The sequence below is a fragment of the Oncorhynchus tshawytscha genome, linkage group LG01 (genome assembly GCF_018296145.1).
Source record: "Oncorhynchus tshawytscha isolate Ot180627B linkage group LG01, Otsh_v2.0, whole genome shotgun sequence".
NCBI lineage: Eukaryota > Metazoa > Chordata > Actinopteri > Salmoniformes > Salmonidae > Oncorhynchus > Oncorhynchus tshawytscha.
Window position 1 is genome coordinate 21,580,031 of NC_056429.1, and position 72,089 is coordinate 21,652,119.

Here is a 72,089-nt window from a genome sequence, read left to right on the forward strand (position 1 = left end):
TTTTCCCATGATGTCAAGCAAAGAGGCACAGAGTTTGAAGGTAGGCCTTGAAATACATCCACAGGTTCACCTCCAATTGACTCAAATGTTGTCAATTAGCCCACAAAGTCATTTGTTTGTTTAAAGGCACAGTCAACTTGGTGTATGTAAACTTCTGACCCACTGGAATTGTGATACAGTGAATTTAATTATAAGTGAAGTAATCTGTCTGTAAACAATTGTTGGAAGAATGACTTGTGACATGCACAAAGTAGATATCCTCACAGACTTGCCAAAACTATAGTTTGTTAACAAGAAACTTGTGGAGTGGTGGAAAAATGAGTTTTAATGACTCCAACCTAAGTGTTTGTAAACCTCCGACTTCAAGTGTATTTGGCTGTTTTTGAGGCATAATGAAGATGCAGGTGGGAAAACTGTGCTGCCTTTTTATTTCATGCTATGTTGGCTGAGCTCCTATATCAAGCACCGGGAAACAGACTCCAACGTCTCAGAAAAAGTAAGGTATTTTCGTTTAGTCAGTCGCTTGTAAATAGCTGGATGGCTATAGAAATTAGCCCTGAATCACTATGAGTGGTGCGGTGCAGACCAGTTTAATGGAAGCATATGATAGCTCCCTGAAGCACAAGAAGTTTGAATGTTCGGACTTCTAAAGAGGCCGCATCTCTGTAAATGATGTAAACCAATCCAGACATCAGATTGCCCATAAATCTGATTTTAGCTGACTGGGGAGGAGGTGTAGGTCGTCAACTGGAGGCACTAAACTGTGGTTTTCAAGAGCTAATGGTTTCCTAGAAACAAGGGCTACTCAATTTGCCCCACTCTCACCTACTTTTATGTCTAGTGGTAGTGGGTTATATAGAAAGCACCCTCAAGACACCAGAGTTAGACAAATAAATGCTGGTATGCGTTACCAAATTACAGACCAGTATTTCACAAAAGATCAACATTCGCATCTCCGTAAATTGTACGGCTGGAAACTGACTCAGCATCTACGCACGAATATTTCATGGTAGCTTGATCTGTAGTACGGATTTAGTCATATTCTCCAAGCGAGGTGCGCTAGTTAACCAGCGCCGATGGGAGAGGAAGAAGGTGACGCTGAATTATCGAACGCTTACTTAGTTATCGGCTGGGGAGGCTTAAATCGAGACAACAACATCAAGCCCTAGCTAGCGAGGGGCGAAGATATTACATCTCATAAATACGTGAACATGTTGATGCATCCACTTTGAACATAAAGGCAGGTAAATATGTTCTTTGTGTTGATACTATACACGTTTAAATAGGGGTGTTTTTTCCCCCGAAGGCATTTACCCGTATATTAACTAGCTAACGTTAGCTAGCTAGCTGCAAATGGATTTCGGTTGTGAAGATTAAGGAGTTGCCCGCTGATATATTTGGGAACTGAATACAAACGCAGTTTTTTTGTTGTGAAATGCACTTTCTTTTACGTACGGCTACAAGCCTCGTATAATGTTATCTAGCTATGTCTGATAGCTATCTAACTATATTAGAAGGGTGTGTCTTGATTGATATGAAATGAAGGTTATGTAATTAATATTAGATGTTCTGCCCAGTTTTAGCTTGTTCTACTCGGCGCCATTAGCTTGCTTAGCTGTACGGGACTGATCGGTGTGTTTTGGGAGCAATCGGTAACGTTAAACGATGTTATTTTCAATTATTACCCGATGAGTATACTAACTAACACTTTTCATAGTTTACAAAGTGGTAACCTAGCGTAGAAAGACGACAAACTGTTGATAAGTCACTATCTCAGAGACTGTTGGCCACTTCCCAAATGACCTGCAGTGCTAGCAGCAGCTCAGCTGCGATACTAGTAGCTAGTTTGCAAGTCTGAAACGATTTGATACATTTTCCATGGTTGAAGCGACTCACGTTTTCACTGTCACGAAGTATTTACGGAGTTGACAAGTAGAAAAATATTAAAACCACAGCTTGATTATAAGTATTGTCCTCTTCGTAGAGGTTTTTATAGGTAGCTAGCTGATGCCTTTCCCACACAACTTGACAGCAGGTGCCGCCCATAGAACCGCTAGCACGGAGAGGACGAGAGTGCGCTAAATTAGCTCGCTACAGCAGTAGCTTGATGTGAGGCCTTCTTTAGCCAGTTGCCTTCGTCACAGAAGCTAGCTTTAGTTTGTCACTTTATGCTTACTTGTTAGCTAGCTAACTCATTAGACGCTATCGTCTAGTTGGTCTGTCACTGTTATCTAGCTAACGACTCAACTCTCGGGATATAAATTGAGAATAGCAGGTTAAGCCAGTAGCTAGCTAGTTAACAAGCAACATTGCGTAAAAATTCGTCTAGCAAACATGCACAGCATTCATTGTCTATTTTCCTTGTCAAATGCCTACCAAAAGAGTTCAATGCAATGGTTCAATCACTATGTTGTCATTTGCAGCGATACTATTTATTTATAACTAGCTAGTATCTTTAGCTATATTGCTTGAAGGATAACTATATTGTAAACAAAGACTCATAACACAACATGTTGTTGGCAACTTGTTAGATGAAAACTGTGACAATATAATATTTGGTAACTGTTTGGTCATTACAGAGTGGTATTTAGTGACTAACGTTAGTCGTTGTAGTGTAATGTTCTGTTTCTGTGGCTTTTCAATTTCTCCAAGTAGATCGGATAGACTCATCAACACTGACTCAAATAGTTATTTTTACTTTCAGATTTAAATTTGGTTTCCCAATTCAAACTAGCCACACTTGCTACCCCACTCCAGACAAAACTCCCTCTTTTTTAAAATCTGTGTTTACATGACTGAGATGGAAGACGAATTTATTCTATTCTATTTCATAATTTGTGGTGGTGGATACAACTAAAGGGGCTTTCATTTCATTGATTGACCAGTGTAGTTACTGTACGTAGACAATGATTGAACACTTGCTTATTGTTTCACTCTTTGCATAGGTGAAGAAACACACACATTCAGACATTTAGCCTATTCTACTCATGCAAGTTAGCCTAGTTTATTCTACAACTACTGTAAGAAGCTTTCTGGGCATTGGGAAAGTTGTTTTACTTTCTTTTTCTTTACATCTAATACTTTTTCATAATTTGAATGATGATTAACATGGATATTATAGGTAAGCCATGTGGTTTCAGTTGAATGCATTCAGTTGTACAACTGACTAGGTATCCCCCTTTCCTCCCTCTATTTCAATGCATCTCCTTTACTCTCTGATGTGAATCAGTTTCCCAAGCTACATGGATTAGGAGAGGCATTTTGGCAGTCATTGATAAGTTTGTTGCCTGAGGAAACCATAGCTGCCTGGCAATATTGCTGGCATTACCTGCTCTCCACGAGTATCCACAACATCACAGGTCCCAAGGGGAGGAGAGGGAGGAAAGCTGGGCCTCAGGGTTATACAGAACCCTTCATGTATGCTATGAACTATTCAAATGCTACCAGTGAATACTGATATGATGATGAACTTGTACGAAGCTTAGGTTATACTTGTACGAAGCTTAGGTTATGTAGCACACTACAGTTGAATTTGTCCATTCAAAAAGCCCTATGAATCAGTCACGGTTTAGCCTTTACAGCTAATAGGCAAGGACCCCGTTTTGTCCAAAGCCATGGCCCTATAGTGTGTTTAGACGCAGGTCTTTTGGGCATTCACGGATGGTACAACATGGAAAGATGTGGTGTTCTCATCTTAAAACTCCATCTAGTATGTGATGTTTCCACCCGTATTGATTGTTTTATTGAATTCACTGCATGTGCTACTCTGAAAATGGATCCCATTTCTACTTCAGGCTGGAAATGTATGAAAGATGAGTAGCCTACTAACCTTTATAAGATTTTATCTCAGACTTGTTTGGAGATGTCATGCAGATTTCTCCAGTCTTTCAGGCTTATCATAAAAAAATACATGTAATTGATAACTGATCACTGCAAATGTGTTTTCAAAAGTATTTGGCAAGATGTTCCGTAATGGATTCGGTTACACCTAATGGCTAATTTAGTATGTGTTTGCATGTCTTTCAGATATCCAACTAAACCAAACAGGACTACTGCAGTACCTCATCATTGTTGACACTGCCTCCACCTTTGCCTCTTCTGCCGTGGCACTGGAACATGAAGAATGTCTGCTGTATTACCAAAGACTGACCAGAAGGAAGCAATGAGGGGCTTTGGGGGAAGTTGCCAAGCTGCGTTGTGGATCCAGTAGCTGGGATTCAGAGTGCTTGTTGTGTATGAGTGTGTGTTTGTGTGTGCGTGGGTGCTTGCTAGCACAACCTGCCCCTTTCAGGCAGGGACATGCTACTCTGATATTGGAGTTGGAGAAGAAAGGAGTCGACCTCCATAAACGAGGAGAAGAAGGAAGAGAAGAGCGCATGCAGTACAACATTGCCAGATATAAAAACTGTGTGTTTTGGCTGCAGTTTAACCCAGTGGAAGTGGCTTTTAATACACTGCACATTTCTATACAACACCTTTCCTCTGTCTTTGTATCGCCTCCCTCCCCCCTAAGAGTCCTTGTTGTTTTGGCGCCTCTGTGATTTGCATGGCCGGGGAGTAATCGTGGAGAGGCCAGGGTATCACAAGCTTATGGATTTTGACAAGAAGGTGGGTAAGGGAGAGACGGAGGAAGGGAAAAATATGTCTAAGGCAGCTGGCAGCAGGACTGTCCGGGGTACAGGGACCAACTCTGGGGTTCTTATGGTTGGCCCAAACTTCCGCGTCGGGAAAAAAATCGGCTGTGGCAATTTTGGAGAGCTGCGGCTGGGGAAAAACCTCTACACCAACGAATATGTGGCCATCAAATTGGTAAGGCCAACATGCTTGACTAAACAGCATGGCTGTGATGTGTTTCTGTTTGGATGCACTCCAACATTAATCATCCTCACCACTATTTTTTGTAAATTATACCGTAGGTCTATATTTTGCCACCCTCTCCCATCTAACATTTCTCTTCACTACAACAACTAGTGCAGTTTGCCATTGGTTTTCGGCTTTGTGACAAATGTTTTAGTATTACTGTAGTTTGGCCAAGGTAATTAAATCCAGTTTTCTAATAGCAGCAGAACACCCCATCCCTGATGACTTGGTGACCTTTAAGAGACAGGAAACATTTGAGTGCTGACAATGTTTCTTCCCCCAACAGGCAAATATTTACATATCTGTAGCTTGGACCCATGCACTGTTAATGAGTCAACCATGCTCCGTTTGTATTTTATTAAAGAGAAGAAGGAAGAATCAACTGCCCAGGTCGTGATATACTGTACACGTCATGACCTGGGAAGTTGATTCTTCTTCCTTCTCTTTAATATAATACAAACTGAGCCACACACAGCAGAGCTCTTGCCTTTTTAGCTCAAAAGTGAAATAGAAACTGAAGAGGTTGCAAGTCAAGATTTTAGTTCTGAAGCACGCAGAGGGTTGGTCTGGGAAACCACATGAAACGGCAAGGCTTGTTTATTTTCAGATTGGTGAAGGGAGGCCCAGACAGAAACTGAGCTTCCTCTGCAACATACTTAAGTTTCTGTTTTCCTCCTCCAGTCATGTGTCAGTCCTACACAGAGGATCAGTGTACGCTTGAATGTCACCATAAACACTGGTATCTGTGTGTTTTATTGGGGTCGTTTGAAGTTGCCAATTAGAAATCTCCTGGAAAAAGGCCTTGGTGTAACTCTGCACCTTACGAGAGAAGGTTGTCCTAGATAGCGTCTGAACGCTGCACTCGAGTGTGGGCTTGACGTCACTACCTACACAGCCACACTGGACGATGTATGATTGTCTTTACATTGGATCTCCCGGGGAGGTCATGATCTCTGACTAGGCACATTGCTTTCAATGAGGTTAGCAAACCCGTCAGAGGTTAGCGCTGAATTTTAATCTCTACTCCTGAAGTCCTCTGTTATGCTGCTTCTCCTCTGTCTGTGAGGCATCCCATCAGTTTGGGTATTTTTGGGGTATTCTGCATAATGGCATTATTTCTGTGACATCACTGGATCTTTTGGCCCTGTTGCTCCTGGAGTATATTTTAAATGAACCAAAGAATTTGTTTCAATTGTAGTAGTTACTAGTTAACTACTCCCTCAACTCTCATAATTAGGGCAATGGCATGGTGCCCTGTTGATTTGATCTCATCAGCTAGCTAGCAACCTGGACCTGTTCAGCCAGGCAACACTTAAAGGCATTACTGGGCATCTTAATTAACTAGGACTGACTAGGACTGACACAACTTAACTAGGACTGACACAATTACCATATAACGGTGTTAGTGACAGTTCTGGATGAAGACCGTCATGAACATTTAATAACTGTCATAACCGTCCATCTTTTTCTTCTTCTGTGGAATGAATAGCAAGCAGAAGACGGGATGGCCGGGCATTTGCGCCGTTGAATCCTTTTCTGCAATTAACATGGACTCTAAACAACGGGATAACTTTATTGACCCTTGCTAAAACATGCAAGGTCTTGTAGCAAACAATGAATACAATGGGCTTGGGACCTTTTAAACCCATTTTCTCACATCAGATAGCACGCGACTGTCTTTACTGATCCGTCTGATAACACTCATGGGATAGCTAAAAATGCGTTTGGGTACAATATGCTGTCCTAACATTTGAAAATGTTACCAAGATTGGCCACTGAACCTCCTTTCATCCTCAAAACATGCGAGTTAAATCTTACCATAAACAATAGAACTGTAATATTGATGGTTTTTTTTCATGAGCAATTCTTCACTACCTAATTCTACATCTAGCTAAGTTGTTTTGTGGTGGTAGAATGAGAATCAGTATTTATGAAATTTGAAATGTGCATAAAAAGTAGCTAGATGGTGTCTGCCATCTGGCTGAGCCAATCAATCCATATGGGATGCTAACATCGACAGTACACACATTCAATGCTGAATACTCCCTCTAACTAGCTAGTGTAGTAAAGTTCTAGCTAATGCACAAATTAGTTTTCATTATTGATTGGGGCGGGGGTCGATAGTTACATATCGGGATATTATTTTTACGATTCATCGTTTTGGCTATAGCAATGTTTTTGCGCTACTTGGCTGCACCTGCCCCCAAAACTCCAGTATTTTTCCATCATAGCTTTTTCTCCATCTCCTTTTTAAATTGGGAGCCAATTTGCTTTCAGCACTTTTATTTCCATGACTGATCAAAGCCATGAGAAAACAAGTTATCTCCTGTCCCTCTGCAGCAGACATATGGTGAGCAATATGTTTGGAATAAAGAATCACAATAAAATCACATGATCGAATCGCAATGCATATCGTATTGCCACCAAAGTATTGTGTTCATTTCTTATCTTGAGGTCCCTGAATTTCCAGCCCTTGTTTTCATGATATCTTTTCTGCCTTTATTAGTGTGCAGATTTCTAGCATTACAGCACCGCTCTTTGCGACATCAGGTTGGCCAAATGTTACAAAGTAGTGAGGCACAGTGCCAGCAGTCAGTCAGATACATGCCGATTTCTGAGTACAGTCCCCTAACTTTGGTGCCGTACAACTTAATCAACAAGCTGGTAGCTAGCTAGCATATGGCCATTCAAACTAGCTTGCACTAGGCTGCTAGCTGTTGCAAGTTTGCTCAGCTGATCAAGCATGGTTTGCTTTTTGCATGGTTAGCCAATGCGTCATAGCTACCGAGAGAGGAGTGATTTTTAGAATTAGGAACTAGTGTTAGGCGGATGAGCAAAATCTACATTTTTAGAGATGTTCTACAAGACAGATCGGTTGAGGGATGAGTGTTGCATTGGAGTGACGCCATCTGAAGTGAGACAACCCTGGCTATTTGACTGGTAAACCCGTGGGTACACTCGCAATGGCTGCCCGGTATTGTGATGCAATAATATCCATGGTAATGTAGAAATTCATTCAAATGATGTTAGAATGTATTATTTTGTAATGTCAGTTGAATCAACATTTCAAAGCAGATATTGATGGGTACACTTCCTGCTTTTACTCCCTGCTTTGCTTCTAGGTCAAAAAATATACAGGTTTAAGACAACGTTGACCAGCATAGTCCCATTGTTGTGAAGAGTTATGGGATATTAGAATCCCTTGTTTTAAACTTTGTCATCTTCAACATAGCTTTGTTACTTTGAGTACACTTGCAATGGCCGCCAGTCCACCCATTATACCATCATTGACTTGAATGGGGACGCCCGCTCTTTTCATTCTATTTCTATGGCAGCACATGCGTTCAGGAGCAGAGTAAAAAATCATGTAAAATATTTTCTGCTTTAATCTTCGAACGGTTGGTTATTAAGCAGACCACGGTCATTTGGCTCACCACTTAGTCATCCAAAATTCCATGCCCGTCCCAACGCCGCACTGTTGTGATTTAGGACTTCTAACCCCTTTTAAACATTACGTGAGCTACTGATTTCTGGGATGTACCATTTTGGATTAATCTATTCCTACCTTGTCGGTTGGTACCAATGTAATTAACAGGGACTGAGCTAGAGCTATGTTTGTGAGACAAGGGCGGATCCCGAAGGGGCCCGGGGCCAGGATCTGCAAACAATCAAAGCTACACTAAAGTATGTGGACACCCCTTCAAATGAGTGGATTCAGTGACTTTCAACGTGGTACCATCATAGGATGCCACCTTTCCAACAAGTCAGTTTGTCAAATTTCTGCTCTGCTAGAGCTTCTCCGGTCAACTGTAAGTTCTGTTATTGTGAAGTGAAAAGGTCTAGGAGCAACAATTGCTCGGCCACACAAGCTTACAGAACGCAACCGCCGAGTGCTGAGGCGCCTAATAATCGCTTCATTGGTTGCAACACTCACTACCGAGTTCCAAACTGCCTCTGGAAGCAACGTCAGCATAAGAACTGTTCGTCAGGAGCTTCATGAAATGGGTTTCCATGGCCGAGCAGCCGCACACAAGCCTAAGATCGCCATGCCAAGTGTCAGCTGGAGTGGTGTAAAACTCACCCCCATTGGACTCTGGAGCAGTAGCGTGATGAATGACGCTTTATCATCTTGTAGTCCGACGGACAAATCTGGGTTTGGCGGATGCCAGGAGAACGCTACCTGCCTCAATTCTTAGTGCCAACTAAAGTTTGGATGAGGAATAATAATGGTCTGGGGCTGTTTTTCATGGTCCAGTGAAGGGAAACTAACTAACTACAGCATACAATGACGTGCTTCCAACTTTGTGGCAACAGTTTGGGGAAGGCCCTTTCCTGTTTCAGCATGACAATGCCCCTTTTGTACAAAGTGAGGTCCATACAGAAATGGTTTGTTGAGATCCGTGTGGAAGAACTTGACTGGCCTGCACAGGGCCCTGACCTCAACACGATCAAACACCTTTGGGATGAATTGGAACGCCAACTGCGAGCCAGGCCTAATCGCCCAACATCAGTGCCCGACCTCATTAATGCTGTTGTGGCTGAGTGGATGCAAATCCCCACAGCGACGTTCCAACATCTAGTGGAAAGCCTTCGTGGAAGAGTGGAGGCTGTTATAGCAGCAAAGGGGTACCTACTCGACAAGCAGGTGTCCACATAGTGTCTCTTTGAAAAGCTGAGACTCCCACGAGCATGTGTATTATGTTTTGCTTTATGACGCTCACAAGCTACACCAGTGGTTAGAAGGTAAGGGGTTTTACATAGAAGAGCATAGGGAATCCCAGGACAGTGTCTATAATACTGTAATAAGCTCACATAGTTGCTGTCAAACTCCACACAGTTGTCACTGACTAGTGGGATATTAATTTCCCACTAAGCAGGCAATTTATGTACTTACAGCATTCATCTAAATTAATTATCAGGTTTTTGCTTTGGTGGACCTTTATTATTTGTCAATAAAACTCATGAATGCAACTGTTTTATTTCATATTGTTTCTACTGGTTGTCCTGAAAAGAAAATTGTAAAACACTTAGTTGTGAGGTTTAATATAAGGGCTGGACATGCAGATAAATGAAAAGCTGATTTTTGCTGGGATCCCGGGACTGATTGGGTTAGCACTGCCAGGAATATGTTGTTTTCTCCTGTCAAATGTAGACTTTTATGTGCTGCTGGTTTGACTTGTGTCTTCTCCTCTGAGGCCCTGACCTCAGTTTGGGCATGAGTGGCGAGTGCTGCTTTAACTCTGCTGGCTGACCTCCAGTCTAGTGCAGCTGCCCACAGGTTTGTGCCTTCACCTCCCTGGTCACTCACTCAGGCAGGCCCTGGATACCCAGTGAACGTTACAGCCCAGTCTAATATGGTTCCTGTGTTGTCAGGATTAATTCGCCTCTGTTCATTATGGACTGACAAGTGTCTTGTGTATTTTCTCTGCCTCGTACCAAGTTGCACGAGCAGGGTGCGTGCTATTGGGCGACGCCTGCACCTGGGACAAAGGTGAAGGCCAGTGTCACCCTTCCCAGACTTGTGAGAACAGAAAGATACGTATTAGTCACAGCCCTCTGTCAGAGTATCTGGAACTGCACTGCACGTTCATGGACAGAAGGAAAAAAAAAGCAGAGCGAAAAATTGCTGAGCGCTGAAAGGTCGTCTTTGTTAGCCAGCCTTGTCCACACACAGTGGTCTAGTCTTTGGTTCAGCTGTGCGCTCTCTCACACTGACAAACCCCTCAGTGATGGAAGCAGGAGCCCGCTCCTGTAAGTACACTGCAGGCTTACACACTGGGGGGGGGAATCCCGAGCGTTAAAGAAACAAATTCTAACAGCTTTACGGTAATGGCAGCTCATAATTCCCATTCAAGCCATTTACTTGAAATATAGCCATACCATTTTTCCTCTGCTCTCCCGTGGACTAGGGACCTGGCAGTCAAGGTCATCAATGCCCTGGTGCCCCCTCAATAACCCCGCCGTGGATGTAGAGATGAGGGACCCCTGCTCCCTGTCACGCACACACACTCGTGCTTTGGGCGAGGACAGTAAATTGAAATCGGCTTCTATCCTTCCATAAGGAGCGGTAGTTGGTCTTTCATTTCTCTCCGTCATGTGCAGTCATTTATTGACAGCTGGAGGTACGGTGGATGGGGGTTGTTAAACGTACCACCTATGAGGCTTACACAGCGTTGTGTTCCACTACACAGCGTTGTGCAGTGGAGAAAAAGTACTCAATTGTCATACTTGAGTAAAAGTAAGTATATCTCAAAAGAAAATGACTCAAGTGAAAGTCACCCAGTAAAATACTACTTGAAAAAAGACAAAGTATTTTGGTTTAAAATATACTTATCAAAAGTAAATGGAATTGCTAAAATGTACTTAAGTATCAAAAGTATAAACCTTTTCAAATTCCTTATTTAGCAAACCAGACAGCATAATTATTTTTGTTTTTTTTACGAGTAGCCAGGGGCACACTCCAACACTCCGAAATAATTTACAAACAAAATGTTTGTGTTTGGTGAGTCTGCCAGATCAGAGGCAGTAGGGATGACCAGGGATGTTCTCTTGATAAGTGTGCGTGTTACCTGGTCCACTTTCCTGTCAAAATGCAATGAGTACTTTTGGGTGTCAGGGAAAATGTATGGAGTAAAAAATATATTTTCTTTAGGAATGTAGTAGAGTAACAGCAAAAGTTGTCAAAAATATAAATAGTAAAGTACAGATACCCCCCAAAAAACTACTCAAGTAGTACTTTAAAGTATTTTTACTCAAGTACTTTACACCACTGGCATTGTGTTCTACTACTAGTGGGCTGGACCTGCTGTTGACTGAATGCACAGCTTCTGCTTTCACTAGCAATAACTTGGGATGTAATCATTAACTGATACGAATTGGTCCCCGGTTGAAATGTTTAAGATACGAGTTCATCGGTCCATGGGACCCCAAACCAATCTAAATGTAGCATGCATCGGTCAGGAAATAGATTTAAATTTTACGGAGCGCTGGTTCACTAATATTTGTTGCTCAAATGACTTTCTACCTTCCGAAAATACCTAATATTTTGTGATAACTGATTCCTCTCCTTCAGTGTTGAAATAAGCATGTAATTGTGTTGACAGTCATTGATCTACAAGTCATTTAGCCTAGTCAAACTGCACACTCACCAACGAGAGGAAGGCCTATTCCTGATCTTGCACATCTGCCTGTCACCTCAATATAAGGCTTTATTAGTTGAGTGACCACCAATATAATTTGTACGGTGATTTTGATCAAATGCACTGTTAAATTGTTTTACCGGAATAAAAGTAGCCTAAACTACTGCCGGAGGCACAACTCTCATCGGGCTAGACATGCTGATCATGGCTTACATTCAATTTTATTTTGATTGTTCAGGTTCTCCATCAGTGACAGTTTTGGTAGTTTTCCTTAACTTTACAGGATAAAGTAGATCATTTCATAACGAGGACAGCGGGAGAAGAAGAGCTGCTCACTCCCAACAGTCAACTTCCAGACAGTCTAAACAATTAAGTTTTGCTATATATTCTAGTTCAAGTTTTGTCACGTGTACAAGTACAGTGAAATTCCTTTTTTGCAAGCCCTCCCAACAATGCAGTAATCAATGCACTCCGTCAGAGCTAATTTTAAAGATAAATATTGATATATTATTAGCTCTAACAGTTTTAATCTGCAAAAATGACAAACAGATTATTTTCCCTTATGGCTCAGCTCAGGTGCCGACATGCAGAGAGCTCCAAAAGTATAGGGGTAGTGACATTTTTTGCTTTGGCTCTGTACCCCCAGCACTTTGGATTTTAAATGATACACTGATTTTGAGGTTAAAGTGCAGACGGTCGGCTTTAATTTGAGGGTATTTTAATCCATTTCAGGTGAACCGTTTTTAGAAATTACAGCATTTGTACATAGTCTCCCCATTTTAGGGGACCAAAAGTATTGGGACATTCACTTGTTTTAAAGTAGTAAAAAGTGAGTATTTGGTCCCATTTTCCTACTGTAGCATGCAACGATTACATCAAGCTTGTGACTCTACACATTTGTTGGATGCATTTGCTGTTTGTTTTTGGTTGTTTCAGATTATTTTGTGCTCAATAGAAATGAATGGTAAATAGTGTATCCAACAAATGTGTAGAGTCACAAGCTTGATGTTGTCATTGCGTGCTATGAATATGGGACCAAAAATACATAAGTGAATTTGTCCTAGTACTTTTGGTCCCCAGAAATGTGGGGGACTATGTACAAAAAGTATTGTAATTTTGGAACAGTTCACCCGAAATGGATAGAAATACCCTCTATCATTTCAACTTCAAAGTGCTGGAGTACAGAGCCAAAACAACAACAAAATGTCACTGTTCCAATACTTTTGGAGCCCACTGTTCTACACCATAGACGTATACATCATTTACATGTCTCACACACATAGAAGCACACGCAAGTCCGCTCCGAGAGCCCAGCTCAGGAGCTCCATCAGCAGCAGATTTTTTAAATTTAGAATGGAAAATGAATTTTTATGCAATAAATGTTAGTGCATCGAACCGAATCGCACAGACTCTTTCGTCTAATCCAACCGAATCACACTGAATCGTTTCAAACTAAAGCGTATTGTTCCTGTATCGGAGCCCATGTATTGAATCGTCTTCAAAGGGAATGATGCACATCCCCCTAGCAATAACTCAGTGCTGTTGAAGTAGAGTGTTACAGATGTGGGATCTTAATTTGATCACCCTGTTGCAGGAGAACTTTCCTTCAATGCAGGACATTTGAGGTTTAAAAAGTCTCCTGAAGTTTTGTAATTACATTTGACTTGATTTTACCTTATGAAAATGTGTCAAACCCTACAAAAATGTCAATTTATTATCCACATAATTCACATTTCCGGGGCAGAACGACAGATTTGTACCTTGTCTGCTCGGGGATTCGAAATTGCAACCTTTCGGTTACTAGTCCAACGCTCTAACCACTAGGCTACCCTGCCGGGCTAGACAATCTGGACCCTCTCTTTCTAAAATGATCTGCCGAAATTGTTGCAACCCCTATTACTAGCCTGTTCAACCTCTCTTTCGTATCGTCTAAGATTCCCAAAGATTGGAAAGCTGCTGCGGTCATCCCCCTCTTCAAAGGGGGTGACACTCTTGACCCAAACTGCTACAGACCTATATCTATCCTACCCTGTCTTTCGAAGGTCTTCGAAAGCCAAGTTAACAAATAGATTAACGACCATTTCGAATCCCACCGTACCTTCTCCACTATGCAATCTGGTTTCAGAGCTGGTCATGGGTGCACCTCAGCCATGCTCAAGGTCCTAAGCGACATCATAACCGCCATCAATAAGAGACATTACTGTGCATCCGTATTCATCGACCTGGCCAAGGCTTTCAACTCTGTCAATCACCACATTCTTATTGGCAGACTCGACAGCCTTGGTTTCTCAAATGATTGTCTCGCCTGGTTTACCAACTACTTCTCTGATAGAGTTCAGTGTGTCAAATCGGAGGGCCTGTTGTCCGGACCTCTGGCAGTCTCTATGGGGGTGCCACAGGGTTCAATCCTTGGGCTGACTCTCTTCTCTGTATACATCATTGATGTTGCTCTTGCTGCTGGTGATTCTCTGGTGCACCTCTACGCAGATGACACCATTCTGTATACTTCTGGCCCCTCTTTGGACACTGTTAACTAACCTCCAGACAAGCTTCAATGCCATACAACTCTCCTTCCGTGGCCTCCAACTGCTCTTAAATGCAGGGAAAACTAAATGCATGCTATTCAACCGATCCCTGCCCGCACCTGCTCCCCTGTCCAGCATCACTACTCTGGACGGCTCTGACTTAGAATACGTGGACAACTACAAATACCTAGGTGTCTGGTTAGACTGTAAACTCTCCTTCCAGACTCACATTAAGCATCTCCAATCCAAAATTAAATCTAGAATTGGCTTCCCATATCGCAACAAAGCATCCTTTACTCATGCTGCCAAACATACCCTCGTAAAACTGACCATCCTACCGATCCTCGACTTTGATGATGTCATCTATAAAATAGCCTCCAACACTCTACTCAACAAACTGGATGCAGTCTATCACAGTGCCATCCATTTTGTCACTAAAGCCCCATACACTACCCACCATTGCGACCTGTACACTCTAGTTTGTTGGCCTTCGCTTCATACTCAACGCCAAACCCACTGGCTACAGGTTATCTACAAGTCTCTGCTAGGTAAATCCCCGCCTTAGCTCACTGGTCACCATAGCAGCACCCACTCGTAGCACGCGCTCCAGCAGGTATATCTCACTGGTCACCCCCAAAGCCAATTCCTCCTTTGGTCGTCTTTCCTTCCAGTTCTCTGCTGCCAATAACTGTAACGAACTGCAAAAATCTGAAGTTGGAGACTCATATCTCCCTCACTAGCTTTAAGCACCAGCTGTCAGAGCAGCTCACAGCACCTGTACATAGCCCATCTGTAAACAGTCCATCTATCTACCTACCTCATCCCGATACGTTGTTTATTTATTTATCTTGCTCCTTTGCACCCCAGTATCTCTACTTGCACATTCATCTTCTGCACATCTACCATTCCAGTGTTTCAATTGCTATATTGTAATTACTTCGCCACCATCGCCTATTTATTGCCTTACCTCCCTTATCTTACCTCATTTGCACTCACTGTACATAGACATTTTTGTTTTCTTTTGTTCTACCTTATTATTGACTATGTTTTGTTTATTCCATGTGTAACTCTGTGTTGTTGTATGTGTCGAATTGCTATGCTTTATCTTGGCCAGGTCGCCGTTGCAAATGAGAACTCTTTCTCAACTAGCCTACCTGATTAAATAAATGTAAAATTAAAATTAAAAAATGAGCTATGGAGGTCCACTCCTCTATCTCATGTCAGCGGAGCTGCCTGAATAACTGGTACCAGTGTTCTGTGTCTCATCAGCTGTTGCAGACATGTTTGAAGTGCTGCTATCACGTGGGGGCAGCTGCTGGCTCCATCTGGGGCCTGAAACCTGATCTGAAACAGGAGAAGGGCTGGTCACAGGCCAGCTGTTGCTCTCTTGCCTCTTCCACACCTCTGGCCATAAAGGCTAATGGACCTGCCCCTTGCACCCCTGTTTGCTATTTTAGCATCACTAATTTCCTTATGCAGGTTTGGCCAAAGTGACAATAGCTGGGCTTCTGCGCTGTTTGACTGTTCACTCTGCTCTCTGAATGAGAAAATATCATATTCCCATTTTTATGGTTTAATATTTAACTGTAGGTATAATCAGGGATGCCCATTTCTCTGAACTCTGCACTACTTACAGTGCCAGCACAGGGACTTTTTCTGCCATTGAAATCCTTTTCTGACAAACACTAACTAGACCCCTAGTTAGTGTTTGTCAGAACACTAACTGGGGGTGGTGAGCTTCCATTTTACTATGTAAAGCGCTTTGGGTGTCTAGAGTAGCACTATTTAAATTAATTTGATTATATATTTTTAAATATAATATTTGAGGACTAACAGTCACCAAAATAAAAGCTAGACAGTCAGGGTGAATTGAAAATTCCAGTATTAGCAGTATTGACTCTGTTCGAGCAGAATAACAACATTAGCCATGTCAAAATGCATGGCATTGCAGTAAATTAGCTTTAAAACTGCAATATTTTCTCTGCTTCATGGCAGAATAAGTAGAATCGCTGGAAACTTTCTTTACTCTCAAGTTTCTCTCCGCTCCATAGAGAAATGCTAAGACTTCTCTTCACCGCCAAGATGGGGAGGCCTCTAAAATGTCGTCCCAAATACAACAAGCTGACCACTCCCGTTGCCACACCCACAACCTAAGCCCCTTTTTGATCCAGAAAAAATCTGCAGCAGTGCCTGATTGACAGCCAAGATGAGAATACACAGTTGTGTATTTGTCTCCCATGTCTTACATGATGACTGTTTCAGTAATATGCTCTATTACGCTGAGATTCTTCCCGGAGAGGGGTCAAGGGGCAATCTCCTGGGAGCTGTGGCAATATTGTCCTTTGTGCCCAGGAAGGCGTGTCGTTTGGCAGGGCGGTACAGGCCTCGTCTGATCTCTCTCTCTCTCTCTGTCTGTCAGCTGTGATGGAGCTTGATGATCAGCTGCAACCGTAATCCACCCAGAGCTCCGTTGGTAGCACAGTGTTCAGGCGAGCTCAGGAACACAATGGTTCAAATTAAAACCCGCCATTGATCATGAGATTTATGACATAACAAGGTGTTGACGAGCCTCAAGCATCTTTCTTGGAATTAACATGCTAATAGAGCAAGCTTGACAGGGAAATTATATCTCCCATACTCCAACTACTAGGCTACTTCAGGCTTGGCTGTGAAACTAATTGGCTGATCCTTTTTAGTTAGTCCTTTTGTTGGAGAGCGGTGTGGCGGTGGCAGCTGAGGAGGAGACAGGCTGCAGCAGCAGGTCTGAAGTGCCCTTTAGCCCTGCAGGTCAGCTGCCCTGGACACCAGCCCTGCCTCGTCACGCTCCAACATTTGTAAAACACACACAAAACAAAATATCTGCTATACTATAATGTTAAAAAAATCACAATTCATGAAAAGGATATTGACAAAAAGATTCATTGTTACTAGTTAGCCTATTTGTAGATGAGCTGTTTTTATCTTCTCAGGGCACATGGGATACATTTTGTGATGTGACATCCACTGTTGAGTAGCATGAGGTGATTAAGTTACACTTAAAATTCACTGCTGAGCTAAATATCTTAACTATAAGTTAATTATCTAAGTGTCAAATACCTTTTCTTTAGCTCAGGGCTCCAGTTATGCATTTGGTTTGCTAGCTTGCAAAATCAATCTTCTTGGTTACAGCAGAAACAATCAATACCCTCCTGGATCAAGTGTGAGTAGCCTTTTGAGATAGTTGTATAACTTGAGCTGGGTTGCCTATCTCTGATTTTGTTTTATGTTCGCTTGGGTTTTTAGTATTTATCTAGGGGTCTGCTATCGGAATTTGCTAGCAATTTCTTAGCATCATTAAAAATATATATATATGTTTAGAAAGAAATGGCGCCCCTTGTGTGCTCTACCGATTAATACTGTATACCCCAGTATGGTATGGGAACAGAATGACGATATGGAAATCTGTTCACAAATATTGTCTGAAAGGGACTGAAGCACCCTCCTACCCCACCCACCACCCATTTTTAAGAGACACCTGTGTCTAGTCCAGAGGACATTTTGAGGAAGAATACATTTGTTTTATTTAAGTGCATTATCCATTAGGCAGCCTATGCATTAGTCTTTACAAGCACAAGAGCGTAATTTTATTTGGATATTAAATTTATGGAGAATAAGCGGTAACCTTTACACAATCTGCTTTTGGCCTGCTAATTTCCTGAAAAAAGCAGCTGTAGGGACATCCTTAAATGCTTCAGGTTCTGAGCGTTGGTGCATAAGCACTTTATTCCAGTGTTTTCTTTTAAAAGGTTGGGTGTGGTGATTGGGCATCGAGAGGGTCACTATAATTTTGGTGAGGCAATGAAAAGGAAGTTAATGAACCCTTTAACCCGGGAAGTTACCTACTGGTGCTGTAGATATTATTTCCTGGGTTGGTTTGGTTATTTGCACAGTTATCTGCAGGGATGAGTCCAAATCTAAGCAGGTAAAGCCGCCATAAGCCTCCATTTTCCACTGTAAGCGTTTTAGAGGGTCCTGTGGTTTTGTGCCATCTGTTTTTTATTTACATATTGTTCCCACATTCCCCTCCCTAGTAGAGAGGCTGAGATTTCCTCTACTGATGTCACAGACAGTGCCTCGCCCTGGCCTTCCTCCCTGCTCAGTCATGTCCAGTTCAGCTTCACTCAACCAGTCTCTGTCTCTCCTCAGATTTCCACTTAAGATGGATGAGATATGCTAAAGATGATATTAACAACATAGCCGAGTGACCGCTCTAACAATGGAAATGCATGTCCTCAATAGTTAAAGGCAGGCGAGATCAGGTGGGACCATTCTAGCCAATGAGGGCAAATACGTGTGTGAACAACAGGCACAACTAAGTTGTTTTTCTCAAAGTTGCAACGTGCGTCCACTTATATTAGTACATTTAACAGCCTTAACATTATGAAACATATATTTTTTGTATTTTACCCCCATCTTCCAAATTTCGATCTTGTTTCATTGCTGCAACTCCCCACTGGGAGGGGAAGGTTGAGTCATGCGTCCTCTGAAACATGACCCGCCAAACCGCGCTTCTTAACACCCGCCCACTTAACCTGGAAGCCAGCCGCACCAATGTGTCAGAGGAAACACCATTCAACTGGCGCCCGAGGTCAGCCTGCAGACACCCGGCCCGCCACAAGGAGTCACTAGAGCGCGATGAACCAATTAAACTCCCTCCCCGGCCAGACACTCCCCTAACCCGGACTGCGCTGGGACAATTGTGTGCCGCCCTATCACGGCCGGTTGTGATACAGCCCGGGATCAGACCCGGGTCTGTAGTGTCGCCTCTAGCACTGCGATGCAGTTCCTTAGAGTGCTGCGCCACTCGGGAGGCCACATTACGAAACTTCTAGTCAATCCATTAAGCCTTGTGTAATTCGAGACACTCTCATAGACCTCCATACAAAAAAGGGCTTATCTCACAGGGACAGATTTTGGGTGGAGTAAATCCTCTCGCTTTGCCTCTTCCTCTCTGGATGTGCACAATGTTCGGACTAATCTGAAAACAGGATAGGTGGAAGCTAAGCAGTATGCCAGAGGCCAACAGAGAATTTGCATTTATTCTTTCTACTCAGTTTGGAGGAAGGAGAGGAGATGTGCTTTAGACTATTGATATGCATCGCCACCCTGATAGGTGTTTGTCTGGGAGTAGGCTGGTGCTGAGTGGATGAGAGGTGTTGAGTAGGCTGGTGCTGGCCTGAGTGTCTGACGTGTAGTCTGGACTGATGGCAGGGTTTAGGGCTGGGCGACATGGCCTAAAACGTCTCTATTTTTTTTTTCAAATTTATGGGCGATTCACGTTATACACTACCGGTCAAAGGTTTTAGGACACCTACTCATTCAAGGGTTTTTCTTTATTTTTACTATTTTCTGCATTGTAGAATAATAGTGAAGAGAACACTATGAAATAACAACACATATGGAATCATGTAGTTACCAAAAAAGTGTTACACAAATCAAAATATATTTTATATTTGAGATTCTTCAAATAGCTACCCTTTGCCTTGATGACAGCTTTGCACACTCTTGGCATTCTCTCAACCAGCTTCACCTGGAATGCTTTTCCAACAGTCTTGAAGGAGTTCCCACATATGCTGAGTACTTGTTGGCTGCTTTTCAGACTCATCCCAAACCATCTCAATTGGGTTGAGGTCGGGGGATTGTGGATGCCAGGTCATTTGATGCAGCATTCATCACTCTCCTTCTTGGTAAAATATTCCTTACACAGCCTGGAGGTGTGTTGGATCATTGTCCGGTTGAAAAACAATGATAGTCCCACTAAACCCAAACCAGATGGGATGGCGTATTGCTGCAGAATGCTGTGGTAGCCATGCTGGTTTTGTGCCTTGAATTCTAAATCACAGACAGTGTCACCAGCAAAGCACCCCTACACCATAACACCACCTCCTCAGTGCTTTACAGTGGGAAATACACATGCGGAGATCATCCGTTCACCTACTCTGGTTCTCACAAAGACACGGCGGTTGGAACCAAAAATCTCCCATTTGGACTCATCAGACCAAAGGACAAATTTTCACTGGTCTAATGTCCATTGCTTGTGTTTTTTGTCTAAAGCAAGTCTCTTCTTCTTATTGGTATCCTTTAGTAGTGGTTTCTTTGCAGCAATTCGACCATAAAGGCTTGATTCACACAGTCTCCTCTGTACAGTTGATATTCAGATGTGTCAGTTACTTGAACTCTGAAGAATTCATTTTATTTGGGTTGCAAATTCTGACGTTGGTAACTGTAATGAACTTATCTTCTGCAGCAGAGGTAACACTGGGTCTTCCTTTCCTGTGGCGGTCCTCATGAGAGCCAGTTTCATCATAGCGATTGATGGTTTTTGTGACTGCACTTGAAGAAACCTTCAAAGTTCTTGAAATGTTTCGTATTGACTGACCTTCATGTCCTAAAGTAAGGATGGACTGTTGTTTCTCTTTGCTTATTTGAGCTGTTCTTGCCATAATATAGAGTATCTTCTGTATACCACCCCTACCTTGTCACACAACTGATTGGCTCAAACACATTAAGAAGGAAATACTTTTTTTTTTTTAATAGATTTTTTATATTACCTTTATTTAACTAGGCAAGTCGGTTAAGAACAATGACGGCCTAGGAACAGTGGGTTAAGTGCCTTGTTCAGGGGCAGAACGACAGATTTGTACCTTGTAAGCCCGGGTATTTGAACTTGCAACCTTTCAGTTACTAGCCCAACGCTCTAACCACTACCCTGCTGTCACAAATGAGGTGACTACCTCATGAAGCTGGCTGTTGCACATTTATAAAACAGACTGAATATGTGGGACTGTAATGTGTGCACAACGAACTGAGCATACATTTTCCAGAATTAGTTTTCATTGGTACTTCTGTTTTGGTAGTGTCTGCTCTGCTCAGAATTTGAGGAGTTGAAACATAAACAGGGTATGGTTCAAAAGGTTAACTTGTCTAGTACAGTAAAATAAAAACCTCAAATGCAAATAGTGAATTGAAACCATTTGTCAGTGAGGAAGAAGTGATCTCTCATCTTTGAGTGGTAGTGGGAGGGGGTTGGGGGAAAGAGGCGACGCGAGAGGTTCCACTCTCGCCAAAATAAGCCCACTGCGTTTCTATGTGCTTATTTTGAACCTAAGCTTGTCTCTCCCCCAGGGACGACTCCCCCCATTGTTAGGGCGGAGACATGAGCATCTCGTCATTATATACAGATCTCTGGTGTAAATGGGAAGGTGCACAGCACAGAAGGTGTGAATGAGACGAGACATAAAAAGACAACGTGGACATAAACGCTCATAAAACAGAACAAAAATTAATCTACGATACAGGTGTTCTAAATACTGTGCAAAAACATACATTGTAATACATTTGATGTCTCCCAGCCCTATAGTTATTCCTGTAATGGGATGAGCAGCTGATTGAAGCGTGGCCCTCTGTATCTCTGGCCGTGTGTTCTGCAGTCACAAACCAGCTTAACCTGCTATTATGGCAGGGTAGAGAACAAGACCGGGAGTATGGGTGTGGTTTAGCTGACAGTACAGAACGCTCTCCATCCAATCATGGGAAATGGCTAAATCCCAGACTTCAAACGTGCATTTCAAGATCTTGCTAGCTAAGTTTAGTTAACATGATGCTCTGGCTTGTGTCATAGAGGAGGAAGGATGCTGTGTTAAGCCGATGATTGAGTTTTAGGTTCTTAGCTCTATACAGTGTTTAAGTCTTAGGTATCTTATGAATGTTATAGTAAACATAAATGCATCGCCAAGCTGCGTCTTGGAATTTCCCAGAAGTTCCTATACTCTTTACGTACATTATATAATTATTTTTCAACCTTTTGCCATCATACAGTCTTTATTGCTGTAATGATCCACCTATAGAATGTTTAATTGCCATTTTAATTGTTTTTTTTAAATTGGTTTCTCTTTTTCTTCTTTTTCAGGAACCAATAAAGTCCCGTGCGCCACAGCTTCATTTGGAATATAGATTTTATAAACAGTTGGGAAGTTCAGGTAAGCACATAAAACTGTTGTTGCTGATACTTTATCTATTACTGTTTTAATAACACTGCGTTAGCTAGTAGAATCAGCTGGATGGATGGAGCTCTTCTCTGTAGCTAGAAGATGTGATGGCTCTGCCCCCTCTGTGTCGTTGGTTGATCCCTAGCAGGCGCAGGCCCAACATGGCTGTGTGCTCACTCTGTGCTGTGGCCCATGGGGCTGTGCTGTGCCTCCAGCCCTTTGATGTGGCCACTTGGCTTCAGAGGCGAGAGGTGGGACAGTAAGATCAGATGGTGGGGAGGGACAAGGACTTGGAACAACCCACAGTACAGCTCGGCCAGCCTTCGTTTTTCATCCTCTCACTAGAACCTTGCAGCTTCATTTTTCATCGATAATCTCTGACATTGGACTGCTGTTTTTTTTTTTTTAGCCAAAGGTGATACTTTTCATCATTAGTTAGTCACTTTTTATGAGCATCTGATCTGTCAAGAAAGTGAATATTTACGGTACGTAAATAGATTGTATTGTATTTGAGCGCAGTTAGGGGTAAGCTGAATGTTTGTATTCTAATTAGGCCTAATTAGGCCTACCCTAGGCCTAACTGAGGACACTAGTCGTTGATCCTTTTAGCCTTTTTAAAGGAAAAGGATGAACAGCTTGGGCAAAGCCTGACTGCACCCATTTGTTCACTGGAGTGGAAGGCAGAACACACACACAAACACACGCTTGTGTTATAGAGAGTGCATGTCACTGTGCCCAGTGATCTTCTCTGTCACAAGTGTCTCTCTCTTTTTCTCTTGTAGTGAGCTGATCACCTGCCAGCTGTCTGTCTGTGCCTGTGCCAGGGCAGCAGCTCCACTGTGTTAATAGGAAGTCGGAGTGCAGGGCATTAGGGGTGTCCTAGGCTAGTCTATTTATAGATGGCCGTCTCCGTGCAGTAAGGCCATTATTAGAGTATTTCTGCTTCGATGTCTGGTCTCAGCACTGTCTCCGGCCTGCCTGGAGAAGAAAGCCCAGGGAAACTCTCCCATGATGCAAAGGGAATGGTCTGGCCTATCTCTCTCTGTCAGCTCTCCTTCGTGTGATCTGTCTGACTGGACCAGAAGTTGTATTTCCAATCCCAGGCAGCACTACAGCACACTAGTATTTAGCTGCCGTACGCCTATTTGGGAACAGAGTCACTCAAAGTTGCTTGTTGATCCTGGTCCGTTCATTGGATAGTGAGTCTTTATCCCCACCCCTTGGGCCGAACGATTGGACGAGTTCAGGCAGCAGCCCCTCTGGCGTTTGCACTGGTGCGTTAAACACATCCTGACTTCCACTCCCCTCTCCTCCCCCGGCCACTGTGGCAGAGGGACCACCAGAGGCCTGCTACAATCTCATAGGCTGAGCTATAGATGGAACCACAGATTATGGTGCTTCAGCTTCCCCCACATTATAGAATAGAGGGAAGTGTTCCTCCAACTGGTGGCTACATTCATTCAAAAATGCACGTGAGGAATTACGAAAGTCTTCTTCAAGCCACTTGCTTCTGCTGAGCCTTCTGTAAACCCTATGGTACAGATGGATACAGGCATGTAGTTGTTTTTACAGTATGAATGTGGCAACATAAGGGTCAAGTCCTGGTCTTTGCAATGTCAGCTCTACATGGTGCTTAAAGCTGAAGAGCTTATCTAGTGTTAATTCTCTCTTGCCCTGGAAAGAACCCAAACACGAGAACAACATGTTCAGTTACACACACTAGCTGGTCTAACCTGGCCACGCCCCAACTCCACCATTCATCGCTGAGCATGGGGCGTCGGAAGTGAGACATCATCCACTTTTTATGTCGCTATCAATAATTGAACTGGATGACTGGTTGACTGAGCTCACAGTCCGGATACGCCTGGATGGCCTTCTCTTTTGAAAGCAGTGTACGAGACCCGTCTCCTTATGTGATGATTAACATTTCACTGATATGAGTACGTGTGAATATTTAGTGAACCATCAAGGCTCTGCTTAAAAGCATTGTGAGACTGTCGGTCAGATGGCTGCCTGCGTGTGTGTCCTTCTGCCATGCCTACTGCACTGGTATCTTGGGAGTGATAAATCAGTGCCATTTTGAGTGTGAGGTTACAGTGATGTTCTGTGGTCCACCCTGTTCATCCAGTCCAGAGCAGTCTGGGTATTTGATGTACTGCCTGCCTGGTGATAGATAACATGATCTAACACTGAGTCACACAGGCTCTCTGCAGGAGAGGCAGGCTGGCCGGACGATCACGTTTCAGCCTGGCTACATCTCCACAGCATCGCCCACTCGGCCTAATGGAATCAGCGCCTCCTCTTCTCTCCCCGATGCACTCAGCATTCTAAATGTTTAATAGAGACTGCCTCCCTGTCGGGCTTGGCCTAAACTTTGACATTTCATTGTAGGGCAGCGTTTACTAATTCTCCTCGGAAACCCAATGGGTGCACGTTTAGGTTTTTTGCCTTAACACTACATAGTTGATTCAAATTATCAAAGTTTGATGATTAGTTGATTATTTAAATTAGCTGTGTAGTGCTAGTGCAAAAACCAAAACGTGCACCCCCTGGGATCCCAAGGACCGAGTTTGGGAAGCCCTGTTGTAGGGTGACGTTGTCTGCCACAGTGCTCAGACTGAGAGGGGCCCCTGTCTGAGACAATACACTGGTTTGTTCACGGCACGTTTCACTCGTGTTTGGAGAGAGTGGGTTATGAGCAGTGCACAGAATGGCACTGGGAGGCAGCAGAATAGACTTTGATGCTTTGTGGTGTTACAACAGACAGGAGAGCAGACAATTACAGTGGGGCAAAAAAGTATTTAGTCAGCCACCAATTGTGCAAGTTTTCCCACTTAAAAAGATGAGAGAGGCCTGTAATTTTCCTCATAGGTACACTTCAACTATGACAGACAAAATGAGAAGAAAAAAAAATATCCAGAAATCACATTGTAGGATTTTTAATGAATTTATTTGCAAAATTATGGTGGAAAATAAGTATTTGGTCAATAACAAAAGTTTATCTCAATACTTTGTTATATACCCTTTGTTGGCAATGACAGAGGTCAAACGTTTTCAGAGGTCAAAAGTCCTCACAAGGTTTTCACACACTGTTGCTGGTATTTTGGCTCATTCCTCCATGCAGATCTCCCCTAGAGCAGTGATGTTTTGGGGCTGTTGCTGGGCAACACGGACTTTCAACTCCCTCCAAAGATTTTCTATGGGGTTGAGATCTGGAGACTGGCTAGACCACTCCAGGATCTTGAAATGCTTCTTACGAAGCCACTCCTTCTTTGCCCTGGCGGTGTGTTTGGGATCATTGTCATGCTGAAAGACCCAGCCACGTTTCATCTTCAATGCCCTTGCTGATGGAAGGAGGTTTTCACTCAAAATCTCACGATACATGGCCCCATTCATTCTTTCCTTTACACGGATCAGTCGTCCTGGTCCCTTTGCAGAAAAACTGCCCCAAAGCATGATGTTTCCACCCCCATGCTTCACAGTAGGTATGGTGTTCTTTGGATGCAACTCAGCATTCTTTGTCCTCCAAACACGACGAGTTGAGTTTTTACCAAAAAGTTCATCTGTTTCATCTGACCATATGACATTCTCCCAATCTTCTTCTGGATCATCCAAATGCTCTCTAGCAAACTTCAGACGGGCCTGGACATGTACTGGCTTAAGCAGGGGGACAAGTCTGGCACTGCAGGATTTGAATCCCTGGCGGCATAGTGTGTTACTGATGGTAGCCTTTGTTACTTTGGTCCCAGCTCTCTGCAGGTCATTCACTAGGTCCCCCCGTGTGGTTCTGGGATTTTTGCTCACCGTTCTTGTGATAATTTTGACCCCACGGGGTGAGATCTTGCGTGGAGCCCCAGATCGAGGGAGATAGTGGTCTTGTATGTCTTCCATTTCCTAATAATTGCTCCCACAGTTGATTTCTTCAAACCAAGCTGCTTACCTATTGCAGATTCAGTCTTCCCAGCCTGGTGCAGGTCTACAATTTTGTTTCTGGTGTCCTTTGACAGCTCTTTGGTCTTGGCCATAGTGGAGTTTGGAGTGTGACTGTTTGAGGTTGTGGACAGGTGTCTTTTATACTGATAAAAAGTTCAAACAGGTGCCATTAATACAGGTAACGAGTGGAGGACAGAGGAACCTCTTAAAGAAGAAGTTACAGGTCTGTGAGCCAGAAATCTTGCTTGTTTGTAGGTGACCAAATACTTATTTTTCCACCATAATTAGATTTTTTTTCTCATTTTGTGTGTCATAGTTGAAGTGTACCTATGATGAAAATTACAGGCCTCTCTCATCTTTTTAAGTGGGAGAACTTGCACAATTGGTGGCTGACTAAATACTTTTTTGCCCCACTGTATATCTGTCATGAATCACAAAGAATGGCTTCTAGAAAACCACTCGTTCCTTGCATAAGTGCTTTTATAACAGCTATGATTGGCCTGGGTTATTTTTACACTGGAATAACACATCCACATGATTAGGTCTAGCTTTTGTCAAGAATAAAATCATTCTCTTTTTGAATGGTTTCTCTGAAATGGTCATTTTGTTCTAGGCCTATTCCATGTCAGGTAAATCTTTTCCTCAGCAGTTGTCCTTGCTGTGTTTACATCTCTCTAGTTGGGAGACAGGTTGTTATAGAAAGGGCACTTTCCTGTTGGTTAGTGTATTGGCAGGGCTGAATGCCCTCACTCCAGATGTGGGCGGGCTTTGATGAGTCAGCTTACTGGTTGATCGCTTGTCGCTTCCGCCTTATCCATCATCGCCATTATTGCCAGGCAAATTCTGCTGTCTAAAGAGGCCCAGGACAGGTGTGTGGCTGTGTGAGATCTGCATTGCTTCTCTGTGGGAGTGACGTGAGGGGTGATCAGGTAAATTCTGCTCTAGTCACTCCCCGTCCCCCCCACACTAACACACCGCAAAGGCCAGCCTGCAGTACTACTAAAGCTGCCATACCGCTCCTCTCTCTGGCGGGATCGGGGGCCGCCTCCCGGGAAAGAAGCATGCAGTCACTTTGGCACAACTGCCGGCCAAGGAATGGAATGAAGGTCCCTGGCGTCGGGTACTGGTCTGGACTGGTGAGGCATAACCTGGAACTGTATGTGACCTTGGAGGCTGGACCAGAAGGCCATGGGGGTCATAAATGGCCATTACCCTTTGTTCTATACCGCATAGGGAACAGAGTCACTGTTCAACTAGAAGTCTCCTCTTCAGAAGGGCATTTTACTGTGATGATAAACTCCTAAATTCCTCCCAGGTCACACATGAGACCACATGACAGGGTGTGTTGTCAAAAAAAAATTTGCCGGCACAATGCATCATCAACATTGACAAGTTTGTTTTGTTTAGCCATCTTGTTGTTCTAATCGAAACTGCCTCCTGGGCTGTCATGGTTGCCATAGCGCCCGTGTTGACTTCCCACACACACGTAGGCTGCTCTACAGTATACAGTGCATTCGGAAAGTATTCAGACCCCTTCCCTTTTTCCACATTTTGTTACGCTACAGCCTTATTCACACACAATACCCCATAAGGACAAAGCAAAAACAGGTTTTTAGACATTTTTGCAAATGTATATAACCCCCTCCTGAAATTGAGCTTGGGTGCATCTTGTTTCCATTGATCATCCTTGAGATGTTTCTACTACATGGAGTCCACCTGTGGTAAATTCAATTGATTGGACATTATTTGGAAAGGCACACACCCACGCCTGTCTATATAAGGTCCCACAGTTGACAGTTCATGTCAGAGCAAAAACCAAGCCATGAGTTCTAAGGAATTGACTGTAGATCTCTGAGACAGGATTGTGTCAAAACATTTCTGCAGCATTGAAGGTCCCCAAGAACACAGTGGCCTCCATCATTCTTAAATGGAAGAAGTTTGGAACCAGCAAGACTCTTCCTAGAGCTGGTCGCCTGGCCAAACTGAGTAATTGGGGGAGAAGGGCCACCAATAACCCGATGGTCTCTCTGACAGAGCTCCGGAGTTCCTCTGTGGAGATGGGAGAACCTTCCAGAAAGACAACCATCTCTGCAGCACTCCACCAATCAGGCCTTTATGGTAGAGTGGCCAGATGGAAGCCACTCCCCAGTAAAAGGCACATGACAGCCCACTTGGAGTTTGCCAAAGGGCACCTAAAGGACTCTCAGACCATGAGAAACAAGATTCTCTGGTCTGATGAAACCAAGATGTGACACTTGGCATTCAGGCCAAAAAGTTCAGTCTCAATTAAACCTGGCACCATCCCTACGGTGAAGCATGGTGGGGATGATTTTCAGCGGCAGGAACTGGGAGACTCGTCAGGATCGAGGGAAAGATGAATGGAGTAAAGTACAGAGAGTTCCTTGATGAAAACCTGCTCCAGAGCGCTCAGGACCTCAGACTGGTGTGAAGGTTCACCTTCCAACACCTCAACAACCCTAAGCACACAGCCAAGACAACGCAGGAGTGGCTTCGGGACATGTCTTTGAATGTCCTTGAATGGCGCAGCCAGAGCCCGGACTTGAACCCGATCAAACATCTCCATCCAACCTGACAGATCTTGAGAGGATCTGCAAGGACCAATGGGAGAAACTCCCCAAATACAGGTGTGTCAAGCTTGTAGCGTCATACCCAAGAAGACTCAAGGATGTAATCGCTTCCAAAGGTGCTGTAAAGGGTCTGATTTACTTATGTAAATGTGATATTTCAGTTTTTTTTTATACATTTGCAAAAATGTCTAGAAACCAGTATTTGCTTTGTCATTATGGGGTAACGAAAAAAGAACATTTAATCCATTTTAGAATAAGGCTGTAACATAATGTGGAAGAAGTCAAGGGGTCTGAATACTTTCCGAATGCACTGTATCAACATGCCTCTAGGCTCATTCATGTCAGCAAATCAAAGCCCCAATGCCTTCCTTTAACTATGACCTTTCATGCCATCCTCTGCCTCAAACTTCTTTAGCTGGGGCTTAATGCTTTTGAAATATCTGTGGCTCGTATGATACTAAAACAGATGGTTAGTAATGAAAGCCTTTTTTAAAACCTTTAGGATGCTAGCATGCTCCCTGTAGGTTGTGTGGTCCCATTCATATATAACATGTGTCCTTGCCTGTCTCTTTGTTGCAGAGGGTATTCCTCAGGTGTACTACTTTGGGCCATGTGGGAAGTACAATGCCATGGTGCTGGAGCTGCTGGGGCCCAGCCTGGAAGACCTGTTTGATCTCTGTGACCGCACCTTCTCCCTCAAGACCGTCCTCATGATAGCCATACAGCTGGTAAGAATGTAATAGTTGTTTACTTGAGTGTCCTACTGGTGCCCAACCCAGAGCTTATAAGACTACTTTCAGTGAATATTCACAGTATGTCAGCCACATAATTAGATAGTGAATGATGGGGTCACTACAATGTCAGACATCTTTATTCCTATCGCTGTGGCTCTCCAGAAGTTTACAGCATTTGGAAAAGTGTCTTGAAAGAGTTTGAGATCCTGTCTTGTCTAAATGCTCTGTGTTCTGCCTCCCAGATAACGCGGATGGAATTTGTCCACACAAAAAGCTTGATATACAGAGACGTCAAGCCAGAGAACTTTTTGGTGGGGCGGCCGGGCAGCAAGAGGCAGCACACAATCCACATTATCGACTTCGGGCTGGCCAAAGAATACATCGATCCTGAGACCAAAAAACACATCCCGTACCGGGAGCACAAGAGCCTTACGGGAACGGCGCGCTACATGAGCATCAACACACACCTGGGGAAAGGTGAGAAATTATAATGATCACACCTGCTGCTGTGTTATTAGAAATAAGCTGTTTTTTAAACCCTAAAGATATACCTTTTCTTTCCTAATCCTGTAAATTCGTCCTGGGCTGTTGATTATCAAGTTCTCCGTTATGTTCAGGAAGGGCCACATCCTAACTTGAGAACTGTACGCATATCTGTACAACATTACTTCCATGTGGATCTTGCATTCATTGATTGGATTTGAGATTTTCACATTAGGACTTAAGCCTAACGGTATCATACACTGTTCAAAAAAATAAAGGGAACACTAAAATAACACATCCTAGATCTGAATGAATGAAATATTTTTATTAAATACTTTTTTCTTTACATAGTTGAATGTGCTAACAACAAAATCACACAAAAATGATCAATGGAAATCAAATTTATCAACCCATGGAGGTCTGGATTTGGAGTCACTCAAAATTAAAGTGGAAAACCACACTACAGGCTGATCCAACTTTGATGTAATGTCCTTAAAACAAGTCAAAATGAGGCTCAGTAGTGTGTGTGTGGCCTCCACTTGCCTGTATGACCTCCCTACAATGCCTGGGCATGCTCCTGATGAGGTGGCGGATGGTCTCCTGAGGGATCTCCTTCCAGACCTGGACTAAAGCATCCGCCAACTCCTGGACACTCTGTGGTGCAACCGTTGGTGGGCCAACCGTTGGTGGATGGAGCGAGACATGATGTCCCAGATGTGCTCAATTGGATTCAGGTCTGGGGAACGGGCGGGCCAGTCCATAGCATCAATGCCTTCCTCTTGCAGGAACTGCTGACACACTCCAGCCACATGAGGTCTAGCATTGTCTTGCATTAGGAGGAACCCAGGGCCAACCGCACCAGCATATGGTCTCACAAGGGGTCTGATGATCTCATCTCGGTACCTAATGGCAGTCAGGCTACCTCTGGCGAGCACATGGAGGGCTGTGCGGCCCCCCAAAGAAATGCCACCCCACACCATGACTGACCCACCGCCAAACCGGTCATGATGGAGGCTGTTGCAGGCAGCAGAACGTTCTCCACGGCGTCTCCAGACTCTGTCACGTCTGTCACATGTGCTCAGTGTGAACCTGCTTTCATCTGTGAAGAGCACAGGGCGCCAGTGGCGAATTTGCCAATCTTGGTGTTCTCTGGCAAATGCCAAACGTCCTGCACGGTGTTGGGCTGTAAGCACAACCCCCACCTGTGGACGTCGGGCCCTCATACCACCCTCATGGAGTCCGTTTCTGACCGTTTGAGCAGACACATGCACATTTGTGGCCTGCTGGAGGTCATTTTGCAGGGCTCTGGCAGTGCTCTTCCTGCTCCTCCTTGCACAAAGGCGGAGGTAGCGGTCCTGCTGCTGGGCTGTTGCCCTCCTACGGCCTCCTCCACGTCTCCTGATGTACTGGCCTGTCTCCTGGTAGCGCCTCCATGCTCTGGACACTACGCCGACAGACACAGCAAATCTTCTTGCCACAGCTCGCATTGATGTGCCATCCTGGATGAGCTGCACTACCTGAGCCACTTGTGTGGGTTGTAGACTCCGTCTCATGCTACCACTAGAGTGAAAGCACCGCCAGCATTCAAAAGTGACCAAAACATCAGCCAGGAAGCATAGGAACTGAGAAGTGGTCTGTAGTCACCACCTGTAGAACCACTCCTTTATTGGGGGTGTCTTTCTAATTGCCTATAATTTCCACCTGTTGTCTATTCCATTTGCACAACAGCATGTGAAATGTATTGTCAATCGGTGTTGCTTCCTAAGTGGACAGTTTGATTTCACAGAAGTGTGATTGACTTGGAGTTACATTGTGTTGTTTAAGTGTTCCCTTTGTTTTTTTGAGCAGTGTAATAGTTGACAGGGTGGATAATTGAGAGATTATAGTTTTTTTTGTGTGTGTGCTGTTTCTGCATGTGTCGTTAATGAACTCTTCTTCTCTCCTCCAGAGCAAAGCAGGCGGGATGACCTGGAGGCTCTGGGTCACATGTTCATGTACTTCCTGCGAGGCAGTCTTCCCTGGCAAGGCCTGAAGGTATACAGTTTCATGATATCTACATGACTTCAGGCACATTCACCCTGCTGCTAAATAACCGATGTCATTGAAAACAGATGTTCCTCTATTTCTGTAAATCTACAAAATATAGAAACATATTATTTTCACATGTTGATGCTGAGGTGGTGCTTGAGATGGGTATGAAGTTGAATTTTTTTTTAAATTTCCCTTTTAAGGAAGAGGAAAACATGCTTAGGAAAAATGCCATGTCAATAGTGCTTTCGTAACCATACACTGAAAGGATTTTCACTTCCTGAGATTTAAATGTCATCCTATTATAACATAAGTCACTTCCACATTTTCCCCTGTGAGGTCCTCTCCACCCAGGCTAGTGTCAGGAAGAGGTCCTGCATGGCAGTATATACAGTGCCTTCAGAAACCTTTTCTTTTTACAGATTTGGTTGTGTTACAAAGTGGCATCAAAATGGATTTAATTGTCCTTTTCTGTCAACGATCTACACAAAATACTCTGTAGTGGAAGAAAAATTTGAACATTTGTAAAACATTTATGAAAAATAAAGCACTAATATATCTTTATTAGATAGGTATTCAACCCCCTGAGTCAATACATGTTAGAATCACCTTTTGGCAGCGATTACAGCTGTGAATCTTTCTGGGTAAGTCTCTTTTAGAGTTTTCCCACACATGGATTGTACAATATTTGCACATGCTTCTTTTTAGAATTCTTCGAGCTCTGTTAAGTTAGTTGTTGCTCGACAGCCATTTTCAAGTCTTGCCATAGATTTTCAAGACGATTTTAAGTAAAAAATGTAACTAGGCCACTCGAACATTAAATGTCGTCTTGGTAAGCAACTCCAGTGTATTTTTGGCCTTGTGTTTTAGGTTATTGTCCTGCTGAAAGTTGAATTTGTCTCCCAGTGTCTGTTGGAAAGCAGATTAAGCCGGGTTTTCCTCTAATATTTTGTGTGTGGTTAGCTCTATTTTGTTTATTTTTATCATAAACTCCCTAGTTCTTGCCGATGACAACCATACCTATAACATGATGCAGCCACCACAATGCTTAAAAATATGAAGTGGTACTCAGTGATGTGTTGGATTTGACCCAAATATAATGCTTTGTATTCAGGACATAAAGTTAATTTCTTAGCCAAGTGGTTTGCTGTTTTACTTTAGTGCTTTATTGCAAACGGATGGCATGTTTTGGAATATTTTATTCTGTACAGACATCTTTCTTTTGACTCTGTCAATTAGGTTAGTTTTGTGGAGTAACTATAATGTTGTTGATCCATCCTCAGTTTTCTCCTATCACAGCCATCAAACACTGTAACTATTTTAAAGTCACCATTGGCCTCATAGTGAAATCCCAGAGCGGATTCCTTCCTCTCTTGATACACCATCTAAAGTGTAATTAATAACTTCACCATGCTCAAAGGGATCTTCAAGTTTCTTTTTTTTGCCCCTATACCAATAAGTGCTCTTCTTTGCGAGGCATTGGAAAACCTCCCTGGTCTTTGTGGTTGAATCTGTTTTAAATTCACTGCTCGACTGAGGGCCCTTACAGATAATTGTAGGTGTGGGGTACAGAAATGAGGTAGATGTTCAAAAATCATGTTAAACACTATTATGACACACAGATTGAGTCTATGCAAAGTATTATGTGACGTGTGAAGCACATTTTTACTCCTGAACTTTACTTTAGGCCATAACAAAGGGGTTGAATACTTATTGATTTAAATGTTTAATTAATTCGTAAAAAATGTCTAAAAAGATAATTCCATTTTGATATCCAGTGATAAAGAAAATCTCAATTTAATCCATTTTAAATCCAGGCTGTAACACAACAAAATGTGTAAAAAGTCAAGGGGTGTGTACAGCTTCATATCCAACGCTCCTTATAGGACACATCACTGCACTCTATACTCCCCTGTAAACTGGTCATCTCTGTATACTTGACGCAAGACCCACTGGTTGATGCTTATTTATAAAACCCTCTTAGGCCTCACTCCCACCTATCTGAGATACCTACTGCAACCCTCTGTTAAAGGACCCCAAAGCGCACACATCTCTGGGTCGCTCCTCTTTTCGGTTCACTGCAGCTAGCGACTGGAACGAGCTGCAAAAAACACTCAAACTGGACAGTTTTATCTCCGTCTCTTCATTCAAAGACTCAATCATGGACACTCTTACTGACAGTTGTGGCTGCTCCGTGTAATATATTGTTGTCTCTACCTCCTTGCCCTTTGTGATGTCTGTGTCTAACAATGTTTGTGCTGCTTCCATGTTATGTTGCTACCGTGTTGCCATGTGTTGCCATGTGTTGCTGCCATGCAGGTAGTGTTGTGGTGTCTCTCTTGTCATGATGTGTTTTGTCCTACATTTTTTATTTTAATCCCAGCCCCCGTCCCCGCAGGAGGCCTATTTCCTCTTGGTAGGCAGTTATTCTGAATAAGAATGTGTACTTAAGAGAGGATATGCATGTGGAGGCAAACTAAGACACCTTAAGTATTCTACATGTGAACATTATGCCCATTCAGTCATGCTGCCTCCAGCTGTGTATTGCCCCAAATTTGGCTGTTATATTGTGCATTCTGCAAAGCTGTAGTTTTTCAACTCTACTGTGCTTTGTGGTAATTAAAGCTAAACACATGGGAGGATAATTGTTGCACTGTCTGTTGATTCCAGGCGGACACGTTGAAGGAGAGGTATCAGAAGATTGGAGATACCAAGCGAGCTACCCCAATTGAAGTGCTTTGTGAAAGCTTCCCGGGTCAGTACTGCCATTTTGGTTCGATTGGTTTTATTTGGAATCTTCAGAACTCTTTAGGCCTAGATCTTGTTCAGTTTATGCAAATGAAATGATTGTGTGCCTTTGTCCTTTGCTGCAGAAGAGATGGCCACATATCTGCGTTACGTGAGGAGGCTGGACTTCTTTGAGAAACCTGATTATGACTACTTACGGAAACTCTTCACGGAGCTGTTTGACAGGAACGGCTACGTCTTTGATTATGAATACGACTGGGTCGGCAAGCCACTTGTGAGTCTCCATCACTTGCTTTTTCTTCCTATTCAACATTTTGAGTGGAGCACTTGACCCCTTTATCTGCACACTTTCATTAGTGTTTTTCTGTAAATAATCACAAAAGGATCCAAATTGACATTTCCTGTGACTTCTCAGTGATTCAAGGGCCTTTCTTTTTTATTATATAATATATGAGTATCTTCAGCTTGTGGTGAGTTTAAAGTATTCTCAGCCACGATTTTGATGTCCTAGGTAAAATGCTGTAATTTTGTCCCCCCACCATAGCCTACACCGGTAGGCCCCATCCCCAGTGACACGCCCGCTCAGCCCAGCAGAGACAAAGCACAGCAGCAGACCAAAAACCAGGTGAGCTCGCCGCCCGCCACACCCACCCACCTCGTCAGTCGAGTTCCCCGTGTCTGAGGCAGCCGCCGAGCCTCCTATCTTAATCTCCGCTTCCTCAACAATATGGCCTCTTTTTTTTTTTTTTTTTTTTTACAATGTCACCTTTGTCCAATCCAACCTCTTCAATTTACTCTTTACTCTGTTGTGGCGATTGAGCAAGAAAGATGGGGAACTGATTAACTTATTATAATTGTCATTAAATGGTGTAGCAACATCTTTGAAAGTTGGAACTGTTTTAGCATTGGACGCTTGTGTCTTCAGCCTGCCTCCCGAAGAACTAGTTATTTCATGCATGAGTTGAAAATGCATTGCTCACATCAGCAATGACAAAGCAGTTTGCTTAGTGTGTGGCAAAATTGCTTTCTTTTCCTTGTTCTATCAGCATGCTATTTCAGCCTTGGTCCTACCACACTGTCACCAACATGACACATTGTTTACATTTTTGCCAATTCACGATGATTAATTGAACTTTATTAGTCATCTCTTCCTCTAAGGTTTTCTGACTGCTGTGGACTTCTGGTCTTTATTTATGGCTCTCCAGAACATATCATCATTTATGAGCATAAACATGCAACACGTTGCATAGCACAAACAGTTAGATTTTTGTTGTTGTTGCAGAAACCAGGAATAGAATCAGAACAAATATTAGCTAATTCAGTCAGATCAATAGAAAAAATAATGTTGGAATAGAAGTCAAGATGCTTAGTTTTTTTCCAATCAAGGCTGTTTTTACTCTTGCATCAGTCAGTTGGCTCTGCTTTATGTTTTGCTCTATTTTCCTTCTGTTAACATAGTTTTAACAAGCCTGCCTTCTGTATTTATTTCCATTTGTTTCTTTGTTTTTGTTCATTCACTTCCCCATCCCACTCTCCCACCACCACCACAACCACATTACCTCCCACCTCTTGACTCCCGCCCCCCATACACCCTGCCCCCTGTCAGTTGCCTGAGGCCAAAGGAGATGAGGCTCAGCGTCAGCTGTCTCCAATGACCAATACGGAGACACTGGGGTCACATCTTGTGGCCGAAAGGCTGGGGGGCTCTGTCCAGGTACTGCTTGCTGTGCATGGTGCTGCATGGCTGTGTCTGTCCACTCCAGATTTCTCTGTCTGTGTCGCTGTCTGTCTGTGTCGCTGTCTGTCTGTGTCGCTGTCTTTCTGTCTGTCTGTGTCGCTGTCTGTGTCGCTGTCTTTCTGTCTGTGTGTCTTGTGTCGCAGTATTTCTGTCTGTCTGTGTTTCTGTCTGTCTGTGTCGCTGTCTTTCTGTCTCCTTCTCTGTCTGCCTGCTCTGCTTCACTCATCCAGGCTGATAACAGGGGAGGGAAGCACAGTCGGGAACCCTGCGGCCGTTGAAGCCATTATCAGGACAGGAACCCCCCTCCCCTCTCCCTGGAAAAGGGTGTGATATAGGATCTGATTGAGCATGCACTGTCTCAGAATGGACTCGACCTTTAAAGGGATGAAGGGGCAACAGCATCTCAGGAGATGCCTGTTAGCTACACCCTTCACATGAAAACATGACAATTCGGAAGTGGATATTTCACATCTAGAGTCCTTTATGGCGCAATTATGACTCTCTTAATGTGATGTACAGTCTGCCGTCTCAGATGATTACGTTTTGAAGATTATTTTTTAGAGCAAATGTGCCATCTAGGGTTTTGGAAGGGAATTGCATCCTTTGAAATAATGACCTCTTTTTTTACCAACTAATAGATCCATTTTAAGTTTAAATGTCACGTGCACAAGTACAGAGAAATGCCTTTCTTGACAGCTCTTTTACAATGTAATGTCGTCAAAGGTAAGAGTCATAAGCTAATGTTCAATCTCTCACTTCATATGAAGGATAAATGACAGATAATTAGTCATGCACAGACATCCTGTCTGAATTCCTTGTCTTCACCTGTACAGGTGATGAGCTCGACGAATGGAGAGCTGAACACTGACGACCCGACGGCGGGACACTCCAATGCTCCCTTCACTGCTCCCACTGAGGTGGAGGTGGCTGATGATACAAAGTAAGACAGCTGTCTGCCCCTGGCGTTGACTGCAGTGGTTCACCATGCTCTGCTCGGTCTCACTACCTCTGGCAGTCGTTGCCAGAAACACACAGTCAAATGATATCTGAACCCAGTCTTTCAAAATACTGTTGCACTGTTGCAACAAAACATTTAACAGGTTCCACATGTTTAAGGCCTCTAATGTTCAGTTTAGCCTCTTTTTTTTCTTCTTTTTTTTTTCTTTCTTTAAAACATTGCATTTTTTGATATGCAACATTCATTTCCTTTTGAAACTAAATGAGTGTGTGTCCTTGCCTGCAGGTGCTGCTGTTTCTTCAAAATGAGAAAGAGGAAAACTCTCCAGCGGCACAAGTGAAGAGAAGACCTCGGCGGGAACTTGAAACATTCTGCTCACTTTCAAGTTTTAAATGGAAGCAACCACACCGATCACCCATCCTATCTCCCTTTCCCAATCTCTCTCTCTCCCTTTCCCAATCTCTCTCTCTCTCTCCCTTTCCCAATCTCTCTCTCTCTCTCTCTCTCTCCCTTTCCCAATCTCTCTCTCTCTCTCTCTCCCTTTCCCAATCTCTCTCTCTCTCTCTCTCCCTTTCCCAATCTCTCTCTCTCTCTCTCTCTCCCTTTCCCAATCTCTCTCTCTCTCTCCCTTTCCCAATCTCTCTCTCTCTCTCTTTCCCTCTCTCTCTCTCTCCCTTTCCCAATCTCTCTCTCTCTCTCTCTCCCTTTCCCAATCTCTCTCTCTCTCCCTTTCCCAATCTCTCTCTCTCTCTCCCTTTCCCAATCTCTCTCTCTCTCTCTCTCCCTTTCCCAATCTCTCTCTCTCTCTCTCTCCCTTTCCCAATCTCTCTCTCTCTCTCCCTTTCCCAATCTCTCTCTCTCTCTCTAGCTCTCTCTCTCCCTTTCCCAATCTCTCTCTCTCTCTCTCTCTCTCTCCCTTTCCCAATCTCTCTCTCTCTCTCTCTCTCGCTCACTCTTCTCCATCTTTCTCAGCGCTCTTCTGCTACAGGCGTGTAAAGCAATGCTGTTGTCCTACAGACTTTGTGGGCTTCACAACAGACACTGGCTTCCAAAAGAAAGAAACCGTTAAAGTACCTGCATAATAAAGAGAGAACGTTTAAAAGCTGTAACAAAGAAACGCGAATATCGTGGCGTGAATAGAACGAATGGATACTGTTTGAAACAGTTGTTGTATTCTAGATTCCATACATAGCATTTACTGTTCAACAGCCACTGATCTGAGGGAAATGTCAATGAGTCGAGGGAAAGAAGTCTGTTCCATAGAAATAGTCCTTTATTTGTGGGATCAAGGTAAGAAGCAAGACTGAACTATACTAATGATAACTCTGGAATCACTGAGCGCAACAGGAAACACTTCATCTAAATCAGAATTGGAGGATGTTTATGCTGTTGAGTTTTTTTATTTAATCCTCTGTTGTTTTCAAAGTCAACTCCCTGGGTTGAAAACAAATGTTTGTTTTAGTGTACTGGAATTCATTTCGTATTCTTTTTTCTTCTCTGGCTTTCATGTCTGTCAATGTGGACTTTGTAGCACAGTCACTGGCCTCAGGTACTGTGGAAGATGGAGAGAAACTGATATTAAGCTCTCTTCTTCTTGTTGCACTTTTGGAAACAAAAAGAAAGTACAATGGAATTCTAGGTTTGAAATTAACAAACAGGAAAACAACTGAAGACTTATCTAGGAAGAGTCCTATACAAGGCTAACACTGACTGTTCAAACCATTAAGAACACCTCCCCAATATTGAGTTGTGCCTCCCCTCCTCCTTTTGCCCTCAACAGCCTCAATTCATCGGGGCATGGACTCTACAAGGTGTTGAAAGCGTTGCACAGGGATACTGGCCCATGTTGACTCCAATGCTTCCCATAGTTGTGTCAAGTTGGCTGGATGTCCTTTGGGTGGTGGACCATTCTTGATACATACGGGAAACTGTTGAGCGTGAAAAACCCAGCAGCGTTGCTGTTTTTGACACCAACTGGTGCGCCTGCCAACTACAATACGCTGTTCAAAGGCATTTCAATATTTTGTCTTACCTATTCACCCTGGCACACACACACACACACACACACACAATCAATCCATGTCTCAATTTTCTCAAGGCTTAAAAATCCTTCTTTAACCTGTCTCCTCCCTTTTCATCTACACCGATTTGAAGTGGATTTAACAAGTGACATTAATAAGGGATAATAGCATTCACCTGGTAAGTTTGTCATGGAAAGAGCAGGTGTACATAATGTTTTGTACACTCAGTGCATATCTGAGTAAGGGCTGAAATGTCAATTTACCTGAAACAAGATATCTTTCAGTTTTATTTCTACATCAGAATAATTTACCAGGAAATCATAGTTTGTGCCTTTCCAAGTAAAATGTTTAAAGCTCAAGTAAGTGTCCTGCAATGACATTTTATCTGAACTGTTCCAAATGTTGCTCATTAACTGTGTGTGCGGGCGTGTGTGTATCTCTCAAAGCATCGTCTTTCTGACATGTCCTACTGTCTCACAACCACCGTGTCCATCTCCTCTGCTAGGACAATCAAAAGATCTTTACAGTTTAACTCTCTAGGTGCACTCGACAACAAAAAAAGAGGAAAGATTTGAAAGCTTGTGTTGTGAGCTAAGCAAGTCATTGGTGGTGTCTGATCAAAGTTAGGGCCAGCATGCAAATACATCAAGTTTATGTTTAAAGATGAAAATGAAGCGATTTTCCCATTCAATGACTGAAGTTGCCACAAGACTTGAATTGGATACAAAACTGTTTTTCTTTTGAAGTTCCTCGCTGCAGTAGTTTTATGAATCTGCTTGAACGTTGTAATGGTCTATGATTTTAATGGCTTAACATGAGATGTGTTCGACCACAACATGCTCCGTCGTCTCAAGTCATATATATATATATATATATATATATATATATATATATATATATATATATATATATATATATATATATATATATATATATACACACAATAGGTACAGCGGTCCCAAATAGTTTTTTTTTTTTAAATCAAAGATGGCTGCAGTGTGTGGTCTCAAACATTAGTTCACAAGCGAAGCCCCCAAACCCCCTTGATTGTAATACTGTAAATATCCCCTTCTACGAAAGACATCACTATGCCCTTTAAAATAGCATTCCATATGCTTGTGTCATCATTGTGCTTATGAGTCAATGCCATGTGACCCAGAATGTATTGTTGTCATGAGGTCAGTCATACATGTTCTGTTTTTTTTCTGTTTTTTTTTCCTGTAGATGTTAACATGAGGGCATTGGGGTAGTAGGGTTGCTAAAAAAAAATTGAAATATCAATAGCAGCTATGTACATTTTTATAAACGTCTCAAACTAAGAAGAGCAGGGGAGACATATTGGGCTAAAAATGTGATGGAGTTAAATTAAGGAAATAATTAGTCTATTTTGTAAATAGCAATACCCATGAGTTTTAAATGGGGATTTTAACATGTAGTTGAACTGTTTCAAGTTTGGTTGTTTTCCCATAACTTTAAAATCAGAAATCTATTTAATTCCCACTATTTGCTGTTTGCCACCATGCTGGTAGAACTCTTTTCCAATTCCTTTCCTCCTAGTTTAACCCCTGGCTATACTGTGAGTGCTCTGGTGATACAATATTCAAGTGATACAGTATTCAATGCAACAGAATGGATATGACTTTCACCAATACAAGAAGCTTTATACTTATGGTCATTCTGATTCTTCACAGGGCAAATCTCCATTATGATTGTGCGGTGTGAGCTCTGGTGCAGTATTTGTCACTATGCTTTACTCAAATTATGCTAAACTTTTTCAATATGAAAATATCACTGATTGTAATCGCGACGCTGTTGCTCAACCTGTATGGTATTGGTCATGTCTTGTTTGGAGTTCGAACTAACCTCCGTTCTTGACGTGTTATGTGAGCGAAGTGAGATGGGGAAGTGAAACATACTGTAGAAGGCTTAGCCTGTTCAACTGCCATTAGTATTAGGCTAGAACTGGACTACATATACCTAACTCACCATGTGGGTAATAAAAGAGAAAAAAGCCCTTTTGGTAACACACATTTACCACCCACACAAGCAGCCTGGTCTCATAGACTAGATGTAACATAGTAAATGTAAAACCAGGACACTCAAATTAGTATGGTAGGGTTAAATAAGACAGATTACTTTAGACAAAAACAAACTTACTACTTTTTAGCTACTTTGCAACTACTTAGCATGTTAGCTAACCTTGTAATTCGTTACATACCCTTCCTACATGGCCAAAAGTGGTTTTGGCTATTTCAGCCACACCTGTTGGTGACAGGTGTAAAAATATCAAGCACACAGCCATGCAATCTCTATAGGAAAACATTGACAGTACGGAAGAGCTCAGAGACTTTCAACTTGGCACTGTCCATAGGATGTCACCTTTCCAACAAGTCAGTTTGTAAAATTTCTTCCCTGCTAGAGCTGCCCAGGCCAATTTTAAGTGCTGTTATTGTGAAGTGGAAACATCTAGGATTAACAACGTCTCAGCCACGAAGTGGTAAGCCACACAAGCTCACAGAATGAGATCGCTGAAGCGGACAGTGGATAAAAATGGTTTGTCCTCAGTTATAACACTCCCTACCGAGTTCCAAACTGCCTCTGGAAGCAACGTTAGCACAAGAACTGTTTCTCGGGAGCTTCATGAAATGGGTTTCCGTGGCCGAGCAGCCGCATGCAAGCCTAAAATATCAATGCTTAATGCCAAGCATCCATTGGACTGGAGCAGTGGAAATGCATTTTCTGGAGTGACGAATCAGTCTTCACCATCTCCGTCCAACGGACGAATATGGTTTTGGCGGATGCCAGGAGAATGCTACCTGCCCCAATGCATGGTGCCTACTGTATAGTGCCAAGTATTTTTTGGTGGAGGAGGAATAATGGTCTGGGGCTGTTTTTCATGGTTCGGGCTAGGCCCCTTAGTTCCAGTGAAGGGAGATCTTAACGCTACAGCATACAATGACATTCTAGACGATTCTGTGCTTCCAACTTCGTGGCAACAGTTTGGGGAAGGCCCTTTCCTGTTTCAGCATGACAATGCCTCGTGCCATACTGAAATGGTTTGTCGAGATCAGTGTGGAAGAATTTGACTGGCCTGCACATAGCCCTGACCTCAACCCCATTGAACACCTTTGGTGTGAATTGGAACGCCGACTGCTAGTCAGGCCTAATCGCCAACATCAGTGCCCGACCTCACTAATGCTCTTGTGGTTGAGTGGATGCAAATCCCCGCAGCGATGTTCCAACATCTAGTGGAAAGCCTTCCCAGAAGAGTGGAGGCTATTATAGCATCAAAGGGGGGACCAACTCCATATTAATGCCCAGGATTTTGGAATATGTTCGATGAGCAGGTGTCCACATACTTTTGGCCATGCACTGTATCATATGAGTTAGAGCAGTGGTCACCAGCTGGTTGATCGCGATCTCCAAGGCATTCCTATCACCAAACATTTCTGTAAAAAAAAAAATTATAATAAGATAAAGCCTTTTTATAAAATGTATTTGTATTAATTAATTCACCATGTTGGCGGTAGGTGCACTTGATTCTGCAGCCCTAGGTCCTTGAAAGGCAAAGTGTTCCAATTTTTATCTATTTCATCTGTCTGAATGTTGAACAAGCCCAGAGAGCAAATTCGAGTGCACCTATAGGTCTACCACTGGCCAATCAGATAGCTCAGATCACTGTGTCTGCAGTTTCCTTGAGCCAAATTGGTCACATACACATGGTTAGCAGATGTTAATGGGAGTGTAGCAAAATGCTTGTGCCTCTAGTTCCGACAGTGCAGCAATATCTAACAAGTAATCTAACAATTCCCCAACAACTACCTAATACACACAAATCTAAAGGGATGGAATAAGAATATGTACATATAGATATAGATGACGATGGCCGAGCGTCATAGGCAAGATGGTATAAGATGCATAATGTACATATGAGATGAGTAATGTAAGATATGTAAACATTCTTATTAAAGTGGCATAGTTTAAAGTGATTAGTGAGTCTCTATGTAGGCAGCAGCCTCTCTGAGTTAGTGATTACTGTTTAGCAGTCTGATGGCCTTGAGATAGAAGCTGTTTTTCAGTCTCTCGGTCCTAGCTTTGATGCACCTGTACTGACCTCGCCTTCTGAATGGTAACGGGGTGAACAGGCAGTGGCTCAGATGGTTGATGTCTTTGATCTTTTTGGCCTTCCTGTGACATTGGGTGCTGTAGGTGTCCTGGAGGGCAGGTAGTTTGCCCCCGGTGATGCGTTGTGCAGACCGCACCACCCTCTGGAGAGCCTTTCAGTTGCCGTACCAGGTGGTGATACAGCTCAACAGGATGCTCTCAGTTTTGCATCTGTAAACGTTTGTCAGGGTTTTAGGTGACAAGCCAAATTTCTTCAGCCTCCTGAGGTTGAAGAGGTGCTGTTGCGCCTTCACAACACTGTCTGTGTGGGTGTACCATTTCAGTTTGTCTGTGACGTGTACGCTGAGAAACTTACCTTTCCCCCTCCACTACTGTCCTTTCATAGTAGATAGGGCAGTACTCCCTCTGCTGTTTCCTGAAGTCCACGATCATCTCCTTTGTTTTGTTGACATTGAGTGAGAGGTTGTTTTCCTGACTCCACACTCTGAGTGTCCTCACTTCCTCCCTGTAGACTGTCTCGTCATTGGCAAACTTGATGATTGAGGTTGGAGGTGTGCATGTCCATGCAGTCATGGGTGAACAGGGTGTACAGGATGGGGCTGAGCATGCACCCTTGTGGAGTCCCAGTCTTGAGGGTCAGTGAAGTGGAGATGTTGTTTCCTACTTTCACCACCTCGGGGCAGCCCTTCAAAGTCCAGGGCAGTGTTGAGACCCAGGGCCTTCAGCTTGGAGAATGTTGAATGCTTAGCTGTAGTCAATGAACAGCATTCTTTTTTTTTTAATTCTTTTTTTTTTTACCCCTTTTTCTCCCCAATTTCGTGGTATCCAATTGTTGTAGTAGCTACTATCTTGTCTCATCGCTACAACTCCCGTACGGGCTCTTGTCCGGATGGGATAGGGCAGTGTGTTGGCGATTGCATCGTCTGTTGACCTGTTGGTGCGGTATGCAAACTGAAATGAGTCTATAGTGGCAGGTAAGGTGGAGGTGATATGATCCTTGACAAGTCTCTCAAAGCACTTCATGATGACAGAAGTGAGTGCTACGGGGCGATAGTCGTTTAGTTATCTTTGCCTTCTTGGGTACAGGAACAATGGTGGCCATCTTGAAGCATGTTGGGACATCGGACTGAGATAGGGAGCAATTGAATATGTCCATAAACACACCAGCCAGCTGGTCTGCGCATGCTCTGAGGACCTGGCTAGGGATGCCGTCTGGGCCAGCAGCGTTGCGGGTTTTACTCGCGTCACAGAATGGGCATTTTAAAGTAGTACATTTTCTTCTTCATTGGCTGATTGCTCCCAAATCATAGGAATCACCACCCTGGTGACTACTTTAAAATGGTGGAAGCCCTCAATAGTAATGGCCAGGCTAAAATGGGTTATATTTATAATGAGTCCTCTATCTAATTATTTATTTTTATTACAAGCAATAGGGTGCAACTGCAGCCCACAATGCGGGGCAATCTGCAGGTACGCCCCACTCGAACATCCCATTGGTTACTGCTAGAACGCCCCCTCTAGCACTTCCCATTTGTTCGTACACGAACACCTCCCCCGTGTCGAAAAAGATACGCCTAAAATAAAACTATTTGATGCATCAAATAAGCTTTTAATTTGACACGTCAAATAACACAATTTTGTTGTAGAATGGGTGTGCTAAATTTGCACGTAGAAGCCAAGCGTCACCACTACAATCAGTAGCACTGTCAATGCTGTACAAAAAAGAATTATGAAAACAAGCACACACACCAGCCGCAATGGATTTACAATACAGCGTTGGCAATATTATATTTGTTCGATCGAATGGGAAAATGTGTGTGAGCATTTGAAATTAGATCAGGATCAAAAATGTTTGAAATATCTTTAATACAGATGTTATTAGAAACTCCTGGGTGTGGGTAGCTATCTAGCTTAAGCGTGGTACCATCCTAGTTGGCACCAATGCAAGCAGACTGAAAACAATGACCAGTAGAAACTGCAGTCATTATCAATATTCTTAACAAGGTAGCCACAATAAGGATTAGCCATAAAAGTGGAATTTGGGGTTCGCTTTCAAAATAAAAGTCTACGTTTGAAAGTGATGCAAATAGTATTGGTGGAATCATGCCATATTAGACTAGATCATGTTAAACAAGGTTAGAGTGCTAGAATGTGGAGCAATGAAATGGCGTATCAGTCTACTCGGTGACACCCACAGAACACAGCTGTGAGGAGTTTACACAAATATTAGCATCGTAGCTCTTATTGCAGGACTTTAGCTGTGTGAAATCACCTACCCAGTCAGCCTTTTGTGCGTATTGCCATTCATATCGCAATGTACAGTATTACCTAAGGATTTGGAATCAATGAAATGGGGAAGCAGTCCACTCAGTACCTAAGTGTTTTTTTCCCATAGTCCTCAGAGTTTTCAGACTCCAAATCATCCATGTTTGTATTTTTCCTCTGGAATAGTGTTCAATACAGTCGGTTGACTGGTAAAATAAACGTGGCTCATTTCACAGTGGTTTCAGAGTCCCGCAATAAGAGCTACAACGCTAATGTTCAGTGGGTGTCAATGAGTAAACTGGTACCCCATGTCATTGATCTACAATTCATACGTAAGGCTGTACAGTGATTTAATTTGATTTAACTAGGCATGTCCCCAATGCAATTCTAAAGTCTAATACATCCACAGTGCGATTAACTGATTTTTGCCAAATGAATACATTGTCTTTTGATTAATTTACATAACATTAGTCAAACCTCGTTTAGTGTGATCTGTTCAATTGTGGCACTATTTGTATTCATTTGCATCACCGTCAATAATAATTTTTATTTTGAAGGCGAATCGTAAATTCCACTATTGTGACTAATCCTTATTGTGTATAGTTTCACATAGGTGGGTCCGACCAACATTAATCAAATAAGAACTGTCATAAATTAGGGGTATTTTAGATTATGACACTTAACTAAATAACTAGCTAGCTAAATATAGCTACTGAAACAGCTTTTCGTTTTTCTAGAACATTGATGGAAACAGCTAGCTCGCTTTTTTTTTTAATGACCTGCATTTTCCCAGAGCTTGGGGAAGTGTGTCTGCGCTGAAGTGCGGAAGTTGCAGATGCGGGACACACCACTTTACCAGCATCATAGCATACGTATCCGTGGATCGCTGAAACATATGAAATAAAAGTGATAGTGTAATTTATGTGTAATAACTACGTTAAAAAAATAATGAACGTGTTAAATTATTATCTGGTGTGCAGTCTTATTTAGGTCCTGATTGGTCAACAAGCTTATTTGACTTGTATCTTTTTTGACACACAAAGACACACGGCGTTCCATAAAAACCAGGGTGCGACTTTATGAGTAACTGTTGCTCTGTGTTGTGTACGTTCACAGGACAGCTGTTCAGACAGTGGTCGCGATCCTATGCACAGGCGTTGCTGATGCATGCCAGATCTTACAACGCCTGGATAGGAATTTTAAAGTATCAGCTAAGAGCATCGTATTTAAAAGAAATCTGGTACCAGACGGCAACAGTCGATGACGTGGCACACAACAATTGGTTGATAAATGCAACGTCTGAGCAGAGGATTGCGACTGTTATTTGTGAGGTTGCAGTATCTGGTTATTGGGTTGTGTTGGAGGGTATGGTGGTGGTGTTGTAATTTACTGCACTTTATTCCAGTCTTACTGGAATATCATTTAAACAGTGGGAGATCTGCTCTATAGACAGGTGAAGTTTTTTTTGTGATCGAAGCATTTTTGACAGGTGAAGGGTGAAAACCAGTCGGCAGCTTGAGGGCATTTAGCTAATATTATTAGCTTTTTATTCCGACAAGCTGGCACTGCTAATTCCAGAAATATTTAGACTTGTATTTTGTATTTGCTACTTGCAAATTTGGTCTTCGCCGCACAATTTTTTTTACGCCATAAAATAAAGCCACGCCTCCCTCTAGTGTCAACATGCTGAACTACATCTCAGTTTGATATGGGCCTTCCGCACAACAGCACTCAAACATGGGCACACTGGTTGAAAATAATATCTGAGTTTTCTATCCCCTTCCTATAATTGTTCTCTCCTCATAGGTTTCCCCAGTGCTTCTGTCCAGATCAATAGTGTGCAACTGCAGCCTGCAGAAACACCCCCCTTTCACTCTCCACGCTCACGCATGACACCCTTATGCTTGTGACTCTTTTGAATGTGGTCGAAAGGGAACTAAAAGTATTGTCTGAGTTTTTTTCGACCCCACCTACTTGCTAGCTAGCTGGAGCGAACACCTGCCCTATCGAACACCTGCCCTCACCGTCATTAACAGAACTGCGCGAAAACAGTGCCAATAGGTGGGGGCATTGTTTACCGGTATACGGCAAACTAGATACGGTTGTCACCCCCGCCCCTTCTTCTGTTGGGTTTATCTGCGGCTGGCATCCAACGTTGTTCTATCTTAAAATTGACCAATATAAGTATAAAGAGGGGTTCCTGCAGATGCAGAAATGATGCAATTGCACCCTTCTGGCAGAAGTTAGAGATTGAGACTACACAGCAGTCAACTGAAGTACAGAGATTCACCATTACACTGACTCATCTGTGGGGAAAACATTGTGCCTGTTCACATGACAAAGACCAGGAATCCTACAGTGTACCCATTGGAGATGCAAAGGTAACAAATCTGCACGTTATCACCCCCTTGTCTACAGTGCATTCGGGAAAGTATTCAGACCCCTTGACTTTTTCCACATTTTGTTACGTTACAGTCTTATTCTAAAATGTATTAAAGTTTTTTTCTCCCTCATCAATCTACACACAATAGCACGTAATGACATACAAAACTCGTTCTTAGAATTGTTTGCAAATGTATAATAAAACCACCCAGGAAATATCACATTTACGTAAGTATTCAGGCCCTTGACTCAGTACTTTTTTGAAGAACCTTTGGCAGCGGTTACACCCTCAAGTCTTCGTGGGTACAAGCTTAGCACACCTGTATTTGGGGAGTTTCTCCCATTCTTCTCTGTAGATCCTCTCAGGGTCTGTCAGGTTGGATGGGGAGCGTCGCTGCACAACAATTTTCACGTCTCTCCAGAGATGTTCAAGTCCAGGCTCTGGCTGGGCCACTCAAGGACATTCAGAGACTTGTACCGAAGCCACTCCTGCGTTATCTTAGCTGTGTGCTTAGGGTCGTTGTCCTGTTGGGAAGATGAACCTTCACCCCAGTCTGAGCACTCTGGAGCAGGTTTTCATCAAGGATCTCTCTGTACTTTGTTCCGTTCAACTTTCCCTCGATCCTAACTAGTCTTCCAGTCCCTGCCGCTGAAAAAGATCCCCACCACATGATGCTGCCACCACCATGCTTCACCGCAGGGATGGTGCCGGGTTTCCTCCAGACGTGACGCTTGGCATTCAGGCCAAAGATTTCAATCTTGGCTTCATCAGAACAGAGAATCTTGTTTCTCATGGTCTGAGAGCCCTTTAGGTGCCTTTTAGCAAACTCCAAGCTGGCTGTTATGGGCTTTTTACTGAGGAGTGTCTTCCTTCTGTCCACTCTACCATAAAGGCCTGATTGGTGGAGTGCTGCATAAATAGTTGTCCTTTTGGAAGGTTCTCCCATCTCCACAGAGGAACTCTGGAGCTCTGTCAGAGTGATCATCGGGTTCTTGGTCACCTCCTTGACCAAGGCCCTTCTCCCTTATTTTGGGCCGGCTAAGGAGTATTGGTGTCTCTGAGGGGTCTTTGGCCTGGTTTGCTAACTACCTCTCTCAAAGAGAGCAGTGTATAAAGTCAGAACATCTGCTGTCTCAGCCACTGCCTGTCACCAAGGGAGTACCTCAAGGCTCGATCCTAGGCCCCATGCTCTTCTCAATTTACATCAACAACATAGGTCAGGTGGTAGAAAGCTCTCTCATTCATATATATGCAGAGGATGCGGTCTTATACTCAACTGGCTGCTCCCCGGATTTTGTGCCAAACGCTCTACAACAAAGCTTTCTTAGTGTCCAAAAATATTTTTCTGTCCTTAACCTTGTTCTGAACACCTCCAAAACAAAGGTTATGTGGTTTGGTAAGAAGAATGCCCCTCTCCCCACTGGTCTGAGGGTTTAGAGCTTGAGGTAGTCACCTCATACAAGTACTTGGAAGTATGGCTAGACGGTACACTGTCCTTCTCTCAGCACATACTAAAGCTGCAGGCTCTAAGGTTAAATCTAGACTTGGTTTCCTCTATCGTAATCGCTCCTTTTTCTCCCCAGCTGCCAAACTAACCCTGATTCAGATTGCCATCCTATATCACACCATGATCTGTTTCACCTGTCTTTGTGCTAGTCTCCACCCCCCTTCCCAGGTGTCGCCCATCTTCCTCATTTCCCCCAGTGTATTTATACCTGTGTTCTCGGTTTGTCTGTTGCCAGTTCGTTTTGTTTCGTCAAGCCTACCAGCGTTTTTTCCCATGCTCCTTTCTGTCTCTAGTCGTCTAGGAACAGCAGTAACATCAGGCAGGATTTAGGCTACCAACTGCCTAGCCAGTTGTAGCTCAATCTTGGGTGCAATGATCACATTCCCGCACTGACTGACTGTGTGGAGGCTCATTGATTTAACGTTACGTTTGCCTACATGATACACTAGTAAAGTAATAAAATATATAGCTGTCGGCTATATTAGCCACGACTTAGCTTTCTTTGTGCAGCTTCAAATGTCGAACAGAGTTGGAAATTGTTGCGCCTCCATCTGTAATTTTCTTTCTGCATGTTTTTCAAGTTGCAATCCGTTTTTTGTTGATACAGCGTTTTCTTTATATCCGAAAATAATAATTTTGGGTATCATCTTTCCAAGGGCTCCATCTGAATTCACCCGTCAACGTTCCTCTGCACTGCCACGCACAACCTTTTCTCAGTTGGCACAATTTGATTGGCTGCTGTTTTCTAGCTTTCACGGTTTTTGACCATTCTGCCTGCCCTGACCCTGACCCTACCTGCCGTTCTGTACCTTTCAAACTTTCCTCTGGACTACGGACCTCTGCCTGCACTTGACCTGTCCTTTGCCTGTCCTCCAGTTTTTTTTAATGAACTTTTGTTACTTCAAAACTGTCTGTATCTTCTCCTGAGCCTTGACATCCTACCCATGCTAGATTACGGAGACGTAATTTATAGATCGTCAAGTAAGGGTGCTCTTGAGCTGCTAGATGTTCTTTACCATTCGACCATCAGATTATCCACCGATGCTCCTTATAGGTTAAAGGACACACCACTTCACTCTATACTCCTCTGTAAACTGGTCATCTCTGTATACCCATCGCAAGACCTACTGGTTGATGCTTACTTATAAAACCCTCTTAGGCTCCCGAGTGGCGCAGCGGTCTAAGGCACTGCATCTCAGTCCCATTCCAGGCTGTATCACATCCAGCCTTGATTGAGAGTCCCAAAGGGTGGCGCACAATTGGCTCAGCGTCGTCCAGATTTTGGCCCGGGTAGGCCGTCATTGTAAGTAAGTATTCATTCTTAAAGAAAAAAAAGAGGAGGAAGGGAAGCGCTGCTAAGGTACACAATAGTAGATTTTGGTAGACAGCAGAGGTAGAACCAAGTCATTGTTTTACAAGTCACAAGTAAGTCTCAAGTCTTAGCACTCAAGTTCTAAGTCAAGACAGACAAGTCCGAGTCAAGACCGTCAAGTATCAAGTCCTAAACTTTGAGTTTCGAGTCCTAAACAATTCATAATGTGCTCTTCACCAAATGTAATACCATTTCATATTTTTAACAAGAGTAATAGTATATTGCATTTACACATCATGAATGCTTTTAAAAATATCTCTATATTTATTACTTTCCAAATAAACACATGGGTAGCCATGAGAAAGACCCCCAATAGTGATTGAGGATCGCTATGGGGGAGCAATCGGGTGATGTAGGCTTGTACACGATCGCCCAACCTCACACACACTCTGTGGTTACCGTAGGCTAACGTATGTCAATAGTTTTAGGAACAGCAGTAACATCAGGCAGGATTTAGGCTACCAACTGCCTAGCCAGTTGTAGCTCAATCTTGGGTGCAATGAACACGTTCCCACACTGACTAACTGTGTGGAGGCTCATTGATTTAACGTTACGTTTGCCTACATGATACACTAGTAAAGTAATAAAATATATAGCTGTCGGCTATATTAGCCACGACTTAGCTTTCTTTGTGCAGCTTCAAATGTCGAACAGAGTTGGAAATTGTTGCGCCTCCATCTGTAATTTTCTTTCTGCATGTTTTTCAAGTTGCAATCCGTTTTTTGTTGATACAGCGTTTTCTTTATATCTGAAAATAATAATTTTGGGTATCATCTTTCCAAGGGCTCCATCTGAATTCACCCGCCAACGTTCCTCTGCACTGCCACGCACAACCTTTTCTCCGTTGGCACAATTTGATTGGCTGCTGTCCAATTCAAACTGTAAACCATTAAATGAAGAGTTGATGAGCTGCACACTTTTTTAATAGCATCATTTTTAATATTTGGGTTTAGGGAGGGTATCAAGTCTGGTCGAGTCATAAGGCTCAAGTCCAATTCAAGTCACTAGTCATTGGTGTTAAAGTCAAAGTCGAGTTGCAAGTCATCATATTTGTGACTCGAGTCCAAGTCAATGGACTCGAGTCCACACCTCTGGTAGACAGAAGGTGCTCTTTTGTAAAAGGGGTAAATTGGTCATCAAAAAGAAAGGAGGACCAAGGGACTCTTCATATAATTAATTTAAATGCCTTTATTTGTATAGCATGTTCAGTGGAAACAAAGTTTTAAAAATCTGAGTTTTGGCTGCATGGCCTTTGTATTATAATTTCTTTCTACTCCCTGACAATGTCCTCTTTTGAACAACTTTTTCCAATCAGCACTAATTTGAAGAGGAGTGGTTACAAAAATGATTGGACATACCTAGTAAGTAATACTATACACATTAAAAAGTGAAAACCTGTAGATTCAACTCCAAGCTAGAAGCATCAGAATACCTAGAAAGGTAGTTCTAACCTTAAATATGACTGGGCAAAGTGCCAAGAATAGGAAAGCAATCTATTTCATAGTACACTAGAACACAGCGAACATGGACAATAACAGTTTAAACATAGCTGAGGGCAATAGAGCAAAATGTCCACTAGATGACAGCAAATGAACCTATCACCACCGTACAGGAAAGGTGAGAAATTCATATATTCATTTAAACCAGGGTACTTAGTGGCCTGTAGTTTGTAAATCCAAAACTTTCCCTTTGGTTCAGCTGTTTAAGACAGTCCCCTTTTCTAATTGAGGCCAGAACATGATCAATACCCATAGCTTGTAGGGAGGCAGGGTTGACATGGTGTAGGGACTTGTAGTGCCTTGCCATGGGGTAGTCTTCATTGTGTGGTCTTGAAGGCGTCTCTTTGTCTGTCCAATGTAGAACACCTTGCACTGTGGACATTCCAATCTATAGATGACATGAGTGGTTTTACAGTTAAGGAAATGCTTGACGTGATACTCCATTTTAGAAGCTGTGTCAACAAAGTACTTCTTCTGTGCAATATTTCTGCAATGGTTGCAATGGTTACATTTAAAAGAACCCCTGGGTTTGTCATCTAGCCATGTTTTTTGAGTCATCAGGAAAATAACTGAGGACTAATTTGTCATTTAGGGTAGGACATCTCTTAAAGCTTATGACTGGTGGTTCTGGGAAGACTTGGCGTAGTAGCATATTGCTTTGGATGATTCCCCAATTATTTTTAAAGATTATTTTAATGTTCTCTGCTTCAGTACTGTATTTTGTAACAAAATACACTCTCTGATGTATCACGAGGCAATCCTCTTTGCTACAAGTTCTCTCTGTCATGTTGTCTGGCCCTTATACCTGTATCTTTCAGGACCTGAGCGCTGTAGCCCCGATTTCAAGAATTCATTCTGCAATTCAGCTGATTTGACACTAGACTGTTTCCTGATCCAAATTCTGCGGACTCTTTGGAATTGGCCATATGGAATATTCTCTTTTAGCCTTTTGGGGGTGAAAGCTGTCTGCCCTTCAGAATGGTATTCCCATCTGTAAGCTTTCTAAAGATTGATGTGTGCAAACAACCTTTGTTATTTTTACTGATGTCAAGGTCCAAAAAATGATTGTTATCCTTGCTGTACCCCATAGTTAGTTTGATGTTAGGGTTAATGCTGTTAAGGTATTGGTGGAAGGAAATAAGTCCATCTTCTGAGCCGGACCAAAACAGGAAAACATCATCAATATGGAGTCCCCACCATATAATCCGGTCAAAGAAATGGTTATTAGAAGGATCCAAAATGAAGTCATTTTCCCATTTACCCAAGTACAAACCAGGGTAGGAAGGGCTGTAGCTCCCATGGCACATCCTTTGACCTGTTTAAAGATGTTATGATGAAGAATCCATTCAGTCAGTGAGATGATGAATTCTGTAGGAGGCATCTCAGTCTCAGGCCGGTTACTCAAGAAATGGTCCATAGCTGCCAAACCTTGTTCATGTTCAATGGTGGTGTATGGAGACTCCACATCCATGGTGACTAAAAAGGAAGCTGTACCTATATTGTTCAACTCCTTAATGTTGTTCAACACATCTGTGGTATCTTGAAGATGGGCTGGGAGTGATGTCAGAAAAGGCTGGGAGTGACGTCAGAACAGGCTTAATAAAGTAATCAATGTACTTAGAGATGGGTTCTGTCAGATGTTCATTACCACTGATGACTGGTCTGCCTGGGGGTTTTCAAGATTCTTGTGGACTTTTGGAAGAAGATAAAAAGAAACCATACTCAGACTGCCATTGAAAAGACATTTGAACTCAATGTCTGAAATATAGCCATTCTCCTTAGCTTCTGTGAGGATCCCTTTCAATTCAGTTTTTAGGTCCTATGTTGGGTTGAAGGTAAGAGATTGGTAGAATTCATCATTGTCTAATTGACGGTAAGCTTCTGTCACATATTTGTCTTTACTCCACACTACTGTAGCACTACCTTTTTGTCTGCTTTTTTTTAACCACAATTGTCCATTTTTGGACAATGATTGAATTACATCCCTCTCTATCTTAGAAAGACTACGTTGTGTTTGGTTAGAGACAATTTTACCCTTAAACAGATTCTCCACATCAACATTTACCTGCTTGACAAATGTATTTAGTGTGGCATTCTGGACGATGGGACAAAAGGTGAACTTGGGCATAAAAGGTGTTTTTGAGGGCACAGAAACTGCCTGACCAGAGACACTGGTGTCTGTAGTTGGAGAGATGTTTTGCTTGTACCAGGCCTTCAGATGAAGATTTCTGAAGAATTTGTTCTTAACTGACTTGCCTAGTTAAAGGTTAAATCATAAAAATAAAAATCCCCCGATTGCTCATTTGGCCGGGCGGCCAGCTCTAGGAAGAGTCTTGGTGGTTCCAAACTTCTTCCATGTAAGAATGGAGGCCACTGTGTTCTTGGGGATCTTCAATGCTGCAGAAATGTTTTGGTACCCTTCTCCAGATCTGTGCCTCAACACAATCCTGTCTCGGAGCTCTACGGACAATTCCTTCGACCTCATGGCTTGGTTTTTTTTCTCTGACATGCACTGTCAACTGTGGGACCTTCTATAGACAGGTGTGTGTGCCTTTCCAAATCACGTCCAATCAATTGAATTTACCACAGGTGGACTCCAGTCAAGTTGTAGAAACATCTCAAGGATGATCAATGGAAACGGGATGTACCTGAGCTCAATTTCAAGTCTCATAGCAAAGGGCCTGAATAATTCTGTAAATAAGATATTTCAGTTTTATATAAGGCTGTAATATAAGAAAATGTGGGAAAGTCAAGGGGTCTAAATACTTTCCCAATGCACTGTATCTAAATCTTTAGTTACCTCAGAGGAGTCAACATTTACATCTCACTCACATCTTCACTGAGGGACATGAGACAATTCATCATCAGTACAGTTACAGTTGAAGTGGGAAGTTTACATAAACGTAGGTTGGAGTCATTAAAACTCGTATTTCAAACACTCCACAAATTTCTTGTTAACTAGTTTTGGCAAGTCGGTTAAGACATCTACTTTGTGCATGACACACCATTTTTCAAACAATTGTTTACAGACAGATTATTTCACAGCTGTTTAAAGGCACAGTCAACTTAGCGTATGTAAACTTCCGACCCACTTGGAATGTGATGAAAGAAAAAAAATCTGAAATAATTATTCTGACATTCCACATTCTGAAAATAAAGTGGTGATCCTAACTGACCCAAGACAGGGAATTTTTACTGGGATTAAATGTCAGGAATTGTGAAAAACTGAGTTTAAATATATTTGGCTAAGGTGTATGTAAACTTCTGACTTCAACTGTACATACGATTTTCCACAGGTGGGCTCCCTGGGTAGAAATCGCGATGAACCACATTGCAAGTTGGATTTATGTTGTTGTAAAGTTGAATTCAATGTTGTGAGTCGCACATTGTAACCATTTGGGGAGTACAGTCAGTTCAGTCAAATATGAAAGGTTGTTATGAAATATAATCAAGAGAAACAAATAGAGAAAAGGTCCTTTCATTATTCTCTGTGAGATGGGCTTGTTGCTCAGCCTACAGCCGTCTAACTGATTCCCCAAAGCACTGTTTAGAAATGCGGTCTTGGTAATTTGGAGAGTGGGCGTCATCACTGCTTGTTAGTTGAACCAGTAATTGGAGTCTGTGCTGGCAATTGGTGGGAGGTGGGGGGCGGGAGCAGTGGTACGCTGTGGTCCTCTAAGGGGCTATAGATTTGGAACAGTGTTGTACAGAAAGCATACCATTTATCATAATGCTTGTCCAGGACTGACACCCTTCCTTTTCTTTTGTCATCAGTCCATACGACAAAATACTTTTTTAGGTAACGTTTTCATTGTCTCATTTCAATGTTATCGCTGTGTATTATGATAATCTACTCACCATTCTACACCACCAGTTGCTTCCTCAGTTAGTGTTTTTTTCACTTGTTTCTTGGAAAATAAACCACCTCCTACCAAGAAGACACATATCACACAGTCATTTACTTGTCAACTGTAGGCCTACTTGTCAACTACAGCTATCATGCTTCCTTCAGGATGAATATTTAATCAGTGGATAAATCCCATTAAATATGAGCTCTTTCTCATTAATGTGTCAGGTGGACCATAAACCAACTCCTACAAACCATCTAATTAGCGTGCCAAACACACAGATACATACCTCCAATGGAGTTAGAGGGAGTCCATCATTTTAGGGGGGATATTGTTCAGTGTTAACTGATATATGCAAAAAGCATACATTCCCCCAATGTGTCACACTGTTACTAAGTGCTCGGCCAGCTATTATGTAAGGAGGCTTGATTTTAGGATAGTTGCATGTTTGAAAATGAATTAGGCCGACCTATCTATTCTTGATCATAAGAACTACTGGTGTTCAGTGTTCCAATGTCAATACTATGTCCCTTTTGTGCTCTGTGGCTCCTCGTGGCTATCAAATTCTCTCAAACATATGTAATTATAGCCAACATCTCTGTGCCTGAAGATATTTCTTGATTTAAAAACAGTAACTTGACATTTACATAATTTCTTGTGTCCCAACATAACTGTGGCAAGTCATGACAGATGCTTCTGCTCTTGGATCTGTGACATACTGACCTATTCCTGTGTGGTTCCCCTGCTGCTTTGAGTTGACTAACTTTGAGACTCATTTGTTTCCCAATGATAAACAAAGCATTGGACAATGGACATACAGCTAAAAGTTAAACCACAGACTACTGTGGATGAAGCAGATATTTATTTTTAGATAATATATTTTTTATATTGCACATGGAAACAGGAAGACGTTGGGGAAGTTGGTTCGATTTTTAGGTGATAACTCATTAGTGGTGAGTGCAAAAAGGCGCTCGGGTCAGGTGCTGCAGTAAAAATGTGGGCGATTGTAAGCTCAAATGCATTGCATGGCCCAAACGGGCAGACTGAGCGCTCACACATGCTCATTCAATGGAATCCCTAGCATCGCAAAATTCTCTTCAACTTGAAAGTTGATGGTAGGCATACACAGGTGAGTTAGCCATGAAGATAAAGTAGGCTATTTGGCAGCCTTTTACTAGAACATGGCTAACATTTTGAATATAAATCAATGCTGCAAAATGTAACTTTTTGAGTGATCTGATCAAATTCACATAGAAATTTGAGTTAAACATCTCATTCTCATAGAAAGCAAGTCTAAGAAGTGGTAGATCTTTTCTATGTGAGTTATTTCTATGCTTCCCCTTCTTTAGTTTAGATTTTGAGGTTTTGTACACAATACAATATTTTTGGTTATGTAAAATATATTTCACAGCGGTTTAGATGGTACAATGATTCTCTACACTACACGTTGCTTGTTTTGTCACAAACTGAAATTAAGGGTACTATTAGAATTTTTGCAACCAAGAAATGGCAGAGCGATTTCTGCATTTTACACCTTTAAATGAAACATACCATAAGAGATACAATGGCAATGGAGTCCTTTATATACAGAGTCAGATACGAAGGGCTATATAAATAAATTTGATTTGATTTAGATTAACTTGTGGGTACCATTTTTATGTCTCTGTGTCCATATGAAGGAAGTTAGGGGTAGTTTCTCAAGCCAATGCTTCAAGTCATTGCGCTACAGCTAGTTAGTGTTTTTAAAAATATATATATACATTTGCCAACAGTTCTAAAAAACAGTTTATGTTTTGTCATTATGGGTTTTTGTGTGTAGATTGAGGGGAAAAAACGATGTAATAAATTTTAGAATAAGGCTTTAATCTAACAAAATGTGAAAAAAGTTTAAGGATCTGAATACTTCCCTACGTCACATACACATGGTTAGCAGATGTTAATGCGAGTGTAGCGAAATGCTTGTGCTTCTAGTTCCGACAATGCAGTAATAACGAACAAGTAATCTAACTAACAATTCCAAAAAACTACTGTCTTATACACAGTGTAAGGGGATAAAGAATATGTACATAAGGATATATGAATGAGTGATGGTACAGAGCAGCATAGGCAAGATACAGTAGATGATATCGAGTACAGTATATACATATGAGATGAGTATGTAAACCAAGTGGCATAGTTAAAGTGGCTAGTGATACATGTATTACATAAGGATGCAGTCGATGATATAGAGTACAGTATATGCGTATGCATATGAGATGAATAATGTAGGGTAAGTAACATTATATAAGGTAGCATTGTTTAAAGTGGCTAGTGATATATTTACATCATTTCCCATCAATTCCCATTATTAAAGTGGCTGGTGTTGAGTCAGTGTCATTGACAGTGTTTTGGCAGCAGCCACTCAATGTTAGTGGTGGCTGTTTAACAGTCTGATGGCCTTGAGATAGAAGCTGTTTTTCAGTCTCTCGGTCCCAGCTTTGATGCACCTGTACTGACCTCGCCTTCTGGATGACAGCAGGGTGAACAGGCAGTGGCTCGGGTGGTTGATGTCCTTGATGATCTTTATGGCCTTCCTGTAGCATCGGGTGGTGTAGGTGTCCTGGAGGGCAGGTAGTTTGCCCCGGTGATGCGTTGTGCAGACCTCACTACCCTCTGGAGAGCCTTACGGTTGAGGGCGGAGCAGTTGCCGTACCAGGCGGTGATACAGCCCGCCAGGATGCTCTCGATTGTGCATCTGTAGAAGTTTGTGAGTGCTTTTGGTGACAAGCTGAATTTCTTCAGCCTCCTGAGGTTGAAGAGGCGCTGCTGCGCCTTCTTCACGATGCTGTCTGTGTGAGTGGACCAATTCAGTTTGTCTGTGATGTGTATGCCGAGGAACTTAAAACTTGCTACCCTCTCCACTACTGTTCCATCGATGTGGATGGGGGGGTGTTCCTTCTGCTGTTTCCTGAAGTCCACAATCATCTCCTTAGTTTTGTTGACGTTGAGTGTGAGGTTATTTTCCTGACACCACACTCCGAGGGCCCTCACCTCCTCCCTGTAGGCCGTCTCGTCGTTGTTGGTAATCAAGCCTACCACTGTTGTGTCGTCCGCAAACTTGATGATTGAGTTGGAGGCGTTCGTGGCCACGCAGTCGTGGGTGAACAGGAAGTACAGGAGAGGGCTCAGAACGCACCCTTGTGGGGCCCCAGTGTTGAGGATCAGCGGGGAGGAGATGTTGTTGCCTACCCTCACCACCTGGGGGCAGCCCGTCAGGAAGTCCAGTACCCAGTTGCACAGGGCGGGGTCGAGACCCAGGGTCTCGAGCTTGATGACGAGCTTGGAGGGTACTATGGTGTTGAATGCCGAGCTGTAGTCGATGAACAGCATTCTCACATAGGTATTCCTCTTGTCCAGATGGGTTAGGGCAGTGTGCAGTGTGGTTGAGATTGCATCGTCTGTGGACCTATTTGGGCGGTAAGCAAATTGGAGTGGGTCTAGGGTGTCAGGTAGGGTGGAGGTGATATGGTCCTTGACTAGTCTCTCAAAGCACTTCATGATGACGGATGTGAGTGCTACGGGCGGTAGTCGTTTAGCTCAGTTACCTTAGCTTTCTTGGGAACAGGAACAATGGTGGCCCTCTTGATGCATGTGGGAACAGCAGACTGGTATAGGGATTGATTGAATATGTCCGTAAACACACCGGCCAGCTGGTCTGCGCATGCTCTGAGGGCGCGGCTGGGGATGCCGTCTGGGCCTGCAGCCTTGCGAGGGTTAACACGTTTAAATGTCTTACTCACCTCGGCTGCAGTGAAGGAGAGACCGCATGTTTTCATTGCAGGCCGTGTCAGTGGCACTGTATTGTCCTCAAAGCGGGCAAAAAAGTTATTTAGTCTGCCTGGGAGCAAGACATCCTGGTCCGTGACTGGGCTGGATTTCTTCCTGTAGTCCGTGATTGACTGTAGACCCTGCCACATGCCTCTTGTGTCTGAGCCGTTGAATTGAGATTCTACTTTGTCTCTGTACTGGCGCTTAGCTTGTTTAATAGCCTTGCGGAGGGAATAGCTGCACTGTTTGTATTCAGTCATGTCACCAGACACCTTGCCCTGATTAAACGCAGTGGTTCGCGCTTTCAGTTTCACACGAATGCTGCCGTCAATCCACGGTTTCTGGTCAGGGAATGTTTTAATCGTTGCTATGGGAACGACATCTTCAACGCACGTTCTAATGAACTCGCACACCGAATCAGCGTATTCGTCAATGTTGTTGTCTGACGCAATACGAAACATCTCCCAGTCCACGTGATGGAAGCAGTCTTGGAGTGTGGAGTCAGCTTGGTCGGACCAGCGTTGGACAGACCTCAGCGTGGGAGCTTCTTGTTTTAGTTTCTGTCTGTAGGCAGGGATCAACAAAATGGAGTCGTGGTCAGCTTTTCCGAAAGGGGGGCGGGGCAGGGCCTTATATGCGTCGCGGAAGTTAAAGTAACAATGATCCAGGGTCTTTCCACCCCTGGTTGCGCAATCGACATGCTGATAAAATTTAGGGAGTCTTGTTTTCAGATTAGCCTTGTTAAAATCCCCAGCTACAATGAATGCAGCCTCCGGATAAATCGTTTCCAGTTTGCAGAGAGTTAAATAAAGTTCGTTCAGAGCCATCGATGTGTCTGCTTGGGGGGGGATATATACGGCTGTGATTAAAATCGAAGAGAATTCTCTTGGTAGATAATGCGGTCTACATTTGATTGTGAGGAATTCTAAATCAGGTGAACAGAAGGATTTGAGTTCCTGTATGTTTCTTTCATCACACCATGTCACGTTGGCCATAAGGCATACGCCCCCGCCCCTCTTCTTACCAGAAAGATGTTTGTTTCTGTCGGCGCGATGCGTGGAGAAACCCGCTGGCTGCACCGCTTCGGATAGCGTCTCTCCAGTGAGCCATGTTTCCATGAAGCAGAGAACGTTACAGTCTCTGATGTCCCTCTGGAATGCTACCCTTGCTCGGATTTCATCAACCTTGTTGTCAAGAGACTGGACATTGGCAAGAAGAATGCTAGGGAGTGGTGCACGGTGTGCCCGTCTCCGGAGTCTGACCAGAAGACCGCTTCGTTTCCCTCTTTTTCTGAGTCGTTTTTTTGGGTCGCTGCATGGAATCCACTCCGTTGTCCTGTTTGTAAGGCAGAACACAGGATCAGCGTCGCGAAAAACATATTCTTGGTCGTACTGATGGTGAGTTGACGCTGATCTTATATTCAGTAGTTCTTCTCGACTGTATGTAATGAAACCTAAGATGACCTGGGGTACTAGTGTAAGAAATAACACGTAAAAAAACAAAAAACTGCATAGTTTCCTAGGAACGCGAAGCGAGGCGGCCATCTCTGTCGGCGCCGGAGTGTGGCTGTATATATACAAAAGTATGTGGACAACCCTTCAAATGAGTGGATTTGGCAGCCACACCCGTTGCTGACAGGTGTATAAAATCGCGCACACAGCCATGCAATCTCCATAGACAAACATTGGCAGTAGAATGGCCTTACTGAAGAGCTCAGTGACTTTCAACGTGGCACTGTCATAGGATGCCACCTTTCCAACAAGTCAGTTTGTCAAATTTCTGCCCTGCTCGAGATGCCCTGGTCAACTGTAAGTGCTGTTATTGTGAAGTGGAAACGTCTAGGAGCAGAAACGACTTAGCTGCAAATTGGAAGGCCACACAAGCTCACAGAACTGGACCTCCGAGTGCTGAAGCATGTAGTGTGTAAAAATCATCTGTCCTCGGTTGCAACACTTACTACCGAATTCCAATCTGCCTCTGGAAGCAACGTCAGCACAATAACTGTTAGTCGAGAGCTTCATGAAATGGGTTTCCATGGCAGAGCAGCCGCACACAAGCCTAAGATCACCATGCACAATGTCTAAGCGTCGGCTGGAGTGGTGTAAAGCTCGCTGCCATTGGACTTTGGAGCAGTGGAAACGCGTTCTCTGGAGTGATGAATCACACTTCACCATCTGGCAGTCCAATGGACGAATCTGGGTTTGATGGATGCCAGGAGGATGCTACCTGCCCCAATGCATAGTGCCAACAGTAAAGTTTGGTGGAGGAGTAATGGTATGGGGCTGTTTTTCAAGGTACAGGCTAGGCCCCTTAGTTCCAGTGAAGGGGGACATCTTAACACTACAGCATACAATTACATTCAATTATGTGCTTCCAACTTTCTGGCAACAGTTTGAGGAAGTACCTTTCCTGTTTCAGCATTACATTGCCCCGTGCACAAAGCAAGTTCCATACAGAAATAATTTGTCAAGATCGGTGGGAAGAACTTGACTGGTCTGCACAGAGCCCTGACCGCAACGCCATCAAACACCTTTGGGATGAATTGGAACGCCGACTGCGAGCCAGGCCTAATCGCCAACATCAGTGCCCAACCTCACTAATGCTCTTGTGGCTGAATGGAAGCAAGTCCCCACAGCAATGTTGCAACATCTAGTGGATAGCCTTCACAGAAGAGTGGAGGCTGTTATGGAAGCAAAGGAGGGACCAACTCCATATTAATGCCCATGATTTTCCATTGAGATGTTTGATGAGCGGGTGTCCACATACCTTCGGCCATGTAGTGTACCTTCATCAATAGGAGCTAAAGGTAGTTAGCACTAGTAATGGGTTAGCCTACTACTAAGCATACAGTAGGCCTATGTTTAGATACTTGTTTTGTCTTTTATTTACAGTTGACAGACTACTGAGGGGTATATTGATGTCTAAGCACTGTGGGAGGTGTCTTCTTTTCTAGTGAGTTATGGATGTTGTTTGTTGAGTGCCTGGTTGAGTGGGGTTACAATTGTCTTGGGAATGACCTGATGCCTTTTTTTGTGGGCACAACAATTTCTAAATTTTTATCCTCCCCTTTAAAACTATTAATGTTTTTCTGGTTGGGGAAAAATCTCTTCATGGTATGGGGAGAGGGTTGCCACAATATCACCACACTGTCCTGATGAAACTCTGAGAAGTTGGGAGAAAAGAGAGAATTAGAGGAGGGAAAAGGTTACTGTTGCAGAGCATGTCATTATTGTCAGAGTAAGGATAGGTCATGATTCATTGTGGATGGCCAAAGAATGTGCACAAGTTCTGATGCCAACTCAGCCAGCAGAAGTCCAGATCAGACCTGCTGAAGCTAGAATTCAAAAAGTCATGGAACATTTACTACAGTATTATTACTCCAGGATAGACACTTAAAACATAATGTACATGAGTTGTTTTCATTTTTTTACCCTGAAAGAGCTTTCACCAGCCTTTCCCCATTAGAAGTTAGATATTACAAATGACAATATTCCGAATGACTGGTTTAATTGCAGAGTACCACTATGGTTTAGTTGTTGTGGTTTTGAATATGTTTGAATAATTACAGCTTTTGCTACTTTTCAAGCCTGAAATATAATTTGAAAACAATATGAGTCTGTTTCAGCCAATTGTCCCCAAGAAGGTTGGTGAAATGTCATCCTCATCTGAGGTTTGCGCTTTTTCTATGGTCATCCTTGCTCCTAAAGTCGGAGAGTAAGCATGTGGTTAGTTTAGACAGTGGTTTATGGAGACCTTCTGTTTTCTACTGGGTAGATGCTAACTGAAGTGTCGGACACAATGTCATGCTCTGAGCCACTGTGGTTGGACTGATGCCATTGCCTTGTTTATGATCACTTGTATTTTTCATCACAACAATTAGGGTTGTCAAAAACACAGTGATAGTTGAAGAATTTCAGTTTTAGATTATGAGAAGGAAGTCTACATTTTCCAGCACTGTGAAAGTAGTCGTTACAGTCTTCTGTCTACATTCCAATGATCTTTTAGATCTACAGTGCATTCAGAAAGTATTAAGACCACATTTTGTTACATTACAGCCTTATTCTAAAATGGGTTGAATGTTTTTTCCCCCTCATCAATCTACACACAAATACCCCATAAAGACAAAGCAAAAACAGGTTTTTAGAAATTTTTGCAAATGTATAAAAAATACAATAAAAAATCACATTAGTATTCAGCCTTTACTTTGTACTTTGTTAAAGCACCTTTGGCTGCGATTACAGCCATGAGTCTTCTTTGGTATAATGCTACAAGCTTGACACGCACACCTGTATTTGGGGAGTTTCTACCATTCTTCTCTGCAGATCATCTCAAGCTCTGTCAGGTTGGATGGGGAGAGTTGCTGCACAGCGATTTTCAGGTCTCTCCAGAGATGTTTGATTGGATTCAAGTCCGGGCTCTGGCTGAGCCACTCAAGGACATTCACAGACTTGTCCCGAAGCCCCTCCTGCATTGTCTTGGCTGTGTGCTTAGGGTCATTGTCCTGTTAGAAGGTGAACCTTCACCCCAGTCTGAGGTCCTGAGCACTCTGGAGCAGGTTTTCATCAAGGATCTCTCTGTACTTTGCTACATTCATCTTTCCCTTGATCCTGACTAGTCTCCCTGCCGCTGAAAGCATCCCCACAGCATGACGCTTCCACCACCATGCTTCAATGTAGGGATGGTGCCAGGTTTCCTCCAGACGTGACACTTGGCATTCAGGCCAAAGAGTTCAATCTTGGTTTCATCAGACCAGAGAATCTTGTTTCTCATGGTCTGAGAATCCTTTAGGTGCCCTTTGGAAAACTCCAAGTGGGCTGTCATGTGCCTTTTTACTGGGGAGTGGCTTCCTTCTGGCCACTCTACCAAAAAGGCCTGATTGGTGGAGTGCTGCAGAGATGGTTGTCCTTCTGGAAGGTTCTTCCATCTCCACAGAAGAACTCTGGAGCTCTGTCAGAGTGACTATCGGGTTCTTGGTCACCTTATGACCAAGGCCTTCCTCCCCCGATTGCTCAGTTTGGCCCTGCGGCCAGCTCTAGGAAGTCTTGGCTGTTCCAAACTTCTCCCATTTAGAATGATGGAGGTCACTGTGTTTTTGGGAACTTTCAATGCTGAAGAAAATGTTTTTGTACCCTTCCCCAGATCTGTGCCTTGACACAATCCTGTCTCAGTTCTACGGACAATTTCTTCAACCTCATGGCTTGGTTTTTGCTCTGACATGCACTGTCAACTGTGGGACAGGTGTGTGCCTTTCCAAATCATGTCCAATCAATTGAATTTACCACAGGTGGACTCCAATAAAATTGTAGAAACATCTCAAGGATGATCAATGGAGACAGGATGCACCTGAGCTCAATTTTGAGTCTCATAGGAAAGGGTCTGAATACTTATGAAAATAAGGTATTTCTGTTTTTTCTTCTAATAAATGTGCAAAAATTGTTTTGTTTTTTCGTTTGTCATTATGGGGTATTGTGTATAGATTGATGAGGGGGGGGGGTATTTAATCCATTTAAGAATAAGGCTGTAATGTAACAAAATGTGGAAAAAGGGAAGGGGTCTAAATGCTTTCAGAATGCACGGTATATATTTCATAATGGATATGTTAGGCCTATGTGTTCTTGATAAAGAAAACTTTTTTTTTACCACAATTTTAAAAACATACAACAACATATTCTTTGGCCTTTGATATCTTTGACCACAGAAACAGTTGGGAGAGAAACAATAACAAAGACAAAAAGAGTATTCTACATCTGTTCTATGCACATTCAGCATTTATGTGGTCAAACCATATGTCATTGGGTCAACGGCTGGTTACCCCAAGACCGGGGGATGTGGAGGATTTGTGCAACAGACATTTTAATTACCACACTCTTTGAAAGAAAAATCCAAAGCCATTGCAGAATGCCTGCTGACTACACTCTGATGAAAACATGTAACGAGTCTCTCTCCTCCATTTTTAAAGTCCAATAAGAAAAAAAGTATTGGAAAACAGCTTTATTATCTAACTCCAGCTGTGTGGTTATTATTGGTGAGATGTTGGTCTCCCTGATGGCTTCCCTTGGCAGTCAGCTCTACCGGTGTTACCTGGTCAGGGCAGGGAGGTGTGTGTTACCTGGTCAGGGCAGGGAGGTGTGTATTACCTGGTCAGGGCAGGGAGGTGTGTGTTACCTGGTCAGGGCAGGGAGGTGTGTGTTACCTGGTCAGGGCAGGGAGGTGTGTGTTACCTGGTCAGGTCAGGGCAGGGAGGTGTGTGTTACCTGGTCAGGGCAGGGAGGTGTGTGTTACCTGGTCAGGGCAGGGAGGTGTGTGTGTGTCTTAGGAGAAAAAAACACTCAGAACAGATGCCCCTCAAAGCCATAGAGCAAGGGGCTTGCAACATTTAAAGCACAGACTCTTGCTTATAACTTTGACATAATTGTTTTTTTGGGATGGGTCGTTTGAACACAGGTCGTTTGGTGTTTCTGTTCAATAAAGGGTAATTTCCATGTAAAAGGACCCATGAGTGCCAACATTTGAAGTTCATGGGAGCATGTCAAATTGGGTGTCAATTTGAACAGCCTCAATTTGTTGGGTCATGGACTCTACAAGATGTCGAAAGCATTCCACAAGGATGCTGGCCCATGTTGACTCCAATGCTTACCAGGTTTTCAGATCTTAAGTTTCTTGACAATTTCTCACATGGAATAGCCTTAATTTCTCAAAACAAGAATAGACTGACGAGTTTCATAAGAAAGTTCTTTGTTTCTGGCCAGTTTGAGCCTGTAATCGAACCCACAAATGCTGATGCTCCAGATACTCGACTAGTCAGTTTATTGCTTATTTAATCAGAACAACAGTTTTCAGCTGTGCTAACATAATTACAAAAGGGTTTTCTAATGATCAATTAGCCTTTTAAAATGATAAACTTGGATTAGCTAACACAACGTGCCATTGGAACACAGGAGTGATGGTTGCTGATAATGGGCCTCTGTACACCTATGTAGATATTCCATTAAAAAAATCTGCCGTTTCCAGCTATAATCGTCATTTACAACATTAACAAAGTCTACACTGTATCTATGATCAATTTGATGTTATTTTAATAGACAACAAAATGTGCTTTCCTTTAAAAAACAAGGACATTTCTAAGTGACCCCAAACTTTTGAACCGTAGTGTATGTTTCATAAGTTTGGACAGTACAGTAGAGTGGAGCAACTATACTGTACTGAACTGAACTCTACTGAACTATACTTTACTTGACTATACTGTGCTGTACTGCACTCTGCACTCTGTACTGTACTGATCTACACTCTACTGTACTGAACTATACTTTACTTGACTATACTGTGCTGTACTGCACTCTGCACTCTGTACTGTACTGATCTATACTCTACTGTACTGAACTATACTTTACTTGACTATACTGTGCTGTACTGCACTCTGCACTCTGTACTGTACTGATCTATACTCTACTGTTTTGTGCTGTGCTTTACTGTACTCTAATGAGCTCTACTGTGCTGTACTTTGATGTCCAAACGTGTGAAACATACTGTAGATGTCCATGGTTCAGATTTAATCCAATCCAGAACAACCACATTTGGTGGTGGAGCTCATTAAAATAATAGCAAGCGTGTAGAATACCCACATACGCAGAGAAGGGTATTGAATATTTCTACCTTTATGTACCTGTTTAGGATACATCACCATGAATAGAATGACATTCATATCCATAATTATGCATTCCTGTGTAGTACAGATAATGGACCTATGAGGAAATTCAGTTACCGGGTGTAAATCCACTTCACTTACTGTAGTTCCATAACCAAGAGATTTTTTCAAACTCAAGTTGTCATGTCATAGCTGATCCCCTTTCTGCAGGCATCTTTGAATCTTATTTCAGAGCAAACATTTAACAGGGTTTTTGAAAAACTTGGTCACATACTGTAAACTGAGGGAGATTTTACTGAAACTTTGAATCTCCACACAGTTCTTCCAGTAAATATGTTTTTGTAGAATGGTCAGCGTAAATTCTTAAAAGTAGTCCTTGTGCATAGAGTTGTATAGTTTGTTAAATTTGAAATCAATGTTTTTGTTTTGCATACATTTTAAGTGACATCTGAGTCCGTTAAAAGTGGAATTGCTCAAAGGTCAGCCTATATGTCTCTTTAGGATGATTTTCCCAAACGTGTACTTGATATACTATTCAAGCATGTGAATGTGTGTGTCTGTGTGTGGGTTAGTACAGCTGGCATTGGGGAGGCAGTCTAGCAGCCTGTGGTGGGGGTGGTGTCTGTATGGTCTGGTGTGTGTGTGTGTGTGTGTGTAGCTGCTGGTATCCTAATCCTCCTGGTCTTACCCACTCTCTTCAGGCTACCCAATCTCTCTGAGAGCCTCACAGGGAGTAAAGGAAGGATGAGAGACAGGGAGATGCCGGGGAGGGTTGGAAGTTGTGTGTCAGTGACTCCTGCCTGACTGTGAGACTGTGGAGTTGTGCTGAGCGTCCGTGCTTCACTGTATCGTTACATCTGGCTCTCTCCATGGAGCTCCCCAGCATCACACATATGGGTGGCAAGGCAGCAGACAACTCTGTCAAATGGCAGCTGTGCTATGACATGACGGCCAAGACCTGGTGGATGGTGAGTACAAATGGAAATGATTTTCGATTTTTCTTCTATGGTACTCGTTTGAACTATTCCTGAAATCATAATGTGTTTGCCATGGTCTGCCACTTTTGTTAAAACTACGGTTAAACATAGAAAATAAAAAGTTGGGTGTTATATCTGATAGCTCATTGAATATTTTGGTGCGTCCAGATGGGTTTCAGTTCTGTAGGTTACACATGTATTAACATTTAAACAACAATGACATTACACATCTCCATTATTCGTAATATCCTTGTTTGGTGTGTATCGTATTCCCAAAAACTGTTGGAACTGGATTAACTAATTGTTAGGCCTTCACTAATTGTTTATACGTCAACTTAATTTGGGATGCTAATGTCATACAAGTGGACAAAGCAACAGTGAGTGAGAATGTCTTTACTAACATCATGAACTTCACTGGGCTGTCCTGTGCAAACATACAGAACTTTGTGCTTTGCAAAAATTGAGTTTTTATCTAAGTTTCTGGGGCCACCAATCACCTTAGTTCATAGCTCGTGCTGAGTAAATGTCATAATAGTTTATATTCTATATTATGAAAGTCAGTGTGTTGATGAATCTTCACAAACATGTGGGCAGCAGGTATCCCCATGTCTTCAGAGATGTTACATGCATCACTACACACACAGTACACAGTCAACTAATAGAGATGGTAGTTGCACTGTAGTTCATCGATTGATTACTGGTGAATCATGATCACACAACACGTGTACAAAATATCAACTAAAATCTCTATTTCAGTATTTGTTTCGGGGAAAACAATTAACATTGCTTGTTACATCACTTTCATTTACAGATGCAGAATATACTAAGCCAAGGTTTTTCTATTGACATAAATGCATGACATCTCTCTTCGTGAGAAACACTCTTGCAACTGATCAGCTGAAAAAGATCTGTTTGCTTACATTATCATGTAGATCATTAGTACTAGCAAGCTGATTCCCAAAACCACCCTGATATACACATTCACACATTTCCTCATGTTATGTTGTTGTGTTAGCTCAATTGTGACCAATCTGTGTTGAGCATCTGTCTATATTGTATTACATACACTGTCAAATGCAGTCGGCCACAGACACTTTCTTTTCTAACCCAACATTTTGGAGAAAGAAGAAGAAGAGAAATATACTGTAAATCTATACACAAAAACTCACGTCTCGTGTTCAGTTTCAGTAAGAGCGGACTACATCCTCACTGTAGCGATGTGAATCTTGTCACAATTTGGTAATGATATACAATATCAAATAGTTATGTAAATAATCTAGTTCTCAAGTTTTCTAGTTTTTGTTAAGTTGTTATCATTATGCTGAGTCTCTACCATATCATTCGTACTGTGCTATGCGAATGCACTTCACAATATTCATACATTCTACAGTATATCACTTAATTTACTGTATAGTAATATCTGTCCTCTTTCCTCTCTCAGACAGTTTCCTTCAGAATGGTCTGTACTTTCTTAATGTCCAAGTTCCCACTTTTGCTTATTTATTCATCTATAATGAATTGAGTTTTTTTCTCCTTTTTCTCCCATGAAACAAAGGTGATTGCTATTCTCCCGCTCGCTCTCGCATTCCTCATTAGCCACCTTCACTTTTGTTTAAATTAGCTTGGCAATTAAGACTTGCTACGAGACCTAACCAATAACTAATCAAAATGCTGTTCACTATGAGAAAGTAGCTGTCTCACTAACTGGTGTTTCACACGTAATTTTTTAAAATCAACAATAGGTGCTTGAGTTACCTTTTTGATCCTGCCTGTTGGTGTGCAGAGCAGTTTTGTTGCCATCATCCTGGAAGTACCCTTTTCGAAAACATAACATCTAAATTGCGTGCACACCGCCTTGTTTCTCAATTCATCATTTTTTTTTTTCCAACTGCACATATGAAAAGCCTTTAGAGCTTCTGAGTAGTTTAGTCCTTCTCTCTTAATGTGAATCTGGCCTATATGATTCATTCTCTTCACTCAATAATAAAGGCTCCTGGGGTACCCAGCATATGTCTATGTGACAGTTACAATTGTTATTGCTGAAGAATGACAAGGGGTTTAGGTGTGTTGAATGGTCTCAGTCCACAGCCATCTCTAACTGAGGCTGAGCACAAACCACTGTCCTGCCCTAATGGCCTGTTTCTTTACCTTTTGAATAACAAACTCATGCCCAAACAGCCATTATACCCAGTTGTATGCATGTCTGTATACTACTGGAGCTTCCTGTTCCCCCATGCAAACCTCTGGCCAGGATCATTAGGAGTGGAGGAGAGTGGGCGACGTATGTTGGACTGGCTTGTGGTTTTGTAAAAGGCAGTAAAGCTGGAAACAAGGAGTTCCGCTTCCAAAAGGGGAGACACAACAAAAAGTCATTTGGATCCATTTCTAAATTAGGGATGTAAGGATGTTCCATCCTTCATGTTTTCATTCAGCACAAACCTTATGTCACTGTTTACTGCACATGCATTTTTACATAGAAGTTTACCACTGAGTGCAAAGCTTGTCATGGAAAATGAAGTGGGAGGACTACTGTGATATTCCAAATTGGCCTTGATTTACTTTGAAATGAAAGTTTGAATAACGTCTTTCAGTTGACAGATACTTGATAGTCCTATTGCCAAAGTCTCTTGCCTCTGTGTTATGTAAACATGTCCCAACTACCAATGTTTACATTTTTGATTCAGTCAAATCTGATCTACACCAAGCTTAAGGGAAACAAAATAAAAATCCTTAATCAAAGAAACATCTCTTCAGAATGTAGGATTTCCAAAAGTAGGGGCCAAATGGTGGGAGGGGATTAGTCTTGGCTGCAATGTCTAATGGGTTTGGGAAATTAAATACCAACATTCACATGACCAAAAGTTTGGTGGACTACAGCA

At 42.7% G+C, this 72,089-nt stretch overlaps 1 protein-coding gene across 6 annotated transcripts; it reads left to right on the forward strand.

The window, feature by feature from the left end:
- Positions 1-392: 392 nt before the first annotated feature.
- On the forward strand, positions 393-38,300 carry LOC112243230 (casein kinase I). Of its 6 annotated transcripts, XM_024411151.2 has the most exons (13): positions 805-1,244; positions 1,578-1,652; positions 4,027-4,809; positions 22,473-22,542; positions 29,652-29,800; positions 30,049-30,283; positions 32,238-32,323; positions 34,988-35,072; positions 35,191-35,339; positions 35,610-35,690; positions 36,672-36,779; positions 37,637-37,743; positions 38,047-38,299. In XM_024411151.2, exons 3-13 carry the CDS (start codon positions 4,591-4,593, stop codon positions 38,099-38,101), a joined length of 1,344 nt encoding a protein of 447 aa, XP_024266919.1. In that variant the 5' UTR covers positions 805-1,244; positions 1,578-1,652; positions 4,027-4,590; the 3' UTR covers positions 38,102-38,299. The 6 variants fall into 6 exon arrangements, with proteins under 6 accessions (XP_042166475.1, XP_024266982.1, XP_024266919.1 ...); XM_042310541.1 differs by lacking the exons at positions 805-1,244; positions 1,578-1,652 and adding an exon at positions 393-496; XM_024411214.2 differs by lacking the exon at positions 1,578-1,652 and having other exon boundaries at positions 802-1,244; positions 35,194-35,339; positions 38,047-38,300.
- The last annotated feature ends 33,789 nt before the right edge of the window (positions 38,301-72,089 follow it).

What these genes read in the sequence shown, in the direction of transcription:
- LOC112243230 (XM_042310541.1), top strand. Translation starts at nt 4,591, where the DNA reads ATGGATTTTGACAAGAAGGTGGGTAAGGGAGAGACGGAGGAAGGGAAA. An exon ending in TCATGATAGCCATACAGCTG is followed by an intron (nt 29,801 to 30,048) that starts GTAAGAATGTAA and finishes TCTGCCTCCCAG; the next exon opens with ATAACGCGGATGGAATTTGT. An exon ending in TTCCCTGGCAAGGCCTGAAG is followed by an intron (nt 32,324 to 34,987) that starts GTATACAGTTTC and finishes TGTTGATTCCAG; the next exon opens with GCGGACACGTTGAAGGAGAG.